The sequence below is a fragment of the Strigops habroptila genome, chromosome 7 (genome assembly GCF_004027225.2).
Source record: "Strigops habroptila isolate Jane chromosome 7, bStrHab1.2.pri, whole genome shotgun sequence".
NCBI lineage: Eukaryota > Metazoa > Chordata > Aves > Psittaciformes > Psittacidae > Strigops > Strigops habroptila.
In genome coordinates this window covers 28625745-28696479 of record NC_044283.2, presented here as the reverse complement: position 1 = coordinate 28696479, position 70735 = coordinate 28625745, and the positions used below count along the sequence as shown (strand labels likewise).

The window sequence follows — 70735 nt, the reverse complement described above, 5'->3', positions numbered from 1 at the left end:
AATTTTATTGTTAAATGATGGCTAGGGTGTGATATAAATTGAAGGATGTCTATCAGTATCTGCCCTTGATTTCACAGCTGCTGTATAAACACCAGCTTTCCCTGTGACATTGCCCTTTCCTTACCTACAGCGCTCTTTTGCTGCAAACTTTGGGCCAGGTTTAACACTGGTTCATTTAAACTCTAGCACCTTCCCTACCCCTGGACTTGTCTCTGATCTTTTCCTGCCTTGCCTCGTTAGCCTAAAACACACAATTTTGCTTCTCAGTTCTTCATTCCTCTTTCCCCCCCCCACCCCCAAAAAGCAAAAATGATTATACTTCTAAAACCCCAGGAAGTACCAAATTTAAACCAGGGAGGTGGTTTGTGTCCTAAGAACAGTTTGAGATCACAATCCTCTACTGCTCCTCATTGCGACCAAGAGCACCGTAGCCTCCTTAACAGCTTCCATGCACATAGAAAGGGGAGCAGTAGGCAAAAAAGGGCAAACACCACCCCTCTCCAGCTGTGCCTTCACATACACAGACAAATCCTGCTAGGAAATGACAAGGAGCAGCTAAAGGAAATGGACTTCAGAGATATGAAACGCTCATCACTGCCTCCCTAGGAATAGATGAGTCGAAAGAGGAAGTGCCAAATCTAAACCAGACCCTGCACGTACACCTGTGACTGTGTACACACAGACATCTGAACCTGCAGAAGATAAAAAGCAGATGAACAACTCTACTTGATAAGGGAATATGGCTAGTTATGTTATTACATGCTAATGATTGCATGTAAGCCAGCGTATAAACCTGGCCTTTGCGATAACAGGGGAGATAAATAGAATAGCCCTTGAATTTTCTTTCCGTTTTATTTAAATTACTGCTAATTATTAAAGCTCACCAAGGCAAACTCTAGTACTGTTTAGCAACAGCTTCTGAGATTCTCATTTTTTTTAAAGTTACTAGCAATTGAAAAAGACAAAACGAAGGATTTGGTTTTCCTGTCAAAATGGGTAACTATGCACTATGATACTACTTAATCAGCTGAATGCTCGTGGTTTTCCCAGAGAATGAAGTTCTTGAGAAGGAGCTCTAAAATCTTCTGTGAGTTCCTGTGGGCTCCTGTGCTGGCAGAAGGTGAGTTGGACTGGCTATATGCTGTATCAGATTGCTTTGCCTTGTCTTTCTGATGGATGATGAAATCCCAGCTGCTAGAATCCCAGCTTCTTCACCTCCATTGTACATAGTGCATTGCTAGCTCTCATCATTGCAGATAAACATCATCATGTGAAGCAAGCAAAACATGAAAATCCACCAAGTGGAACTGAAAGAATGCAGTTTTGCCTTGGTTTTAAATTATGCTTTGGAGGATTAACCTATGATTTTTTGTTAATGGGTACATCAATGCTCCAGGTTTTTTCCTGAGCATCATCATAATTTTGCCCTCTAGACATCTATCAGGGCTAATAAGGTTAGCCAGTGAGGACTGTATTGCACACTATGTAATCAAGGCAGGCTTTGAGTCTAAATCCTTCTGCCTCAGTAGGAATCTTTCTAAACTTGTTCCAGAAGATAAATATGGATGAAACAGCATGTGAGAACATTTTGGTTATCTCTTTGATAATATATTGGAAGTAGAGACGGGAATGGATCTTCATTTACAAAGGATTGAAGAGTCATGAATTCAGGATCTGAAGATGGTATTGGGGGGCTGGTGCATATTGTCCATTTATTGTTTTGATGATACTGTTTTTCTGCTTTTTCTTTCTCTTCTCCAATGGGCAGCCTTTGCATTAAAATACTCGTTTTTTAGAGAGACGGTCTAGCTGTGTTCCTGCAGAGCCACTAACATGTATGTTCATTCAAAATCTGTAGGTTTTAAACCCAAGACTGAGCTGTGATTCAAAGTTTTTCAGTGAACATGGAGCAAAGTACCACAGTGAGCACTGAACAAAGCATCTGTGTCCTCCAGAGCAATGTTCAGGTGAATGAGTCACAGCACCTGCAGCGGTGGAAGAAGGAGCCAAACTGATTTTCCAAAGTACTGACTACTGACATATCATCAGGGTGATGTGACCTTAAGGGAGAGGAAGGACAATAAAGAACTGGTATTTCTGGTTTGTGACTTCCATAATGATGTGTTCGAAGAATAAAGAAAAGACACAGGAAAGGTAATTATTTACCAGTTGCCACTTTCTGTTTGCTGCATGCTAAAGGACCTTTCTGCCAATTTCTTTGTAGAAAGAGCTGAAGCCTAAACTGGGGTATTATACTGGAGCAGAACACATTGACAAGAGGGCACAGACAAGCCCAGCCACTGCACAGGTAGTTCCTGCTCCTCCTGTTCCCCGGGACCCTCTTATTACCTAGCATCTTTTGCTTTTATTAATCCATCCAAAACAATTGAATTTTTATGCAGTTTTCTCTGCAGAGAGAAACTATGGCCCTTTTGAGCAGTTGCATAGCTGTACATCTACTTATTCAGTGGAATTTATTCTACAGAATTACTGAGGTTACAGGCGAAGGTTGATAAGCTGAAAATGCATGTCTAGATTTGAAACAAAGGTTCAACAAACCCTTTTGATGTAGCCATGTTGACATAGTGAAAAGTTTAAAAGATGTATAACTTCTGCAGTAAACTAATATTCTTTTTTGCTTTGAAGTATTAATACTTATGTCCAGCCTTCGAGCATTTCCAATCACAGAACTTTTGAAGCCAGAAGAATTCAGATGGTTAGCAAAAATGGTATGTCTTCAAGATGTGCCTGCTCTACTAAAAAGATTTGATCTCAGCCTAGGCTGTGGGTCATGTAAGACAAATAATAATTGATTTTCCATTGCTGTTTATAAAATATTTTACAAAAGTGAGATATTTTTTACTAAATTAAACCATCTCTTATCTTTTTTTTTTTCCAGATCATTAAAAAAAAAATTAAAAACTTCCAAATATTCCCAAATTTTTCTGGTAGGTGTTTTAATGAAATTAAAAAATAAGGAAAATGTTTATTTTCATTTCATGAAAGATGCAGAGGATATATTTCAATGCACCAGATGACCAATATTTGGAGTGCTTGACCATGCAAAGAGAGAAGAAAGTGTGGTTATGTACATATAGATATAAACAATCCGATCTCATGACATCACATCAGGTTCAACAATGTAAGAATATCATAAAACCATAATTTGTCAGTATTTTAGCTGCTGCATGGCTACTTGACGTAAAACTTACCTAAAAAGAAGAATGAGTGGTTGGGGAGTTGGCAGGAGGATCAGTTGTCAACTGTTCAAATCCAGCCCAGGTTGCCAACAGCAGTAATGGAACTACCACTGCTATTACCTTCTGATAGCTGTTTGACTAAAGTAGAATGAGTCAATGACTACTCTTATATTTTTAGTTTACCCATTCCCTCCAGTTTCTAGACAGTGTCATAAAAGCTCTCAAACTACTCCCTAGAAAAGAGGTGTCAATGCACAAAACTCACTGAGGATGCCTTGAGTGATGGTAAGCACACCTAGAAGTAAGAAACTTCAAGCCAGAACCACAAAATCTTCTGAGCCCTGGAAGAGCCTCCTTCAGTGCAAGACTGGGACAAAGTGGCTGCTTTTATGGTTTTCTGAAGTTCTCCTGGTGATTTCCTCAAGGCTAACTCTCTCTAGGTGGTCCAGGAGCGCCACGCTTCTGGACTTACTGGTCTTGGCCAGATCCTTGCTCAGTGCTCCTGTGTGAATGAGAACAGAGGTGTTTTGTCCTGGACAATGGTGACAGGGTTGAATCCTTGCTAGGACTGTAGGGTGTGTTACATGATTGTATGTAAATGTTTGTTACATTCACTCTGTCTTAGTGCTTACACGGTCCTGTTCCCTCTCCCACCACATTCAATCACATAGGGGTTCTTCTACCTCCCTCACCAGCAGCCAATCCAGTGCCACCTCCTGTTGTCGGAAGCATCTCCTGGGCCAGAGCTACTGTTCCCCCCATGGCTTGAGTCAGAGAGCTTGCAGCAGTAGGGTCAGCAATATGCGTGTGGCTGGGGGACCTCAGCAGGAGCCTGAGGAGTGCATGGTGGACAAGGTGCTGGGGCAAGACACATAGTGTTGAAGGGAGGAGAAGACAGGGAGAGAGGTTTGCCATGAGCTACATCACCACCATTCAGTAGATATGTAGGAAAAGTTTTCTTTTCTGGGGTCTTAGCACTTTCACAAGCTACCCCCCTCACATTACTGAAGGTGAAGATGACAACCTAAGCAGCATTGTGACAAAATTCAATGCTGGCACAGCAGAGCTCCTCTAGCTGAGATGGGCTCAAGATGAACGTGCAGAAGGTTAACAGACAAAGGTGATGTCCTTTAAGAGCCCTGGCCACATGGCTGTCAAAAGCCGGGCTGTACCAGCAGTGTCTCTGACTGTCATGAAGTTGCAAGGCCATGGTGGGGCTCAGACCCTTTCTTCTCATTGCTCCTGGGATGTAAAGGTGGGCAGGCAGCAAGCGGGCAGGCAGCAGGCAGGCAGGCGGGCAGGCATGTGTCTGCACACAAGCACCACTGTGTTCTCGCTCATGCATGTGAGCCTTTGCGTCAGCAATGCTCCCAGGAAAGGAGGCTCTCACCCGCTCCCAGACCCGACTGCCACAGGGCAGAGCAGGGGAACAACATGCATCTTTCATCCCCAGGAAGGCGCAGACAGTGCCCTGCCCGCAGCCTGAGCAGCTCTCACACACGTATCCTCTGCCAGCTTAATTCTTTGGAAGCTGCCAGGATAAGAAATCCTGAAAAATACTTCCCTGGAGTTGTAAGGCCACCTCTAACAGCTGTTCCTGTGAAAGGTCCTTGTAGCAGCACAGTTGCAGTCTCAGCACAAGATGGCATAACACACAGGATGGGAGGAGGTAAAACTGGATTTCAACAGGGGAAAAAAACCCAAAAGCTTGATTTCTACGTTCCCCATAGCGAACATGGCATTTTCATGAGAAAATTTGAATACTAATATATTCAAGCCAAAAAATAAAGTTTTTAATTTTTGGCAGCTCAGGACAGGTTTGTGCTGCTCAGTTTTTGACAGTAAAGCAACATACATTCGCACCATTTTTTTCTCCTTCTTTTACAGAATGCTGACATTTTCAAATGCATTTTCTCTCAAAATGCAGTTTTTCTCGAACACTTTTAACAACGTTTTTTCACGGTATTTATTTCTGAGGGTTTCTCACTGCCAGGGGAACAGCTGAGGATCCAGGAGGAGTTGTAAGGACACATTAGCTATGGCAGACCCTTGGGAGTGGCTTGGAGTGGCGCTGGACCGTTTTGACCCTGGCCCGTTTTGACCCTGGCCTTTAGTGGCAACTGGTATTGTCCGAGTCTGAAGCAGGGCAGGGATGCAGCAGAGCTCTCAGCCTGCTTCTCCAGCGAGGGGAAGCTGGAAAAGGTGGGTGGGAGGAAAAAGAACCAAGTTGAATGCATCTTTGAATGAATTGTGCGGTCTTAGCGAGACAGCAGAAAAAAGCAGAATAAGCCATGCCCAGCATTGTCTCACTACTCATGCCAAGCATTACAGCAGGGAGAGCTTCTCCTGATCAGCCCAGAGCATGGACAGTCCCCTGTGCTTGCAGGCAAAGGCAGCGGCCCAAACCTCCATGTTGCTATGTTATGTCATAGCTGATATGGGTATACAGGGTCCTCTGTCCATCCCTGCTTTTGCACACACAAAAGTGAAGCGTGGGCAGCTCTGACCGAAGCCCTGGGGGTTCACAGTGGCGCTCCTCCTGCTCTGCTTCAAGTAAACTTCCTGGACTGCTTGGAAAAGCATGAGAAGGTCTTGGGACAGAGAAGGAAAACATTCACGTTTAACTAAATTCACCCACATTTTCTTACTGGGTTGAAATGTTATATCATTCTTTTGGGCTGCAGGCATCTTCCCTCCTTCAGGCCAGTCCATGTCCACTAACTCCCAGCCAGAGGAACTCCCGTTTTGTACACAGAGCATCAGAGTATTGTACACACATAACCAAAACCGCCAAAGGCAGCTACCAGAAACTATACTGCAAGCTGTTGAAATATGTTGATGAAATCCCACTACCCTGCTCATCCACCCGATCAGACTAGAAATGATGGCTAATGGGTTCCTGAGCTCCTCTGAGCAAACAGTGTGGAAATAAAAGTCTTGGTTTGGTGCATGCCCAGAGTGTTGAACTAATAACACTTGTCTCACATGTAAGCAGCTGCAAAACCTGATATTTGCACAAGGATTCACAGAGATGAGAAAAGACTGCTTTTTTTCTAGATGACAGGCTCTGGTTCAAATGGGAATTAATCTGGGAAAACCCTCTGGTCTGTGTCATAAAGCATGCCAGCTTAAATGACGACAGTAGACTTTATTTTTTTTATAATTGAAGAGTGGCTTTAAAGCATTGACATCGTTCCCACATCAATATAGCAGCATTTTTACCTACCAAAGTACCTATCATTTTGCATGTCAAATAGACTGTGAGCAAAACAAAACTCTACCTCTGAAAGCAGTCAATGAATGAGCTCACAAATGCACTTAGTATAAACACAAATACACCCAAATACACTTGCAGGTGCACTGCTCTGTAATGCACATGTGCTTGGCTTACCCTCAACAAGGTGGCTCCAATTACAAAGCTTAGACCTGCCTTTAAATCCACACTTTTCTAAGACTCAGGCATCAGCTGGCACATCCTACTGTTGGCAACATAGTGGCTGTTGTCTCAGCCACCCAGAAGTAATATGCAGAGATGTCTTTTATGAGGGCAATTAGTTGAGCTGGAAAACACAGACCAGTTTTTAGATACCCAAACCCTACCTCAAGTCCTGATGTGCACTACTTCTGGGTTTTTTTCAGCTGTATCAGCTGGTCTAATAAATCACATGCCCCTTCTTACAAAGCTTACATCACTTTTATAGAGAAATGATAAAGCAGATGGTGCTCCTGGTGGCAGAGCACAGCAGTGCTAATGGCAGCGTGATACAGCAATGGCTGGTACATCAGATTGCTGCAGGATTTGGAATAGCTTACAAACTCAAACTAACCCTCAAACCTACATGCTTTCTGAGGATCAGAGTTTGGGGGTCTGGCTACATACATTAGACTGGTCCCAACTCTTTATTTTTTTTAATAACATGAAAGCACGTGAGTCTGGCCCTCAGGTCAGGAGTGCTTCTGGCTCCTCATCTAACATCAGCACAACATTAAAGCAACAAACAAATGAACACAGAGGAAATGGACACCGTCTCAGCAGAGTCTGGGATATCCAAGGTCTCACGCTTCACCATATTTAAAATCATATTTTATTCTAAATCACTCCCTTTCTTCACTAGAAGTAAGTTTTTTGAGGCAAAAGGCAGAGTGTCCTTCAGCATCATCAGAGATAGCATGGTATTTGCCAGTGAAGTTTCCAGCTTTGCAGAATTTGGGCTGTATGCTGTAACACAAAAGGGATAACCATAGCCCAGAAAAATTCCAGGCAACTTCCCTGACTTCCATGATGCTGTTTCAGTTTTTTCCTTTGGTAAGAGTAGACCTCAGTACATTTTTCATTCTTAAAAAAGAGTGTCTACCGCAGGTCTCATCCCATGGAAAACTATGGCTATCATAACAGGTTCAAAGTTCTTCCAAACAAAACATTTGGAGCTGATGGACATAGTGTGCATTCCCTTACCTTCTGGTGCTGTAAAGGATCCAGCTGTTCTGCCTCTGCAGTAGCAGCACATCTGTGCTGCTGTGGAAACAAAACCAGAAAAAGCATGAGAACTATTTAACAGATTTTTGTCTGATGCTTCCATCTTGTGGCCAACACTGAAAAGAAAACTTTGGCTCTATTTCAGTAGAGGTATTAACAAATGTAAAGAAACATTGGAATTTTTAAAAGTGTCCCAAATCCTTATCTCGTTATATGAATGGGGATGAATTGGGGTTGAAAGTTAGATGAGTTTTCACTTCGAAAGGCACTGAACATCAATGCCAACAAAGGAAGGGGCTGGTGCCTCCTCTGCTGCCCACTGTGTTTCGGTCCCGTGCAACCTGGTTGTGCCAAGAGGTGCAGGACAGAGATGAGGTAAGGTGGACAAGCCCATTAGTTCTGATCCCAACCTTTCACCTTGCTGCAGGCATTGGTGATGGGACTCCCACAGCGTACTGACTCTGCTTCAGCTGCCAGCTTCATGGGCCAGCTCAGGTCCTTGAGGTGACTTTCCCTCCTTGTTTTTGAGCATACAAAAAGCTTTCCTTAGCTTTCCTCTGATCTTTCCCAGGGATTACGCCAGCACAGAGCTGCCATACCACACAACCTTTAATGACGGGAATAAGGTGATGAGACACAACCATGTTGCTGAAACAGTTGCAAGGGCACTATGTCTCAGGTTCCCAGAGCCATCGGGAGCTTCTCAGGGTGGCTGAATGACTTGCTTCTCGCTGACAAACCTGCTGCCGCCCTTTTGCACTACTCATAGCAATCCTGACACTTAGTCAAAGGTCTGGTTACCTGCATAAACTGAAGTCACCTGCATAAGGCCCACTTGGAAAGTCATTTCCTACTTTTCCCTTCTCTTTCCTGGCTAGGAGCCCTCCCCTCTCTGCTGCTCCAGGCACAGTGCCACTCTCCCCTCAGGTCCTCTCTCCTGTCCAGACTTTCTCTGCCGTGTGCCAGTGCACTCCCTGGTACATTCCCAGCCAAATACTTGCAGAGGCCTTGAGACAGGGAGCAAGACAATGAGCCTGACTCCCACCGGACACCCACGCTGTGGTTATCAGTAGAATGAAGGGTTAGGCTTTTGCCCAAAATGGATATACTTCAGCAAGAGGGAAAGACACTCACCATCCATGCTCCCCAACATGGACACATGTGCTCACAGACACACAGCCATACCCTATACTCGTAAGTTTGCCTTCCTCTTCCGCAAAGGGGAAGAAGAGAATGGAGAACCGATTCTGAGCTCTGTACCTAGCTGAAGGCTCTTGCATAGAGAGAGATTTTAGTGCCACCACCCTTTACTGTGCGCAGTAGGAATCAGGAGTCCATCAGCCCTCATGTCTCACACAGCTGCTGAGCTTCCAGAAGAGCAGGTGCACAACTGAGCAGGACAGACGTAAGGACCCAAGCACTGCCACAGCTCTTTCCTGAACCTCTGGGGTGGCAGGAAGTGCTGTGTGTCCGTGCAGTGTTGTAGGATAAAGATTCCTCTTTGGCAAGGACACAAAGGAGAGGGAACCTGCTCCAACTCTTATCTAAGGCAAGGGCCCAGGCTGCTGCATGCAGTTTGAAGTGAGGAGAGGGTTTACTTTGTGAGGAAGTGGTGACGGACAGAGAGATGTTAGATGGACAGTTCATCCAAATATGTTTTAACAAGTGACCCCTCCATGGACAGAAGGTTGCTAACCTGCCTGTTCACCAGGTTTTCCCACAGCCAGCCTTTCCTGGCTTCCACTGGCAAACAAGGACAGGCTCCACTGCAGGAAGTGCAGCTGAAGACAGTTTAACTCTGTTTTCAGGTCGAAATCTTCAAATTCTTCTCAAATTCACATTCAGTTACATCCACTGTGTAAAATTAATTAATGTGAAGCACAGAACCATGGGACAAAAATCTGGGTTGACTCATAAAGAAGGTGAGCTCAGTATAGGCTTAAAATACCTCTCAGCCAGAGGCAGAGAAACCATGGCCGTTTCAAGGTGGGGCTATCTAACCTTCTAATCATCAAGAGCTTTAGGCTAAAGACTGACACAAGTCACTTTTAGACCCTTGTTAAAAGCAATCCTTGCATAAAACCATTTACTGCACACTGATGATAGAAGCAACAGAGAACGTACATTGCAGACATGCAGCACAGCACATCCGTTTGCATCCCGTGTTGCCCCTTTCCTCAGTGTGTGCAGACCAGCAGGCATCAATCTCTCCAGCACACATAGTGCCAAGGTCAAGAAGGATTTCATCTCATGCAGGGGCACATGCTCTGCTCCGGGCAGCAGGAGCATGGCTGGAGCATTGCACCTGTCATGTTTTGGGGGACAGCATCGCTCCCCACAGATGTCACTCACTGCACAGGTCATTTGCTATGGACACTTCCCTGCTATGACTACTGAAAGGACGGAGAGAGCTACTTGTCCTTGCTGCCCAATAGCTTTGCAGAGCACTCAATTAACCAAAAACCTTTTCTGGGGAAAGAAACCCCCAGGCAAGACTGATTCTCTAAAACCGTCTTTCAATAAGTGAATATAGACCCCTCGCATATCCTTAAATTATATATCATTTATTGAAATATAGAGATCTTAATTTACAGGATTTTTTCACAGACAAAATATCAACAGGGGCATTTTTGAAATACATTTTGTGCCTACCATCACTCAGGCTATTTCACCCTTCTTCAAACATTTCACAACAGCCACCATTTTGGAAACACTTCCTTTTTTATTATTCTAAAATAGAACTTTTGGACATTCAAAGTGCAACAGTTAACGTGCCTGTGGAATATATCACAGTAAAAAAAAATATAAACAAAGGCAGTGATATAGCTGTCATAAATGTTTTGGCAGTATTCTAAAAGTCTATATAAAAATACTTATATACACATTGATGTATAACATCACCATATCTCATGTCCTTCATCACATATTAGGACCATTTTGTACAAGTTGCAGACCACACTTTAAGGTATTGGTTGGCCATTCCAAATCAAAAGCTGTGTTTCATAGGCTAACACTGATTGTCGTTATACAATTACGGTAGTGAAAGGTTTGGGAATATCTCTTCAAGTGGCTTCTCAAAAATTAAGCCATAAAAGTAAGTCTGTAATACTGATAATATTGTAAAACTAAACAAATCATCCTTTCACAATTCTCCCTCTCGAGTAAATCCCTTCTCTTCCTCTGCTTCTTATTCCAGTTTCCAGGCCATTTTATTTGACTCCAAGCCTGCGGTGATCTGGGTTTGGCTAGACCCCTGGCACAGATGCAGTTCATCTATACAATACTCATGACAGGATGGAGAATCAATATTACCAGGCATTGGAAATTGAGGCAGCTGGTTCACATCCACCACTTGGGTCTAGCCTCCCTGGAGATGCGCTGAGAGATACAGAATGAAACCAGTGAGAGGAAGGGGAGACTACATGAAAATGTCCTTAGATTCCAGTAACTGGTATAATAAAACATACTGGGGCTGATTTTCAAACCCTGAAGAACCCTCGGCCATGTGCAAAAAATGCAGGTGAAATTGCTTGCCTAATTGGAACATGTAATTGTAATGACTGCACGTGCAAATTAAGGCATGTGTGGTCTCAAGTGGCCGTTCAGATGTCTGGGATACCCAACAGACAATTTGTGTTTTCTCAATTCATAGTTCATAGCTGGAGGGAGACTTTACAGTGACTCATCTGGCTGTATCAAGAGTCTTTATGTTTCACAGTTGTCCCCATACAGAGTTCGGTGATGTGTTTGGCTAAAGTATGGCTCCAAGGACCAGTTGGTCTTGATTTGTTGACTGCAAGAAATAGAGGATGCACCATCACTCATGGTTCCTTCTGATTGTCATCCTTCATCAGGGTTGAAAATGCGGGTGCCTTGCTTCAGGTCCTGTTTTCACATCAGTTGTATGCTTGTACGTGGCCTCAGCCAGGTGACAGTTTGAAATCCAGACCTAGAATTATTTGCCTGTAACACTGACAATATTACACTTGCTTTCATCTGATCCACAGCTGTCCGCAAGTGAAGTCAAGGGGAGTTGTGTAGCTTTTCTAAAGGTCAGTTCAAGTTAAACTGTAGTTTAACATGGCAGCATGTTCTGTCAGTCACTGCTGGTCCATCTTTTACACTTCCTAGTTAAAATACTGCAACACAGGGATGAGTTTGCACTGCATTTTCATTGGTTGTGTCAGGCCAGATGCTGAGCACATCCTACAAGATGCTCATCACACTGAATTAAGGTTAAGTTTGGAAGTTGAGCACCAGAAAGGATGGGGCCCTTCACAGTGATGTACCATTTTTCACATGTAAGTCTTCCAAAGTATCATATCTCAATAACACATTGTACAGTGATAGCAGTAACCGTAATACTTTGCTCATATAAGTGGTGTCAAAAAAACCAAGTATTGCAGGCTGAGAGCACTTTCATTTTCATGCTCTTTCTTCAAAAAAAAAAAAAACCCACTCTTGGAAGCAATTGCAATTTGTAGTTACAATCTGCAAAGATAAGAGAGTTTTCTATTCCTGTTTAAACCTGAAAACTAAGACAAGAGTATTTGCTGCAGAATTATTTCTGCTTATTTAAACTTGAGTTTCAGGCTGGGAGAGATGATGTTCTTTGAACAGTTCAAAGATCAAACCAGTTTTTCACAGCTAACCCCAGGATAAGATTTTTTTTGAGTACCCATGAAATAAAATGATAATAATGGGATGTTGCTGTTGGTTTATAGTAATCTTGTGTTCTCCAGCATCTTGGAAACCTGGCATAACATACTTTTTTTTAAACATTTAAATATTTAGAACCTCATTTAATCAGAGGACAACAATTGCTTCTAGTATATCTGATTAGAAAAGCTACTCAGCTCACGATAGAAAACAAAATCTTAAATTTTTCTCCACGTTAAACTAGTTTTAGCAACCAGAACAGTTACCATAATTTTCAGGTCATAAGTTTTTTCCTTGTACTTAAAAAAGTTTCTTGAGACTGTGCTTTTACTGAAGGACAATGAATTGTAAAATGTACATTTAGTGTTACTGAAAACAGTAGTGGTATTATCTTGAAAACAGCTATCTTCTATAGTTAATAAAGACTTACGAGGTTTCTAACACCTATTATAGACTGGTTTTTAATTATCATTATTATTATTATTCCCGTTTACTTGCATTAATGGTAAAAAGTAACATGTTTTGTAGTACCGGTGAGTCCCTTGTGGTTTTAGACCTTTTTGGCCCAAAAGTGGTTTTAGTATGTTCTTCAGTTCACATGATAGTTCAACAGCAGCTGACATTGAGATTGAGGGAGGAAGTACACAAAATTCATGAGTGATCTCTTCTAAAATCCATGGCATATGTTCAATGTGCACCTCAAAAGATCCTTGAGTAAACAGTTATTTACATAATTACAATGGTGAAGTATTGCTGCAGTGGAAATTTGATACATCAAAGTCATATGAATGCCCTTGAAACACAAAACTCGTCTGTTTGTGGCCTTTTCCTTTGTCCTCCTACCAGTTCAAATGGCAAACAACACTGAGATGCTACTGAAGTACTTCAAGAAGCAACACTAAAAAATCCATCTTTGACATGTCTCTTTCACTCATACTCAGGCTGATTTCTCTGCCCATCACCAAGAGTTTCTCTGTACAAATCCACCTTCTCTTCACATCCTTGGCACTGCAATAAAGTGGTTTTCTCTGTGGAGCAGAATTCTACAGATGACATGGCAAGCTTCCCCGTGTGCAGAGCTAGAAGGTGTCTGTGGGGTTACAGGAAGCTGTCCTCCACCAGGTCTGAGGAGTCGATCCCAATGTCATCCATCATGTCAATGTCCTCAATGGTCTCATCATCTCTCTTGATGAAGGTAGAGCTACTGGAACCAGTTTCAATGGCACTTTCTTCAGATGTCTGGGAACTGGAAGAGACAAACGTCTCAGAAATAAAATACATGGCAAACGTGGCGAAGTACTCCAGTCTCTAGAAGGACTGAACGCTACCTCCCCACATGCTTTCTGACACACGACGCAATCTTAGGTGACTGATAGCCCATTTCTTAGGACATGACACATCTTGTATCTCAAAAGTAATGAACCACGTTGGAATTCAAAGGAGCAGGTTGTACATATGCTTTCTGACAGAGACTAGTTAGAAAAATAGCTTGATGACACTGCTGTGACGATAGGTCACTTTGGTACATCTAGGGAGGACAGGTGAAAATAAAATAACAAACAATAAGATAAGAATAACAGGGAGGGGCAATAAATCTTAATATGAATAGTGCTTCTTAGGGACTTATTTATCGCCTTCTCAAAAAATTGTGCAAAAAATATCAAAAAAAGAAGTTTCATGGTTGTTAGTTTATATACTATGAATTAAGTGCTGAATTGAACAAATCAAATTAAAAAATAACAGTAGGATTACACAGTGCAGTGCTCTAGTGGAATCAGTCATGCAAACTGGCAAAGGAGCAGTAAAAAGTCCTGGATACCCTACTGTCAAAGAAAAGAATACCGTGGAAGACTGGCATTAAGAACAACTTCTCCCAAATTTTGGAGCTGATCTCAGACAGAATAAATCAATCACTTGAGAGCCCATATGCAGCTCCAAGGCATTGAGGTGTAGGGGCAAGATGTGTTGCAAAATGTGCCCATGGAGCCACCAGACAGCCACTGTGACTTGGCCAAGCTAACAAGGGAGTCCCCATGACACACAGGATCACCCCACCAACAGTCCCCTCCCACTGACGGTCACAAAAGAGACAGAATTATGTTTTTCCCATTGAAAACATTGCTGCCAGTCATACTACCATATTTACACGACATCTTCCCAACAAGTAGTTTCAACAGAGCTAAGCAAAACATTCATCAAGTAGGACGCTAAAAATTGTTAATGCACATTGCCAAACGTGACCCCAAACAGTGACTATGGGCTACACGATCTGTAAACCACACCTACCTGTGCCTGTTCCTTTTGCCAAGCTCATCTTCAGAAACAGGGTCAATGTCAGGCAGAGGGATGATGTACCCACTGTCAGCACTCAGCCTCTGCTCATCAAATCCGCTCTCCCTGTCTTTTAGCTTGTCTTCATTCTTGTAGGTGACACCAATGTAAGCATTGTCACATTCCCCTCTCATGCGTGTGACAGCCGGGTGATCACTCTTCAGGAAGTCCAGGTGAATCTTCTCATAGCTCTGAAAATATTCATTTCAAACCCCTCGTTACATGCTGTTCACTGAGGCTGCCTTTCTTCGGATGGGTAGCTGTGATTCATTAACCCAGCAAATGTTCTGCCCTATAAGCCAACAACACTGGATAGAGAAGCCCAGCGTCTTCAAATGATTTGAAGGGAGAAGTGACACGTAACTTTGGATGACGCAGGAGTGAGTATGGCAGCACAAAGCAGACTAATAAGTGTGAAAGGGGGCGGGGGGTGGGGAAGGGAGTGAAGGTAGGCAGGAAAATAAAGCACTGAATGATGGGGCAGGCAGAGCTTGTCCAGAGGTATCAGAAGTAGGAGGAGAAAAACCTCCTGGTGTCAGGGTCCAAAGAGGGAAATAGGAAGATAATTCGCACGGGCCAAGAAGTCCCTTTTCTAGAATTCTTTCACTGCCTAGAAAATCCAGTGATAATACATAAAACCCATTTTCCAGTAGAAAAAGTGAGTTGATAGGATTTAAGCAGAAATGGAGAGTTCTGCTTCCCAGTTAATACTGCAGAATTGCTTCTCTCCGTAAGCTTGCATACAGAAACGTGCAATGTCCCTGTCCAAATCACATCATTTACAGAGGTTAGGGTGCACCAGCTCAGTGCTTATGGCTTTCATGGCTGGAACAACACTTGCAATTCCCTCTAAAACACCATATAAAAACACAGAGAAAATTCCGAAGACCAAACCTTTTTGTACTCTCCAGGCAACAAGCTCTCCACAATTTCACTCAAACGGTAAAAAGAAGGTCTTTTTTCGGGTTCACTGTTCCAGCACTTCACCATGATCTCATACCTGCAGATAAGATGGAAACCAATTTAACCCACTGGTAAAGGAAAGTGGGAACCAAACAGAAACTAAAGCCAAAATTGTCTGGAGACTAGCCAGGTGTGGAAAAGCCCAATGCACACATACACTTCATTAGTAGCATGATCAGGTTTGGCCATTCGGTATCCACTCTTGATCTTATTGTAGAAAGTAGAATCGACCATCATGCCAGGATATGGTGTGCCACCTGCAGATTAAAGAGAGGAAAAAATACTACTCTGTACTTGACTATCTATGGCAGAGTTCCCAAATACTGTCTTGCTGTTCATGTCAAAATATGTTAACACTATAATTTGACATGCCATCAAAGTTACTCTTTCCTAGCCAATGGTTCATATCAAAGCTATTGACTTCAGAACATTAAGCCCTGATGTAAAATGTTGGCTAGGAAAGACTGAAGTAGGTACTACTTAGAAAAAAAAACCTTTACAGTGTTTGTAGAATGTATTTACTGGGCACAGAGCTTGGATGATACCTGAATCAGGTCATCAGCCTGTATTTGGCAGATGTGAGATCATGGCTCTGCTCTGCCACTGGCTTTCTGTGCAACCTTAGGCAAGTCACTTGCTCTGTCTGGTTTTACTGCCCTTGGCACCTGCATGACAGCTGAGAGTGACAAGGCTCCATGACTCATCTCATCCCAGTTGTAAGGGCAAAGCCTTAGCGTAAGCCAGTCCCCTCCATACCCAAGTCTTCCCACCTGGCAGCTAGCTTTAGACAACAGCTAACCTGTCAGGTACATGGGTTGAAAAGTTTGGACCTAGCCTCTGAGCTGACACAGTTAAGTGAACATTTGGGGCCGCAGCATACAGACATCATTGCACTCATGTTTAGTTGCCAGTGATGTGTAAAAGGATCATTCAAGCTGAAGTCAGTGTTGCAGTAAGATGTCGAAGTTGACCTTCCTAACAAACACTGCTGAGCATATGTTTTTCTTTCCAAGAAAGATCATCTTTCTTGGGTGGAGGAGGCACACTATTATATTACTCCAGAAACCTCAGCCCTTTCAAAAGCAGGATTTTCACCTACAACTGGGCTTCTGAACCTTCCTTTATGGTAGGGCAGTGAAGCACAGGCTTCACTGTGCCTTAGTTCCAGAGCTATCTGATGGCAATCCCATGACTCCCAGAGATGCCAGGGAATGGTTATTTACAGCATGCTATGATGCCCAGAGATTACAGTAATCAATACCATAAATGGTGGAACTGCTGTTTTCTGAGAAGCAGCTATATGACAACTTAGTCTAGAAAATAACGTTAGGCTTGAGGTTGCCGTGGGACAGCAGTAGATGCCATGCAGGCGTGATTAATTCTGCTGAGAATAAATCTGGGCAATGCACACTTACTGAAGCAGGCCAGCCACCCACCCAGGAGGCTAATTAATGAGGCTGAGGAAAGAGCCAGGCTGTTCCCAGCTGGGAACTGTACATTGTCTGTAACTGCTATACATTGTCATAACCACTTTACGCTGCCATAAACCAACTGTGTGAATAGTGCTGACCTGGAAATGAGAAATCAGTATCCCAGAAGATTGACATTTGTTTTCATTCAGTAATGGGACAAAGAAACATATATGAAGAGACTGTTTTAAACCAGCTGCTGGGCTGGGCTGCAGCCCCAGGCACTCCATTGCAAGGGGTAAACATGTTCCTTCTCATATTAGCCAGAAAATCCATCCTAGCCCAGCACACCAATTCTTTTCCACTAAACCTTTTCACTCATTGTTTTAAGTTTTCTAGCAAGAAAAAAAGTATCTTGCATAAAAAAAATCTAAAGAGATCTTTGGGAGAGTATGGAAATTTCACTTCACACCCAACGCTGAGATCTGGAACCCCATATAGAAGAATAGCTAACAGTTGATTCACACATACATTTTTGCTGTAGAATTTTAAATACTTTATGCAGAACAGCTTGAACTGAAAAAGCTTAATCACTACACATAGGAAAGTGTTCACAGTACATACCAAGAGAAAATATTTCCCACAGCAGAATGCCATAAGACCAGACATCACTTAATGTTGTGTACAGATTGTCAAAAATGCTTTCAGGTGCCATCCATTTTACTGGGAGGAAAGTCTGGAGCAAAAAGAAAGGAATCCCAAACAGCACAGATTAGTCATTAAAGAAATGCTTCCCATTACAATTGTTGTTTGGTAACCAGGATTAACTTCTCTCTAATAAGAAAATTTGTGTTAACCTGGCTAGTGTTTTCTTTTAATTCCATGTAGCACAGATGTACCAGCATTACAAGCAATGCTACTATTTGCTCCTCACAGCATCTAATTAATCAGTAACTTTATTCATTTTATCACTAGCAAATGACCAAGCTGATTGAAGGTATGATACAAAAGCTGGCACTGCTGATCTAGTCTATATCATTGATTGATGTGTCACTACTCTCCGTATCATATTGACAGTTCCTAAATAATTTATCCAGTCACAAAACTTGCCAGTTAAAATATCAGCCTGGGAAGTACTAAGTGTGGCCAAGTACTTTTTGGCTTCAAGGTGGAACTAGGAAAGTTACAGGAATTAATGAACTGAAGAAAAATTGTTCTCAGGAGCGTTCATCCCAAGAGTCAATTAGTGTTTATCAGCACTGAATGGCAAGAGCATCGAACAGCCTTTAAAACTGACACTTCTCCTTTCAATTAAAACAGAGCTCAGGAGATTGAGAAGTACATACGCTGCCCTTGGAGACATAGTTGGAATCATGCATGATGTCTCTAGCCAGCCCAAAGTCACAGATCTTCACGATTTTTCCCTGAGCCAGGAGGACATTACGAGCTGCCAAGTCACGGTGCACACACTGTATGAAGAGAAATGAAGTCGTTCAAGGAAGTGCTAGCTCCACGAGGGCCATTTCCTTTGCAAAGATCCCTGAAAAAAGATCTGTTGACTTTCTGGGCACAGTCTTAAGAAGACCTTCTACTGAACAGGCACCTGTATTGCCCTGCTAACAAGGGCAAGGAGGCACCAGTCCTCAGAACCAGCAAGGGCTCATGCGGGTGCGTTGCAGTGGGGAGGAGACAAAAATAATGCCAGCTTTTCCCTTTCTACCCATCATGTACTAATGATATGTCTAGGCTTCTGATCATGCTGGTCTGTGGCTGTGTGGACCCTCCACCCAAACCCTGCCTAGATCCACCATCATCTCTGGCACCCTGACGCCATGAATGTCATAGCTGCAACAGAAGGACTGACTGCTGCTTTGATTTTTTCGACCATGGTGATGTCAGTTGCAGGCAAGTAAGAATGCTGTTTACAACCCCAAAAAGAATATTATATGGTGTGGTGTTTTCAGAAGCTAAATTGAAAACCGCAGTTGGAGATGAAGACTTTTTTACACTTTCTTCAATTTTATTTACTTTTTTATCTACTTACATTTTTAGAAGCCAGGAATTCCATTCCCCGTGCAACCTGGTAGGTGAAGCTCAGCAAATCCAGCAGGCTGAGGCCCTCTGAACTGTCATCTGAAAGAAGGTTTTTAACTTCTGATTCTACCAAAAAAGAGAGAAAAAGGTATTTGTGCTTCAGAGTGTGAATGCAGCATCCATTTCCCCCTACCTATCATGATTCTAAGCTGATGATTTTAGCAGAGCACCATGACCAAACCAGTCTTTTCAGAATAACTAACTACTTTTAATGTCTGCATCAGTCACTGTCACATACTACATTTTTAAAAACAACCAGTATTAAATATAGGTTTTGGGTTTTCTCTTGTCTGTATTTTTTTTCCTCGGAGAACTGCACAAAAAAATGAAGTTAAAAGGCTCACTGAAATATTATAGACGTGTTTACAACGCTCAGCATGTGGTACAAAAACATTTATTTAGAAGTGGTGCCTTCATTAGTTTTTTTGTGCATGCATGTACATTCTTATCCATTTACTTTTGCTGTGTTGTTATGTTTCCCAGCAAGTATTCACTGGGACTAATCCAATACCAGCAGGAAGGGTCAGGAATTCTATGGCAACAGTTCTTATTTTTTTATGAAAGATGTCAGAAAAAACCCAGTCAGAATTCAGTGAATCATTTACCCCAGCTGTCCTAGGGCACAATATGAGTACATTAGTCTGTGATGTAAATCTGGGGCTGGATATGGTTCAGCTTCTGAGGCCTAGAGGCAGAAGGGACAGTGCCTATTTTTAAAGCAAAGCATATTTGGTTTCTGAGAACAGGGCCAGGGAATGGGATGCATTCATTATCTTCATTACATAATCCAGGAAAGTATTTGGGAGTGTTCTGCATTTGGTAAGTGCCAGTTAACGTGAAACATAAGTGGAAACAGAGCAATATAAATTACTATTATTGTTGTTCATTGCTATTACTCAAAATCTTGCAAACTACAAGACTGATAGAACCACTGCTTCCAAAGAATGCCTACAACCCTGTTGCAGAGCACAGCCACTCAGCATTTCAGCATAGAAGCAAACACCCAACTGGTCCCTTTTTGCTCCAGGAGCATGCATTCCTATCCCCAGAGCATAAAGAAGAACACAAGCGTAAACTTTGATCTTATAACTTATACTTGCAAAATTGCAGAACACGGATGAATAGTTTACTTCCATAGAGAGCAAAACCAAGAGATACATTTATGTAAGAATTATTTGTACTAATGATGTATTCAGAAGAGACAATTCTAGATTACCTGACACAGATTTCTTCTTATATGAAGCAGGCCGATCATACACAGATCTCTGAATATCAGAGTATTTGGATCCCTCCTTCCTTTCCAGCATTGGCACGTACTGAGTGGTATCAGCTTGTTTCATGTCCATATATTCTCCAGTGTTTTCAAATGATAATATCACATAACTGAAATTGGAAAAAAACCATAGGTGTATCAGCTACTGGTGTCCAGGTGACTTCCCTGCCACAGCATCCTGCAGATCTAACAGTTCTCTTATGGTGTACAGTTGCATTGCTGTGAAATATAGGAGCTGGTTTCTTGGTAGAGAATACGTAAAGATCATGTATTGTAACATAACTGTGTATTGTCACATATTAGTACATGTTACCAGGTATCACTGTAGTCAAAAACGAGTGCTTCGAACCTGCCCTTTTGAAAATAGTCGGGTATGTAAACATATATTTTCTAACATCTGAAATTCCCACTAAATTCAAGTATTACTATTACTTGGGCTTTTAGGTGAAGGTATTCCAAATGATAGATGTAATTCATTCACCCAGACAGTTTGCATCAAATCCAGTCCTGCTGAACAAACGCATGCTCAGGCTGTACTCAGCTACTGAGTCAGTTGAGCTATTTGCCTGAGTGATTTTTTGAAGGAATCTCTGTTCACCTTTTAAATCTTGGCTAATTTATGATATTGCTTTATTGCAGAATGTATGATGACAAGTTTCCTTCACCATCATCTGGAAAAAGCTATGGGATGAACATTAAGCATGAGGAAACTATTGAGACTGGCTAAGCCATTGGTAGATAAAGGAGAGTACTTGAGCTTGGAGAACAAGCTCTGTCAGGTTGTTTGAAGGGAAAGAGTTTTAGACAGTAGAAATTCCCCAAGCAGGGAAACAAGGAAAACAAGTAATTACACTTTACTTTTTAAAATTGGGTAGAGGCAAAAGGATGTATTTACAGAAAAAAGGAACTTTGGGCAATGCTTTATTAATAGTAACTGGTTTTGGGACCTCAGGATGTCTATGGAGAACCAATGGCAATCCTGCAATTGCAGGCATTCTACACAGGAGAAACATGAATCCAGGGCACATGTCAGGGAGACTGAAAAAAAAGTGCTGCAACCTTCCTAGATCTATGAAACCTGATAAATGAAAGTCTGATGAGAAGAATTAGGGTAGGCTTTGAACTAATGAACAAGTGGAATGGAGTAAGTGTCAGTAATGACATTTCCTTATGTTGCAGGTCATAATTATTTTTTTTTCCCACCTTCTTGTGCTTTCATCAGCTGGGTTCATCCCAAAGATGTCCAAATCTTTCTTTGGCTTCTCTGGGTGTCGGTTCAGGAAATTGTCCCTGTTCTTATGCAGATAGTTCACCAAATCACCATAAAAGCAGTATTCAGTAATGATGTAAATAGGACCTGATAAAATAAAACAAAATAATGCATTGAAATAATAATAATAATAAAATCCTCTAAAACCAGTAGAAAATAGAATATAAAACATAAAAAGTATTGTGGGTTAGCACATTTTTATTTACTGAGTTATGACTGCACCTACTGCCAAACATCAAGTAGGTTTGTGAAACCTTTTATTTGTTTATATTTATGGTTAAATCCTTTACTTGAAATGTGTGTGCTTATTAAACAGTGAATGATAGCTCCATGGCACACCCCCATTCTGTCAGCCAAACCCACCTGATTTTGTACAAGCTCCAAGCAGATTCACAATATTCAGGTGGGGGCCAAGATGTGTCATTATCTTCAGTTCAGACATGAGTGCCTGTTTTTCACTGGATCTAGCTGTAGCTGTAGAAAAAATACACCACCCACTCCGTGAGAGCAATCACCTTTTTCACAATAACAAGCGATTTCTCCTTGCTTGCCTCATTAGCGCATTGCTACCATGGTTCTTGAAGAAGACTGTGTCTTTTACTTGACAAAGGACTTTCTTAGACTTGGAGAGGAGTCACAAATCACTAATAAAGGACTCACTTGATGCAGCTCAATAGCTGACCCACTCTGTTTGTCCCTCTGCACGGAAACAGTGGATTGCCCAGGTGGGACAGAGGGTCTTTACAAGCTGCTAATTTCAACACAAACAAGTGCTCCTCATGGTTCCTCAAGCATCACTGCATCAGATTCTCAGCTGTCATGAACTGGGAAATCTTCAGTCAGCTGAAGATTCTCATGACACCTGCCTATTTCTCTGTTGTTGTGTAGCTTTCATTTGTTCACAAACATTCATGGTTATTTAATCTTTTTCTGAACTTGCTGAGTTATTGTGGCTGCTATGGTCCATACAGCTAAAACCAAGCTTTGGATGTTTTCAGAAGCCTGGGTGCTTTCAATCTTGAAATGCCATGAAGCAATCTAAAGTGTAATTTTAAAATTTAGTTATTCCATAGTTCATTTTCAACTTCAGATATGGGGAATCTATTTATACACAAGCAATGCTTAAATAACCCTGTGGAAACATGCCCTACCTACCTTGAGAAATGGAACTCTGACAACTTACGTTTCAGCATTTTCACAGCTACTTTCATCACTGGTTGAGAGCGACTCAATCCATACGCAGTCCCCTCAACTACTTTTCCAAATGCACCAGAACCAAGGATTCGACCTGAATGCAAAGAAAAGCATTATTTATTTCAGAAAATAACAGCAATTCACCTCTTTTCGCACTGCCATTCTTCTACTGGTTGTGATTCTTGTGTGGAAAGAGCACACTCACTTAGCCAGACTGGTATTATTAGTACCACTATTGTTATGTAGAAAAGGCAAATATGAAATTCTGTCATTAAGTACAATTCTTAAATAAAAACAAGCAAGCAAACATCAGGAGCACATCTGCCTGTACATGGGAGCTCAACTCATTCAAATTCATCTCGTATCTGTGTCCTTTCTAATCATTGATTCTCCTAGATTTAAGTTGGCCTCTCTGCCTCTGTCAGCACCTGACTACAGTACAGTTATGCCCTTTACTTAAAAATATGAATCAGGCTCCTTAGCTGTAGCTTTGGGTTCTTATATCATGGCTGAATACATCTAGCAGTAAGACAGAGTAAATCAATCACATAAGCGGCACATGTAGAAATAGACAAGCAGGACCATCAGTGTTCTGCAAGAAGCTGAAATACATGTTGATCACATATGAGGGCAAACTTCTCTGAAGTTTAATGTACAAGTGTGTTTCATATGCTGGAATAAACTTTATTGCAAATTTCCAAGTGCTGTAATGAAACGGCTAATGTTTATACACAGCTTACTCTTCCCACAGATCAATTTAGACAAAAATTCTGGATTATCATATCCTGTCTCCTGATATAGATACAGTGTGCAGAAGAACTGCATACAGATTGACAGAGCCTTTAGAGAAATATGAACTGCACACACACACTCAAAAATATTACATTTCATAGTTTCCGTATTGAAGAGCAAGTTCATGAAGGCAACACTTACTCAGTGAACAAACCCGTATATGAGCTCCAGATGGCAGGATATCTCCATATTTCTCATAAGCTCTCTATTTTATTCTATGTTACTTTTTAACTTCCAGCACAGAAAAAATAAGTAGTGACTTTTACTATGGAGATAGATGTCATTTTTTCTTTGATGCTCATTTGCAGTTTGAACTTGACACATTTTATGCTTCTGAAGGTGTTATCTGACATACAAGGTCATACGTTTGTGTTATCCTCTAGCTACAGACCCCACTTTAATTGTATACATGCTTTTTTAAAAATTTCCAGCCAAACAATATCTACATCATTAACAAGCACAAGAAATGGTTAAAAGTGCTTAGCTGGGTTACCACTGAAGAACCTCTCCAAGGCTATGACAATGTAGTTTGTCATGCACACAAAAACTATGTGATTTCTTTACAAGATTCCTGTGCTCCAAACGTTATTCTTCTCAATCAGGATGTGAGAACGGTGCCCACTAAATTTCAGACTAACTCAAACAACCTGAGTCTGAAATTTGGCCCCTGAAACTTTTCAGACCAAAGGTCTGGGAGCCATATGACAGGATGCAGCCCTTCAGAATGCAATGGCATTTGCTGATGCTCCTTGATCTTCTTATCTTCACAAGCCAATTCATCCCCAAACCATATTGTCAGCTGAGCACGAGGCGCACATCTCCCTTTCCATCACCTCTGCTGAGCCGGGGTGCATGTGGAGACTGTGAGAGCGTTTCCGGAGTGGCGGGGAACAGTCACTGCTATTTCCCCTTTTCACCCCTCTCCGCAGACATAGCCCAAGCCTCATATGTTTTACACTTGAAATTTGGAGTCAGGTGGGAGGTGACCGCTCAAGTGCTGGAGGCATATGTAATGCCATCACATTCTTGATGTCTAGGCCTTCAATGGACCCCAAAGTTATAGCGTTTGTTTACTTTTCTTAGTCTAATGACACCACTGTGATCTGTTCACCAAAGGAGCAGAGCTGCTTCTCTGCCGTAGAGGGACCATTCAAACACAGCAGCAGCTCAAGGCTCCTCAAACCAGTGGGGAAACAGCATCTGAGGGCGAGAGCTATTTCAGCTTCTGTACCCATCTGCTCAACCTGGCAAAGTGCTGTTCTGCTTGGGGGGACACAAATACAAAGGTGAAGCCTGTGAATTTGTTCCAGACACAACTTTCTCAACCACATGGTTCTTCGGCTAAAGTTGAACTGGGATGATTAGCCTAGCCCAAATTAAACCATAACTCTCTTGGTCTATTTTGAAAGCCAAGCAAGCGACAAGCTTCAAAATATCCATCCGGTTTCTAGACTCATGAGAAATTAGGTATCACATACATAAATGCTGTGCATCTTGAATCTGAACTCGCCTTTTGCAAAGAGGGATGGGTCTGATTCTGTGTCAGACCAACACTTCATTTTCTTAAGTCCACCAGAGCAAATGGCTGGCTTGCTGGGAAGCAATGAGAGCAATTCTGCCCCCTCTCTACAGCCAGCCCAAGATCCTGACAAACAGTAGCAACTTGGACTCTGCTCCTCCGAAGGCTATGTCCTCTGCCTTCTCAGCCAAAGGAGGAGGTCCAGGTCCTATTGGAACCTCATCGCTTCTCAGCAGAGCCAGGAGAAGGCAGTGGCATTCAAACAGCACACGGTGTTATCACATTTTTCACTCTGTTACTCATCCCCCAGTCTTGCACTGGCTGCTGAGTGCTTTCAACAGCGGCACACTACATGCATTGTGGAGGGGTGATAGCAAAGGGAAATTTGCAGTGTAACCCAAATTTACCAATTGAAACTCCACCCAGCCAATGTTCAAAGCTGGCATTTAACACAGCACTGCACTCCAGGCACTACTACCTAGAAAACAAATAAAAGCCAGCTGGCTTACACAGCAAGGATGGGAAATGCTTGTCTGACTGAGCCAAAATGGGTTTGTATTCTGCTTCAGAGCCTCCCTGAGATGAAAGTGTAAATACTTTGGTGTAATCTCCCGCTTTGATAAGAGAAAACCCACACAAACCAGAATTATCAGCCCCACAAACAAAAAAACACCAGCAAGCATTTCATATGGTGAAACTACCAGTGGATAAATATTAACCGTGTCATGAAGAATGCTTGCACGATCCAGATTGTCAAAAGGACATACAGCATTAGTTTTTAAAGCACTGACTATCCTGAACGTACTTGTAAACAGGAGGGCATAGAGGCAGGCTGGTGCTCATGAGTCAGAGGGAGAAAAGTCACAGTGGTGGTCTGTTAACAATTCAGACCTGACAAATCCTATTTAGGCATATAGTTAAAGTCTGGGTCATAAAATCATTCCATTAAATATTCCACTACAAATGCCATTAAAAATTCCACTCCTCTAGTTTTCAGTTAGCAATATGAATTTAATTAAAAGGACATCATTCCTGAACCAGAAATTTTTGTGCTGCTTCTTTTAAGAATTAACATCAATTCCTTCTCTGTAATGGGGAAGGGGAACTACACCAGGAGAGTATTTTTCTTAAAATGTATCAAACAACAAATATATTTTGTCTTCTTCTCCTGTATTCTATGATACAACTTGGTGCACAGATACATCCAAGAGAGGGAAGGCTTGTACGTTTAAAGCAGTGACTGGATAGAACGATAAAATTGGTTATAATCATTACATTTTCAATTGATACAAGTGGCAGATTGGGCCAGCCCTGAAGAAGCAATTACAGCTGAATTCTGTATGAACTCCAATGCAGGAATAACAAAGCAAGAAAACAAAAGGGGAAGGAAGAAGGACAGTACCCACAAAAATAAGTTATGCAGTTACTCAGCACTCTTATGGGCACAGTGCTGATTAATAATTTAAAAAATACTTCTAATAAAACTACATAGCTACTTGCAGATTTCGCTTGGCCTCAAAGGCACAGAAGTATATAAATGTCTTGCAAATTAAAAATGTTGATGCACTTTTTGTGAGTGCCTTAGCAGAAGTGAATGAGAGGCCCCCAGAGCCATGCGGTCGTGGGCACGTAGGCGGAGATGCACACAGGGCGTATAGGGGAGAGCTGGAACTGGGGCATGGGAGACACTAACACAAGGAGCTCAAGGCTGACACGACTGTAGGAGAGGAAGAGGATGCAGATGAAGAATTGAGGAGAACACACAGGTACAGAGAGGCTCTGGATATCATGGCCGTAACATCGCAAATCCCAGTAGCAGAGACCTCAGAGTTGTCCTTAATTCTCTTTCTCCCCAGAGAAGGATGAGATTAGTCCCATAGAGGAAACTTACCTAGCACTAACCCATCTCGAGGAAACTCCCATCTGGAGTCATAAGGCAGTTGCATTGGATCCACATAAATGTATTCATGGCCATCAGGGCTGATAGACTCAATGACTCTCCATCTTATTTCATACCTTGGCTTCTGCAAAACACATTGAATGCAAAACCAACCATTAGTCCTGTGCCTGACCTCAGAGCAGATCAAAACCCAGCAGGACTCAGCATCCGAACTGAAATGTTTTTCTACATTACCTGTTTCCATATGATGACCAGGACAATCAATGAAATTATCACAATCACTAACAGCACTAAGACTGCAGCAGCCACCGTCAATTCTGATCGCAAGGCTGTGGAGTAAAAAGACAGATCATATTTTTCTCCTGAGCCACAAAGAACATGATACACACATAAAACACACATCGCAGTTCTCGTGTCCTGCAGATGTGACAGGAGCAGCTCCTGAGGCTGGTGACTGTGAAGTCTTTCCAAGCCCAGAGCTGCTCTGCCTTCCTGTTTCAAAAACAAATGAAGAGATAGTCCAGGAGAACATCCCATTGCCTGTGGCCATAAAATGATAAAATGAATCATGGAACCACATAACAAGCGAAAAACAGATGCCTCGTAAAGACCTGTAGAATGCCTCATACCCAGATGTGCCAGGGTGGAAAAAAATCCATTTCCAGTTATTTTTATCTGCAACAATTAATATTTTTATCTGGTAAGACTGAACTGGGGTGTGTTAGAGAGGGGTCAAACTGGCTGCGGAAATTTCACAGAAGGACAAAGTGAACTCACTGGGAGCCACAAGCTTCAACTCTCGAGTAACAGCACCAAGGTCGTTCCTTGCCACACATCGCACAGCCAGGGTCTCCTCTACCTTCTGGAATGTCACCTGGCTTTCCACCATGTTTTTCTCATCCAGGTGGGCTTCCATGTGTATATCAGAGATATTGTTAGCCAAAAGAGTCCATGAGGTGTCATTGCTGCACCTGCAGAGAAGAATAACGAAGGAAATGAGTGTTGGGCATAGGTATGGATAAAGAAGAGTCAAGAACAAGAAACACCTTTCCCTATAACATCCTTCTGACAATGATATTTTTAAAGACCAGAAATGCTTAAAACGACTTCTGTGAAAAGCCTGCACCTTTCTTCCCTCAGAGTAATTTTCCTTCAGATCCCCACTACTGCTGCTGCTTTGAGGGTTTGACAGAGCAGAACAGAAGACCTGGTATAGGCAGACCTTGATGTCATTATGTATGCCATAGAATTATTGTACTGGCTCCTTAATGCTGTACAAGACTCCCTGGGGCAGGGCTAGGAGTACAACCATCCCACCAGGCAGTAAGAGATTTTATCACAGTGAGAGCAGAACACAGCTGGGAGGTGCCCAGAGCTCCTAGCCTTTTTCCGTGCATGGTCTCCCTCTCACTGGTGGATAATGTCCCAGATGAAAAACAGCCTCCCAGCAGCCACAGAAAGAAACAGCCTAGAACTAGCAAGAATCAGAGCAATTACTTCACATGTCTACAATAATTTGAAGGTGAAAATTATAATTAGGGAGGAAATATTTACAAGTGAAAAAAAAATAGAAGCATGCAAGAGTGTTAATGAGGCAGACTGAGCTACCTGTGCAATGATAAGAACTCCCTGAATGGAGGGATAGCTACTTCTCAAGATCCTTACTTAAACTGGGACTGTGCAATCTGCTGAGTTCACTTATTGAGCACAAAGCTGATATGAGAGAAACCTCCTGAATAGATGCATTGTGTCTTCTCCTACAGGAAGCAATAGAAAGGCACTGACAACCTCTCTTGAAATGTAAACAACATGCATTTAAAAAGAAAAAAGTTATCTAGAGCTTACTGGTGCTTGATGAGGAAAACACAGTACTGTAACTATAATGTTAAGCTAATCGAGGATACCACAGGTCATATTTTAGATAAGAAAACACCCACTCCTCTTACTTTTTAATGTCTTTGCAAACTAGCCATTCCACATCAGGAAGCGGGGTCCCCTCCGCCAAGCACCTCACTGTCTGCCCGCCCGCAGAGCCATGATGATCATCCACGAGGTCTAAGATCAAGGCTGGAACTGGGAAGGGGTCAGGAATTTGTTAGAATATTTGTCAGGGTCTAGAAGAAAAAAGCCTGAAATTTCAAATAACGCAGAACAGCTTAGGAACAGCTAGAGACCCAGGCTCATCCAGGAGGTCCCCATCTCCTGTAGGACAGAGTGGATCCTAGCCTAGAGCCATGGAAAGGAAGTGCTGTGGTTATGCCACGTCCTCATGTCATACTAAATGAGCTATCATCCCCGCTGTCAGCTGGAATAATTTAGGCAGGAGGATAAAGTTTCTTTTTGGCTCAAGGCCAGTGCAGAAGTGAAAGCCAGGATCAGGGCAGGAGATCTCCAGTGCTTCGGCACACACGCACTCCTCTGGACACCCCAGTTCATGCCTTTCTTATCTCCATACTTCAGGCAATCCAGTGTGTAAATGGATCAAGTCTTTGCTCTGTGCCATCAGTTCTGGTGGGCAAGGGTCTGGGGGGTTCTTACCTTGGATCAGCAAGGAGAAGGTATATCTTTTAATCTCATCTTCATTTTCAGCAACCAAAGTATAGTATCCACTGTCTTCTTCCTTGGCCCGGATCAATTTTAATATACTCTGAAATCTGCAGAAACAAAAGGTTTTCTTTGTATTTTTAAAGCAGGCATTAAAAAAAAAAAAAAGAATCAGTTTAGTGCAACATGTAATCTGGGTATGTAAAGATTATAATGTAGTGACATTTAGCATTTCCAGCATGCCTTTAACTAAAGTCATTACTCAAATGGTAAATAACTACCAACACATAGCTGAGAAACAGGTAGGCACAGTTATTTCTGCAGGGATCTGACAAAGCCTCTGATATTACTGGAAAAAGCTAGAAATTATTGGTATGGAGACATGTTGGAGAGACTGAAAAGGTTTAGTGCTCAAAAATTAAGATATCTATGGTTTGGAGAGGTTGATGTTATGAAGGCAGAGGCAGACTAGTCATCACCTGTTAGAGCAGAAAACAAAGAAATTATTTTTAAATGCCACTGAGGAAGAAGCAACAAACTGAGGTGGACAGAGAGAGCAGGAGCAGTGCCCAGCTTTCTGGGGAAGAAACTCAAGTCAACACAGCAAAGTAAGAGTCAGAAGAGTATTTTTACCTTGTTTCCTGGACTCTGTTGGAACTGGTAACAATCTCAGTAAGATTTTCAATCAGAGTCACGTTATCCTTCAACCAGTACATTTTTGGTGCTGGGTATGCCTGCACATCAACGACAAAGTTTTTGACTTCATGTAGATTGACAGCTTCCAGAGGGCTAAACTGAGGCTCCAGATGAACAAAGCCTTTGTCTGCAAATGAAAAAGCCTTGTGTAAACAACACTGTGCAGCATTTATCAAGAAGCATTTATCAAGTGTTTTCCAATGTGTTAATAATTTTTGGACACTAAAATCAGACTGTACCATGAACTGTAATGACTACTTTCTTATTTTCCTTAACCTCCTTGGTTGCATGCCGAGCAGTGCATTCATAATCCCCTGTGTCTTTCACTGATGCCTCAGGAATGGTCAAGGTGTAAACCAGCTTCTGCGATGGGACTTTAATATCATCAAGTTTTATCAGACCTTTTTCTTTCTGTAGTTTGGAGAAGGAGAAAAAGAAAAAAAAACCTACTTAAGTAAATGAGCTGAAAGGACACCACTAAGGATCTATGATGACATGAGTGAGAGCAACCATCTACATACACCCTGTATGATAGAAAGCTTGTTTACTCAGTCAGAGATGTATTTTTCAGCCCCAGGCACAAACGGTGTGCTATAAAAATACACTTTTTTGTGGGCAGGCACAGAAGGGTGAGGAGATTGAGAGCTCGTATTTTGTTCACTCAAAACTAACTCCATTTGAATTTGCATGAGCAGCTTGAAAGAGCACTTTACTGTTTATGTGCTACCTTCTCCTCACACATAAAAGCCACTTGGCTTTTCTACGATCAGTTCCCATGAAGTAGGGTGATTTTTTACCCCCTCCACCAAACAAAAAGTAATCAGTGCTTGATGCTATGTTCTGCTTGCTCTGAAAACAAGAATTTATTGGCAAGCAGAAGACTCCTGCAAGTAAAAGGATGGTGAGAATTGTTGACCATGTTACCATGAGAGGCTGGAACAAAAAATATGCCAGGGCTAGTTTTGAAAGGGGGCATATAGCAGAGATTATGATGTGTAACATGGAAAATAGAACAAAACTTTCTCAAATAATCTTTCCTCTTTGTCTCTTTACCTACTTAAATAACAGCTGGGGTTTGGGGTCACAACTAGGTACACTTCAACTGCTCCATTCCTTCAATGACAAGACTTTTTACATGGATAGTCTGAAATTCTCCATTGGCCAGGACTAACCAAGTTTCACTGAATAGAAATTTGCAGTGCAGAAGCATGTTACACCAGTTTGAAAATTTCCAAGGTTCTCCAAAAGTGTTCAGGTTTTCTCACTAGACAGTTCTCGTTAGTAAGTAATTACACTGACTGTAAGAGTAATTTTAATTTACATCTGCATAATGAGGAACGATTAAGACCATGGACTTCATTCTTCATCATCCTTTATTAAGCCCAAGAACCCAGGGTTTAAGAGAGCCATTTTAGAGGTTCAGACCTCCAGCAACAGAGCTTTATGCAGCCATCCAACATGTTCCTAGATCTTTCTATTTCCACAACATTTCTTTTTTTGTGAACCAGCAGAAGACCTGAGAGACAGCATTCCTCCCACAGAGGATGGGCTCCTGGTTATGCTTCAACCATCCTTTCATGCTTTTCATACTTGCTAACAACAAACTCTAACTTTTGGGACTGAATTTATTTTGTGGTAACCTAAAAGTAGAGTAAATTACTTTGTTTTTTCTCCTCAGCTGTCCTGATTCCGGGAAAAGAAGAATATTTTACAACCCCAGCTTCCTCCCCAAAAAGTAACTACAAACATTCAAAGAAAAAAGAGGATAGATGTATAGCTAGATAGATAGATAGATAGATAAAACAAAAAAGAGAGAGAGAGATTTACCACTTTCCCAGGATAATTCCACTGTAAATTAACCACCTCATTGTCAAAGACCACACAAGTCACTACGATAGTCTCGCCTGTTTTGTAGACAGTTTTAAGCGCTTCAATTTCAACCGGCAGCTGTGAAGTAGCTAGGAGAAGAGAGAGCAGATTTAGTTTTACAAAGTATGCAGTTTTCACATGGTGCAATTTCAGGGGTGAGATTTCCATTTCATTTCCCCTACCAAGGAATTACTTGGAAAATTCAGTGAAAGTGCTGCTTACTTATACTCCTTTAAACAATTCGTGCTTAAAGCATGAAATATACAGGCATTGAGTTCAATCCCACAAAGAAAAGATCCATGTATAAAATTTCAATTAGAAGTTTATATCTCCAATTCCCCTGTGAAAAGACATTCAGTATAAAAGCAATTTCTCATTTTGCAAATCAGTGACTGTCTTTGAGAATTCCTTGCTAGCCAACAAAAACCTTATTCTCAAAATATTTGAATCATACCGTTTTTCAGAGTACCCAATGTCCTATGATTTGAAGCCCCTGGGAAACACCAGTCATTTAAATTACATTTCAGCAAATAAAATGAAAATACATGGATTACAGATGACTTTTCTTACAAACATTTAGGAGATGAGATAAAGTTAAGGACACTTCATTCTCATTGAAATAGTATGTGACCGCTAAGTAAATTAACAATCAAGTAAATGGGAATGCTGCTAGAGGAGCAAGGAGCTCATCACTGGGGAAATACTCGCTATGACTCTGTGATGCTGATGTTAATATGGTTCTTACAGTGTGAGGGAAGAACTGGGTTGAACATTATTACAGGGGTTTTTTTAAGAACAAAAATAAATACCTCTTAAAATATAGATGAGGAACTCATCGGACTTGAACTCCACACCTTTAACCATTGTTTTGCATGTATATGAGCCCGCAGGGAAATTCCCTATGAAGCCTTGTTTGCTGTCATAGAAAGCATAAACAGCCTTGTCTAAACTGTTAATTAAAGTCACTTCAGCATTTGGGGCACTTGTCCGACAAGGGATAACGGTGGGATCACCTTCTTCTACTAGGATGAACTGGTCTTCTGGTATAGAAGGAACAAAAGGCATGTCTGGGTCTGTAAAAAAGCAAGAGATAATTTTACACTGTCTTGTTTGTAGTAAGTCCATGTACAAGAACTGGGTATTAATGACCAGTTACAGATCAGAACTGAAAATAATACAGTTCATTAGCCCACCTTTTCAGAGATTGAAGGTAGGGCACGGTAATTGCATGCAGTATCTCATTTTTGCTGTTTGATATGACATGTAGAGAGACATTTGACCTAAGCACAAAACAGGAAAGGGCTTGGGCTCCGTTGTGACACTTCAGGATGCAAAATGAAAAATAGAAAAATCACTCCTCCCCAAAATACTAAATAACATTATTATTAATCCCCTTAGACCTGGTTCTGACATATTCCTACAGTAAGGGCAAAAGGATTTAAAGTGACAAAAAAGCAAGAAAATCACTTCTGGGTATGAAAACATTCATGTAATTGCTGGGGACTAACATAAAGATGAATTCACTTTATCATAGACAACTCTGTCAAGATATATGTACAGCAAAGACCTCAGAGAAGAATTCAGACTTAAACATGCTAATTTTATGACACAGTATTTTGCACATAGGTGCAACATTCACTACATACACAAAAAATTATTAAAGATCCTGCTATTTATTGGCACAAATCACTCATTCAGTTAAGGGTTTGGGGTTTTTTCCCTTTGGTGATAGTAGCTGCCTTCTAACCAATATATAATCGGGGGGGGGGGGGGGGGGGGGGGTGTGTGGAATTAAGAAAAAAATCCAAACACTTTCCATGTCAAAAAGTAGAAATCGATTTCATGTTGTTTATGCTGAACACCATTAAAGCCACATCTCATCAAAAATAGTTCAAGGTACTTATCTTCATTCATTTCTAACATGTCTGACATTATAGTTATGAAACATAGTTAATTATGGTCACAGCATGTGGTTTTCAAAATATGGTATTCAACCAGAAAAAAGCAAACAAACACCTGGTAATTTTATTTCTTTTAAAGTCAGCAAAATACATGCCAACTTTCCTGCCCAGCCAATCTAAAGTCTGAGTTAAAAACATAATTGGATAACATAGCCAACTTAAAAAGCATAGCCCTCAAATCACCTCCATTTGGCCATTCAGAATAAACAAACAATCCCTGCTAGCCTGGAGCTTCTGTGCAAAGCTTTATAATAAAATTTAATAAATAGCAATTCAAATCCCTCCAACAATAGACTTTCTGCTGCACTGGCAGGCTCTTTGTAGCAATATTCCAAACACAGTGTTCTGTCCCAAAGATGCTGCCAACTCCATGTATTCATTTTCCCACTGTAATTTAAAACAGAAACAGGATTCACCTAGTTTGGTTTTCTGTGTGCTGTTAGTGAAAATAGGATGTTGTGTGAAGTCTCAATGTAATTCTCCTTGGCTAAAGTGGGTTGCTGCCACCCGTTGCCCTCCTAATTCATTGCAGGAAAAACGATTGCAAAGATGAAGTTTATAGTGGAAACAGAAACATTCTCTATAATTTGGAGAAAAGGATATGTTTCTGCATTTATGACATCTTGATAGTTAGCAAGTGGAAAAAATTACAGGGTGTCTCTGCCCTGCAAAACTGGTAGGCTAATGTCTAAAGGCTTTTAAAAACCAGACCAAAAAGCCCTCTTGAATAAATCTTACATCTCTTGCCTTTGTATTCCTTCACTGAGTGAATTACAAGACTGCTTAACACTAACAACATCTTCTGATGATTTGGTTAGAGCTGTTTGGAAATTGAGATACATGTGCCAAAGCCTGCAGCCTCTACTGAAACTTCTTGCTTTTACATCTGTTGTGGGAAATGGAGAAGAAGTCTTGGAAGAATCGCTGTCCTGGAATCACACATTGTAAGCTGCAAAAACTTCATGTCACTGCAAAATAGTCTTTAAAACAAGTTCTGTTATTGCTTCCTGACTTTTTCCTCTCCCACAGTTTTCCTTGTAGTTGCAGACACCATCTCCTTCACAACATACTGCAATTTTGCAGGATGATTTGCAATCTCTTCTTCTCTCTTTTGTTTCCTGTTCAAAATATTTACTGCAAATCTACTGGCTTGATCTTTCATGGCCCTGCAGTTGTGCCACTCATCCCCTGAACCCCAGCCAATGCTGAGAAAACATCCAGAAAGGGCTTTACAAAGGCAGTTGGTTGTGGCTCAGCCTCTGGTGCTCATGTCAGCTATGACAATAAAGATCTTCATTCCAAGGATAGCGTGGAAAGCCTTTAAACAGATTTCCAGTCAGAACAAGGGGGTTGGAGAGCAAAGCTGGGGATAGGTACTTCCAAAAAGAAGGTATGCCTTTTCTTCCAGGTCCAACAGTTTTTCCACTACTAAAGGCAAAGGCAGCACAGGGCCTGGGAAGGCTGTGTTTGCTTTGAAAATTACAGGGCACTGCATGGTAGCACCATGTTTTTAATCGTGCATCAGACTGACCAACAACAACAACACTTCTTGTTTCTCCCTCCCTTGCGACAGCCACCCCCAAGACATCTCCTTTGCTTTACACTTCCCAGGCCCTGTGCACACGTGAGCTTTTTCCCGTTCCCAGTTCACGCTTAATTCAGGGTTAGAACAAGATGTGGCCTTCCTCTTCTGGCAACTTTAGCGACAGACATGATGCTGGTTTGGTGAGTACATATCCCAAAACATCCACCCAAGTCACCCCTGAAAGGACTGGCATTGACGTTAATCTCCACGTGAAGGCCAGACAAACCTGGATGCTGGACATGCTCTCACAGCTGAGCTGACCTGGCCACCAATGTCTACTACCCCGCCCCTGGTTGGCAAAAGACCTTGGCTCTTAAGTGTGAATTCATCCCTCTTCTTAAGAACTAAAACTGTTACCAAACAAGTGAAAACCAACAGAAAAAGGAACAGGTCTGTAGATTCACAGGAACTGGTTTTGATTTACATGTTAGGAAATGGCCCTGGGGTCATTCATCTTCCTCTGACAGCAAATTGCCACCAGCAATATGCCTCTTTTAAGCATCCGTGCTTCAGCTCTCCCATCCAAACTTCAGGGTACAGCTGTGGCATACTCCACTTACCAGGCACATAGATGTAGATGTCCTTCCCTTCCACTTCCCCATCCTCCACTTGAGTGTGGTTATAATAGCAAACATACAAGCCCGTATGAGCAGCCGAGGCATTTCCTACTTCGAGCACCGTCACAAAGAGGCCACTGTTGTTTTCTTCATGTCTAATGTCTATCTGGTGGCTTCCCTCAGTCACTGGGTACTGCCAGCTCACTTCGCTGTCACCAGAGCATTTGAGTGTGAAATTGGAATTCAATTGTACCACCATTTCATTCCTATTGGGAACAATAGTCGGCAGAGGAAGCTGGCAAAATGTTAGGAACGGTCCTGCAAAAAGACATGAGTAAATAGCATATGAACACACACAGAACAATCCCAGTGCAAGGATGTGAAAGAAAGCGGAGTGGATCCAGGGCAGCTGTTTTTCTGACCATTTCAGACATGCTGAAGGAAACTTGCCCTTGTTAAAAGCCTGAGCTTTGCTCAAGGGGTAGCAAACAGCTTCCCTTTTGAAATGCTAAATGTTTGCTTGCTGACTTCTATTTGTCAAATCAAGAGGTGTAAGACAGAGGTGAAGTTAGAGATGGCTCCCAATCCACACCCCATCTTCCCAGCCCCAGATGTGGGCAGGGCTTTGCTGCAGATCAGTGATCCCACACCCTGGCTCCTGGGCCGCCAGTGTCTTACAGCTCCTTAACACTAGTGGTAAGGAAACCAGCAGTTCTGCCAGCCTTAGAGTAAGCTCACAACTGAAAGTTAGAAAGCACTTCCCTAGATCAACACCAGCATTTTACATCTGGCTTCTATTTCTGCAAAGGGCTGGAGCAGGGGCTTAGACCAAAAATTAGTGCATCAGGTCTACCTCTAGCCAAAATGTACAGAAGGTGTGTAGCCAAATAAAACTGTAATTCACTGGACTAGATGTTGTAGACGGCACTGGTTTTCAGAGGCAATCTCCAGTTACAGGCTCAGATTTGCAAGCCTGTGTAATTTGTATGTGGGCTGGTGTGCGTCCAACTCCCAGAAGGAAAATCAGAGGATCCACACCCTAAAAAAAATAGGGAATTCACCAGGGAATGAGATTTGTTGTTTTAGTCTGTCAAATGGCCTGAACAAAACAGACAGGGTAATCCACAATAAACAACCACTTAGGCCCACAGTGTGAAAGTGGGCTCTGTGCAATAAACCGGCAGCAGGAATCCAGACTGTCTTTGAAACCAGTTTCTTGCTCCTGCACGTGTTATCTCGGTTTCCAGGCCCTTTCTATATTTGGCTCCCTGTGGCAAACCCTGCCCTCCCCTCCCAGCACCATTCACTCGGCAGATGTTGGGAGGCCCGGCAGATGTTGGGAGGCTCATCAGGCAGCCCCAGCAAGTGTGGTTAGGTGGTGCGGTGTAGGAGGATGCGGGGAGCCCGCACAGGCAGCCTCGCCTGCACCATGCTGCTGGAGAAACCCCAGTGCGGCAGGGCTGGGGCAGCTGGAGGGAGGCAGGCTCACTTTCCCTGCAGGAGGGAGGTTAGAGCAGCTGTCAGGGTGCCAAAGTGCCCTGCATAGGCTAGCAGAAGTACTGCCTTCTGGGTGGGTCTTGTCTTAGCCTACTGAAGGGAAGGGCAGAAAAATCGACTCTGTAGCCAGCTGAACACCATTTGGCACTTGTTATTGTGGGCACAATGAAAGCAAGCTTAAATCTGAATTTATGAAAGGATATGGGTGAAGAGGCTTAAAGGACTGAGGAACATTACCTGTGAGAAAACATCCCAGGATCAGGAGCATCCGTGGGTAAGTACCCATAGCTACCAACAACTGAAACAGAAAGGAGAATGCAAGAGAGAGACAGTTAACAGACTGACTATGGTACGAGAGTTTGCAGGACCCCTCTCCCACAGTGCCCTAGCACAGCTTCCCGGCATTCTGCATGGTGCAGCAGAGAGAAACAGCCCGAGGACCCCTTCTCACACCCACAGCCCACTGAGACTCATGCCACCACCTCTCACAAGGTACATGGGGCCACAGACACATCACTAACAGGGGGAATGCAGCTAAGGCACCATAACCTCTTCTCTCCACTGGCATTGTAAGGAGCTAAGCCCTGTTGCACCCCCTTTCCAAACAGCCTGTAGGCAGCTCTGGTGCTCACTGAAACACCGGGACGGAGCCCACAGAAACACCCCTGCAAAGAGGCAGTACCCTCACAGGCACCAGTGAGGCTTTATACAGAATGGCTTTATGCAGTAGGTTCTGACCTTTTAGCTGCAAGCAGCTTTTATGGGAGAAAAAGCATATTTTAGAGCTACTTTCATTACAAATCGTACAATCCTGAGTGATATTTTTGTTTTGCCATTGTACATATGTATATATATAGCTTACTGAATACAATGCTATACAAGAGTGTTTATTGCTTATTTAGCAAGAATTCGCTTGATTGAGACGCATGTTATTTAAAACATGTGCCAAATTTTTCTAATGGAACAAATCCATGGCAGACTGTAGGCCAGCACTGCCATTCACAGAGCATCTCTTCTCCCCAGCAGTGTGGAGACTCATAGATCATACTCGATAATTTCAGCTTTCAAACATGTAATCCTAAAGCATCGGTCTTGAAGAGGCAACAATGGCAATAAGCATCTATGTAATTTTTGTGCCATCTAACGACATTTCAACTCAAAACCCTCAAGCAGCCTGCTAGATAATTTTCAAAGGAAAAGCTCCTACAACACCTGCTCCCACTGAAATCAATGGATGTTTTGTTGGTGACTTTAATAGTGACTGGATTTGGCCCAAAGCCAATATAGATTGAAAAAAGACTGCACAGAAGAGACCCTAATCTGAAACACAGACTGGAGAGTAAAATAAAGGATGATGTGCCAAGACAGGGACTGCTTTTCAAAGGTTCTGGGGAGTTTCTATTCACCCTCTGCTATTCAGTTCCTGATGCTGAGATAGGAAAGCACATAGGTGCATCTAGTTATTATGATTATGCCAGTGCCATATGGGAAATAAATGCTTACAACATGCCAAGGAGTGTTTCTGAACTAGTCCTGCTTTCCTCCCACAACGTGTGGAGCAGACAGTGGACCTTTGCAAAGTAAAAAGTATTTGATACTCGAACCAAACATCAAGGTCTCAGAAACAGGATTAGGTTTACAAACTACCAGCCTCAAAAACACGTGCAAACAACTTCAGAAATTCAGCTGACAACATTCCAGCAGAGACAAGGCATTTTGCCTGATTCTTCAATTAGCAATAATTACCACGTTTTTATGTGTCTGTCTCTCATTGATAACAGACTCTCAAATATCAAAGAAGTCTCTCAGCCTCCTTGCTTATTTTTGTCATATGTATTTCCTGCATTTCTTTCTGATAAAGTAACCCACTGTAAATCTTTAAAGACTTACTATGGTTTGCCTTACTGATCTGACTCCTAGCCTCCCAAGGTCTGCAAGACAGTGTTACCCCACTGTCTGCCAAGTTTTCTTCTGCCTTTTCTCTCTGAAAGGCAGATCTCTCCCCCTTTTTTGTGTTGTTTTTCCAGACTATTCATCACATGTAATGCAGCACTGAAGGAGAAAAAACAAAGCCAGCTCATATCTTGTAGACCAGCCTGCAGAAGCTCTGCTGAAATGGACTTGCACTGCTGCAGAGCTGTAAGTGAGGACCGAAGCTCCATACTGATACCGGTGTAAGTACAGGTGATGGCACTTCCAAAGTGCTACTTTGAATTTGCTGTCTTGGGTGGGCTGCCATAGAAACCAATAAGAGCTGGGTGCCTCAATCATAGAATGATTTGGGTTGGAAAGGACCTTAAGATCATCTAGTTCCAACCCCCCTGCCATGGCCAGGGACACCTCATACCATGTCGCCAAAGGCTCTGTCCAACCTGGCCTTGAACACCGCCAGGGGTGGAGCATTTACCACTTCTTTGGGCAACCCATTCCAGTGCTTCACCACCCTCACTGTAAAGAACTTCTTCCTTACATCTAATCTAAACTTCCCGTGTTTAAGTGTAAACCCATTATCCCTTGTCCTGTTGCTACAGTCCCTGATGAAGAGTCCCTCCCCAGCGTCCTCATAGGCCCCCTTCAGATACTGGAAGGCTGCTATGAGGTCTCCACACAGCTTCTCTTCTCCAGGCTGAACAGCCCCAACTTTCTCAGCCTGTCTTCATAAGGGACGTGCTCCAGCCCTCTGATCATCCTCATGGACCTCCTCTGGACTTGCTCCATGTCCTTTTTATGTTGAGGACACCAGAACCGCACACAGTACACCAAGTGAGGTCTCACGAGAGCAGAGTAGAGGGGCACGATCACCTCCTTCGGCCTGCTGGTCACACTCCTTTTGATGCAGCCCCAGGATATGGCTGGCTTTCTGTGCTGCGAGCGCACACCGAAGCCGGTTCATGTTAAGTTTCCCATCAACCAACACCCCCAAGTCCTTTTCTGCAGGGCTGCTCTGAGTCTCTTCTCTGCCCAACTTGTAGTTATGCCTGAGATTGCCCCAACCCAGGTGTAGGACTTTGCACTTTGCTTTGTTGAACTTCATGAGATTGGCATCGGCCCACCTCACAACCGTGTCAAGGTCCCTCTGGATGGCATCCTTTCCGTCCAGCATATCAACCAAACCACGTAACTTGGTGTCGTCGGCAAACTTGCTGAGGATGCACTCAATCCCCCTGTCCATATTGCCAACAAAGTTGTTGAACAGGATCGGTCTCAACACCGGTCCCTGAGGGACACCACTCGTTCATCTCCAGTTGGACATCAAGCCGTTGACCACAACTGTCTGCATGCAGCCATCCAACCAATTCTTTATCCACCGAGTGGTCCATCTGTCAGATTTATGTCTCTCTAGTTTAGAGACAAAGATGTCATGTGGGACTGTGATGAACACTTTGCACCAGTGCAGCTAGGGGTTTTTTTGCCCCCATCCATCAGTTCTGTAGCCCCATCGTAGAAGGCCACCAAATTAGTCAGGCAATCTACCCTTGCAGTTTCAAAACACAAGAACTTAACTAAATTTGCTTTTTCCATCTGGCTATTTGTTCTGGTTTCACTGTTCTTTCACAACTCAGAGCTTTTATCTTTCCTTAATGACCTGTTAATCTCATCAAGACTCAGAGCAACACTTCCTCACTGTAAAAGGCAGAATAATGTACTAAGGATTCACCATCATCCATATTCAAAAACTATTTGAAATGGATTTAGTGACATCTGACTTAAAAACGCTGGAGTTCCATCACCAGCATATCCTCAAGTGTCAGTGCTGGAATCAAGGTTTAACACAGATACAGTTCCACCCTGCTGAGCAAGAGAGACTTTATTCATTCCCACAACATCAAGCAGGTACACTTATCATGGCTTTGTTTATTTATGATCACCTAATTTTTTGTATGCACTTACATGTCTTCTTCACCTTCCTTATGGCAGAGCAGCCCTCTTTGCCCTCTTTGACGCAAATCTCAGCCCTGAATAAACACATCAAGTTCAGTTCCTACCACCACTCTATCAAACCATAAATTGGTGTAACCTCACTGGAGCCAGTAGATCTATGCAAGCTGAAGTGCGCTATTGACAGCACATACACAGTGTAAGATGGAGCCAACCTGAATTCCTTGCATACCTCGAACATTGCTAGCTAAATAGAAACAGTCCTGTATAGCGAAAGCTAGGTGATGCCATGAAGGGTTTGCCAAACTCTCTACAGGCAATGCTGATTGTCCAGGGTAGAACAGTCATTGCATCTACTTTAACCACTGGATTTTGAAAGGATCTGACTGAAATCCTGGTCTCTCTCTTGCGTGTTTTAGTGATAAAAAATCAGGCAAATAACATCTGAAGAACCGTTATCAGTGAGGAGTCAATCTTCCAAACACTGACTGCCAAGAGCTGGCTTCCTACCAAGAAGGATTTCATTGACTGCACCACAGAAGACAAAGTAAAATCAATATCCAGAAAGCCAATGGACATAGAGGTTTAGAAACAAAAAATATGTATTCCTGGGTGATTGCTCTGTGATCTAGAGAGAAAGCACTGCGGTGCACCGAGAAGAGCCAACGGTATATATTCTTTTCATACTGCTGTAAATCAAAGAAAGACCGCTTTCACGACAGAAAACTAGCCCATCTACCAGAATCGAGACTACCAGGCTGATTTCCTGCCATCTACCCAGCTACTACAGTTCATCCTCTTGGCCACAGGATGGCAATGTTGATCCACAGTAATGAGCCAAATGTTGAGCAGAAGGCAGCGCTACTCTCCAACGTATTAAATGGAATCTAAACTGGGTCTCCTGGACCAACTTAAAATTCGAATTTCTCATATTTTAATTTCATGCCAGTTCACCAGATTAAAAATAATAATAAACCCGAACTGGTCCCTATTAGTCTGTATTTACATAAGTGATAGGACTGTGGTTAGATTGCAAATCTTGCCACGTAATGATGTGATTATCCTTGTTATGAGAGGGCTGGATAATTTCAGTGGTGATTTTGTCAGAGTGGCAGCCTGTCCTTCTGGGAAGACTGATCTTTTCCAGGAAGACCTAAGGCCAGCCCAAGAAAAGAGGTGAACATTCCCTCTTCGTGGTATATGTCACCAGCTGAATGGCAGTGTTCATACAGGACCTCATGAACATTTCTTGGTTCTCAGTTCCCAAACTACAAACTCAGTTCTCTGCAAGAGCAGAGCTGCCCTGCAGCACTAACAAGTTAGTCTGAAGGTTTCACCAGGAAAGGGCTCAAACAACAAAAGAAAATGTCTTTAATGAAAAAGACTGGCATAAATATTCTCCTAAAGTGAGGCTTGTTCCACATCCGTTTGCAAGTATTTGCATCCAGCATCGCCTATACACAGGAATAACTACACATCAAGACCAAGATCAGCCCAGTGCTGGGCTCCTGCAGAGTGCTTCATGCTCTGCAGGACACACAGTGATGGCTGCTGCCCAATAAGCCTTCTGTTCAGCCACAATTCTTCAGCCTAACCCTAAAGAACAGACTCCACCAGTCTAGGAGCTAATGTGGGGGAAAATCTGCGAAGCCTGAATTTCACCACTCAGTCCAAAGAGGATTTTCCAGGCTGTCCAAGCAAACAGACGAGAAGACTGGCACTTGCAAGGAATACATCTCACTTAGGTTCTCAGGATCAAATCAAGAAACACCTCAGATCCCAACTCATGCATTGCATGAAAAAAACAATCCACCTCTGTTGATCACAAGAGCTAGGAAGCATAGATGCTGCAAGCTTTTCCTTTGGGTGGCTGTGCAAAGCTTTGTTGGCTTGAGAGAGATGGGTCAAGCACGAGGGCAAGGCAAGAGGGAGAGAAAGGAGAGAAAGGATTGTTTCTTCACCAGAAGAAATAGCCTCTCAGAACTCGTTCCTTGGTCTTTAAAATAAGCAAACATCTTCTATCAAAATTTTCCAAGTTCAGTTGCAGAAATAGTGCCATAATGACCATGATGATTTAAGGACGCAAGTGAGGAGAGGATTGTATAAGGTTATATATTTCACCCTCTTTTTTAGACCAGCTGATTGGAAGTAACCAATAAGGTCTGGGGTGTGCAAGGCTTTTTCTGTCTATATCATTGTCCTCGAATCCTAGCTTGATACTGTAGTACTGCTGAGCGGTATTTTATTAAAATATTTATTACTTCCTGCTTTCTTGAAACCTAATACCTATATATTACTCTCACAGCTGCATGAAGATTTCCCATACATCAACGAGCAAACAACAGTGAGGATGGCCCCAGTGGCCAGGGGCAGCCAGACTGGCACACCTCCTGCCCCTTGGTGCCTGGAGAGAAGTACCACAACAAGGGGTCTCATTTTGAAGCAGCATGAGAGTGCCTGCAGGCTGGGAGAGCTGGTTTGCTTGTGGGTTCCTAAATCCCAATGCTTTGTGCAGTCTCATTTTTCTCCAAACTTTTTTTCCCCAAGCTTTGAGGTTGGCTAAACCACTGTTTAGCTGAGGGCATTTCTAAAATGCTCTTTGTTAACTAGAAGCTAAACCCGAAGTCCCTTGCTGGGAGATCTTTCCCTAGCGTTTCTAGACCCAGAGTTAAAAGTCGATTGCCACAGTTCGGATTTTGATCCGCCGATGACAGAGGAACCTTTGATGCCAGTCTCCTGGCTTTGCCTGTCTCCTTTGATGCCTGTCTCTTGCACCGTCCAGGGACACAGTTAAGGCAGCCGAGCTGGGACTCCAGCTGGGCTCTGCATCAGCCCTTGGAGATGCCGAGGGCATAACAAGCCACCTCCCTTTCCCGGTGTGCCCCGTCGGGGAGACAGCGGGCCGCCTTTAGCCAGCGGGACCGGGTTGGGATGGGGCCGGGGGTGTGTTACGTTCACAGTCTCCAGCCCCCATCAGGCTGCAGGCGCTTGCCAGACCCGGTCTGCCCTCGGGGAGCCCGAGAGGCAGCCCCCGGGGAGCGGCTCCTCCTTCGTCCGCGGCCCCTCGGCAGATCCCGGCGGCTGGAGCCTCTGCGAATCAAAGGCTGCCCGGGACACCGAGCAAACCTGGCAGAGATGGCAACTCCTGGCCATCTCGCTGTTTGTCTGGGAAACAATGGGAAAGCCTTTGCCAAGCTGGAGTGCCTTTTTTTTTTTTTTTTTTTTTTTTTGCCTTTTTTTAAATGCGAGGTAGCCAGGAAAATGAAAAGCAGGATAGGGAAGATGGAGAGGGGCAGAGCGAAGCCGTGTTTCCCTCCGGGGCTGGCTAATTCTGCTGGAGCTGCCACACGGGGCTCCTTCTCCAGCCTTTTCCGTCGGGCGAGGCACGGACCCCGAAGGAGCGGGGTCGGGAGAGGGGCGGGAGTCTCGACGGAGAACAAACGTTGTGCCCCGGCTTGGAGCTGCAGGACCAAGGGAAAGCGAGGTGCCCGCAGCACTAGCGACGGGTCCGTCGGGCCCCATGCAGGCGGAGGAGATGCCCTGTCCGCCCCGGGCGTGCAGCCTTGGGCCCCGGAGGAGCGCCCGGGAGCTGGAACATTTGCAAGATACGCGCCGAAAATGCCTTCGAGGGGCGCTGGAAGCGTGCCCCTGGCGCGGGGGAGACCAGGGCATCGCCCCGCAGCTGCCCCGCAGCCGCATCCCACGGGAATGCGGGCAAGCCCCAGGGGCTGGCTGCTGCACCCCGGGGCTGCTGCTACTGCTGCCTCGCTCGATCTGTCGCTGCTGGCTCCAGAAAAAGCTGTCCAAGTCCTGTTCTCTGGAACGGCTCCTGGGCTGCGGGATCCGCGTCCAAAAATGTTGAGCAATGCCGCGAACGGCCAAAAAGCCATTTCCTACTTGCTCCCAGGACTTTTCCAGGGGACTCCAGCCTGGCAGGGGCTGGCAAGTTTGCCGCGCTTGACAAAATCCAAACGGTGGCCGCGAAGATTTTTCCCTCCCCGTGGCAGGAGGCAGTGGGCTCGGGCAGCCCGGCGTGGCCGCGGCAGGGCTGGCGTTCCCGTGGAGAGAGGGGGCTGCAAACTGGAACAGCTCCAGGTACCCGTCTTGCCTAAATTCAGCATCTTCCCTTCCGCCGAGTTGCATAAAAAAGACCGGGCGCGCAGGGATAGAGATCGGCTTGCCTTTGGGGGTTGTGTGCATATCCCCCCCAGGGGTCTCGGGGCATTTTCTGCTCTCACCGGGTCAGGGGGAATTAAGTGATAAGGGGGATCTGGGGAGAGGAAGGTGGTGAAAAACAAAGGGTGGGGGAAGGGATGGGGGAGAGCAGCGGGGTGAAGGAAGCAAGGGATGCGAGAAGAAGGGGAGCCGCTTACTCTGTCGGTGCGCACCCCTCCGGGTACCCTCTCGGGCCGGCACAGCCGCTGCCCGCGGAGCCCCGGCGGGTTGCTCCCGCCCCCGCGGCGGGAATGCGGCGCGGTGGCCCCGCCGCCCCAATGTGTTTGTCATTAGCGCTGCCCGCGCTGCTCGCCGCCGCGCCCCGACGGCCCGCACAGCGCCCGCTCCCGGCTCCCTGCTCTCCTCCGCGGGGACCTCCAGCGCCCGCCGCCCCGCGGGAAGGAGCCCCCCGCCCGGCTCAGAGCACCGGGGAAAAAGGGGGAAATGGAAGAAAGAAAATAAACACAAACCAAAAGAAACAGCAACAAGTAAATAAATGGGAAAAGAATAAATGAGAGAAAAAAAACCTGGAGAAAATGTGAAAGAAAGAAAGGAAAAGGTGGGGAAACTGCCCCTCACCTCTTACCTTCTCCTTTATAATCCGCAGCCCCAATCCTGCAGATTGTAAAATATCCAAAATATGTCCACGTCTTTTGTGACTTTCCCCTCTCAGCCTCGCTCTTTCCCTCCCTCTCGCCCTCCCTCCCGATCCGACTGTAATGGTCTCACAAACCAAGTCCCGTAATTGATTCAATGTTATAGTCCATCCTTCCAAAACTAATCATTTGCTTTAAGTAAATAGCTGTCAGGAAATGAAGCCCCCCTCCGGTCCCTTCAGAATAAGAGCCGCCCTGGCTCGCCCGGCGCCCCCAGCCCCGCGGCCGGAGGCGGGCGCGCCGGCGGGAGGCTCTTACGCAGGCAGGGGGGCCAGTCTCTGCCTCCAGATTTCACCAGCCTCGCAGGGGAGGGGGAGGCTGGCCATATGGCAGGGGCGAGGGGGAGGCATGGGGGGAGCGGAGGGGCTTGCTCTGCAGGGGAGAAAATACAAAATAATAATAAAAAATAGAACCAACCCCAAAAACTTCCATGAAAACTCCGAGTGCTCCCAATTTCATGAATGAGCCTTCCCTCCTCAGACTCTCCAGGACGGGGTCTAGGGCGCCGGGCTCCATGTGCACGGGCACAGTGTGAGGTTATGGATGGAGAGTTTGATCTGGAAACGAATTTGCGGCTTCCTCGTGTCCTTTGTACACCACTGAGCTCTGGCTTGGGCTAGAGAGCTGGATGGACGGCCGTGAGCCCATCAGGAGCAGGAGGCACTGAGAGAGAGGGGGAGAGGCGAATCACTAACACTTATGAATGAAAGACACAACGAAAGGTAAACTTCGCCAGGAGTCAGCCCGCTTAAACTCTGCTGCTCCGACGGGACCGAGAAAGCTCTTCCTTTTCTTTCTGCCTTTGCTTTGCCCAGCGCAAAGAAACTCCGGGAATGCCCCAGCCCGGACAGGGCGAGTGTCGGCGGTGCCTGCGGAAGCGAGGGCAGCGCACGTCCGAGTCCCTCCGGTTAGAATGCGCTCCAGACGGAGCTTTGATCCCCACCGGGGAGCCAGCACCGGGTATCTCTGCTTTGTTGGCCCTCGCTATCAGCTGATAAGGGGTGGCCGGGGGAGCTGCCGTAGCAGCCCTGCTGCTGCAGGCTCGGTTCGGAGAGGAGAGCGGGGCCGGCGGGGCGATGCGGCGGCCACGGGAGAGGGGGCAGTGCAGCCCCAGGAAAGGAGTAGCGAGGGAGACCCTGCCCGCCTGCCTCCTGGGGAGGGCACCGGCCCGGGAGCTGCGTCCCGGGGCTGCTCCCGCTTCCTCCCCTCCCCAGTCTGACACCCACCCCCCGCACCTCTTTTTTCCACTTTTAGTATTAAACAGAAGAAAAGTTTGTTCTCGAAGTCAAGCGCCAGGATCTGGTGGGTTTTCTCTTTCCTAAGAAAAGGAGAAATAAGCCTCTGAAGAGAAGATGCCCCGAAGGGAATGGGGGCAGAAAGGAGAACCTACTCCCGTGAGCAGCGGGCTAGGCTGGGCTGGCCGGGTCCCGACGGCGGTCCCGGCCCTTTGTGCGCCCTCCACTAGCGCATCCTCGGCTCGGGTGAGTGCTCAGCCCCGCTATTGCTTCCACATGTTCGTCCAGGAAATCATCGGAGTCAGATCTGTGAGCAGCCCCTGGTCGGAATGCTAACAGGATACCGTAATGCTTGTGAATAAACAACAGGCTCCCAGTGAGTCAAAAGCATGGCAAAAAAAAAAAAAAAAAAGGCAGGGAAAAAACACAACCCACCCACCACCGCACCCTGGAGCTCTCTACCTGGGGGGCGAGCGAGCGTACCCAGCCTGAACCCCTGGGTTTGTGGAGGGATAAATCCTGTCGTGACTTGGGTCGGACCTGTGGGCTCTGGCAGATTGAGACCTCACCAAGATGTGCGGTTCAGACCGGCGGCAGCAACTGCCTGCGAGCTCCGAGGGGATCCTGCCGGGCTCGGGCAGCGATTTACCGGCGTGAACGTGTCTGGTTTAACGTGTGGGGCGGTGGAGGTGATTTCTGGCGAAGCACCGTCAGGTTGGGATGCAAGGCGAGAGTTACTCTTGCCAAAAGGAAGGAGCAAAAGGGAAGGGGAGGAGGCGCCTTCTGGTTGCAATTACCTGCCTCATTTGAATAATGCCTTTGTCGTGATCATTATCGAGCGGTCGTTAACGGCTTCCACGTGGGATCTCACAAGAGCCAGTGAAAATATAAAAATTGCACATTGGGACACTGGCAAAGCTTCCTGCCAGGCCGGGCCAGGCCAGGCCGGCCCTGCGGGCACCGGGACGGCGGTGTCCCGCGGGTCAGGGAGCGGTGACACCTTCCCAGACGTGGCTTCCCCACACTAAGGGCCGGGCGCCGGGGAGCCGCCGGCCCGATCTCCCTCCTCAGAGCCGGCGGTGCCTGTGGATTGGTCCCGCGCAGAGGAGGTGGTAGTTAAAATAAACCCTCCAGGACTGCTGCTGAGCTCTACCCCCCGCCCCGTGTGGCGCTAGGGGTCCCGTCCAGGGAGGCGCGGGGGGCTTGGGGTTAGCGAGAGGACAGGCTGGGGGTGGGGGGACTTTTACCACTGCGGCCCCCTCTCCTCCCGCCTTCCCCTCCCCCGAAGGGCTGGAGCATAAGGCATCCCACTAGCGTGTGTTTACGCGGCAACAGATGGAAGCTGCACATCCTAAAAACCTCTGCAGAGCCCGCGCTAGAGCCGCTCTCGCCTGTTTACGCTCCCGACCTGCCCCTCTCCCACATACACATGGGGGTCCGTCCCCGGTCCTGCAGCGCCGGCGGGGACCCGGCAGCGCGATCCAACGGGGCGGGTTCTTGCAGGGCGGCTCGCTTCGCTCCCGGACCCTTCCCTCCCCCGGAGGAGTCCCAACTTGCTGCAAGTAACGAGCCCTTTCCTGCGGCTCTCTCCCAGGGGGTGACCCGGGTAGCTTTTAGCTGGCCGAGGCTATTCGGCAGCATAATAGGTGGCTCATGGGGGTCCGAGAGGCCTCCTGCGGGGCGGGGGCTGGCGAGAGGGGGTGCCCGGCTCGGGCCCTCGAGAAGCCTCGCCGTGGGGCCGGAGCCTTTTGTCTCCCTGAGAAGGCAGGTCTGGGTTTAATTAGATTGCCCACGTTGCAGCAGCGATGCATGGTGCGGCGGTCAGCTGCCGCCTGCTCACGCATTTTACCTGCGAACCTGGAACTCCTGAGTGGTAAAAAGCAGACACAACCTGGAGCAGAGACCCCTCAAACCCCTGCGAGAGGGAGAAAGCGGAGTGGCCTCTCATTGCGTGGTGCTATAAATCTGTGCTCCCATCTATCCCAGAGGGAGGAGAACACAGCGGTGAGGTTTCCTGAGGCAGGAGGGGAGCAAATCAGGGGACCACAAAGCCCCCCAGCCCCTCCGAGAGATGTGCACTGCCAGCAGGAGGGCTCTGTGTGCATCTGTGGTCCTACCAGGGTTTTTTTCCTTTCCCTCTTTCCACAACACCGGATTCCTTCATTTTGTTTGTTCAACAGAATTTGGCTCTGAATAGCAGGGATCCCGTGTCATCGAGAGGACAGGGAGCCAGACAAAAGAAATTAACGTTGCCCAGCCTGCCCTCCCCAAGGTCTATTTTGATTCCCACATGTTTGGTTAAGGTAATTCCCCATGCCCGTCGTTTTTCCTGCTGAGGCCGCTGCTGCCACGACGTCGAGCTGTTTTGCTTTCGTTGTTGCGTTTGGCTCTTGACATTAAAAGATGCCAGAACAGCCGCGGAAGCCTTAGTTTTTGAAAAACAGGCTTTGTTTTCCCTTGTGCTCCCGCAGAACTTTTTGACTGGAGCAGGATAAACAGGCCACTCTGGTCCAGAAGCGGCCCAAGCCCGGTTAAGGGTGAGGTAAGGCAAGGGGATAACGGGTGGCTCCTCCCGGAAGCCCTTCACCGGCGCCTTAGGCGCTCTGCCCCGACCCCCAGCTCCCGGGGCGGAGAGCCCGGGTCTGCCACCGCACCGACGGGGCGGAGAGGCCTCGGGGTGCCCCTCGCTGAGGCCCGGGGTGCCCGGGCAGGCCCGGGGTGCCCGCGACACTAGAGGGCACCGCAGCCCGCGGGAGCGGCGCGCCTCGCCAGCCTTCAGTGTCAATGTGGTTAATTAAGGCATCGACCGGCTCTGGGGAGGATGGTGAAGCGGGGACCTCCTCCCGTCCCCAAGAATCCGAGGGCTCCAGGCTCCAACCCCGCAGGTCCAGCCCTCCCGGGCTGCCGTGGGCCGGGCTCAGCAGCTAGGGGGATGTGGCGTGCTGCAAGTAAAGCAGAAAGAGCGATTCCTCCCGTGCCACAAATGATTTTTCCCTCTGAAATCAAAGGATCTTCTCTGCTGATTCAGCCCAGGTTCGATTTCGGTTCGTAACTCCCTAGACCATTATCTCTGCCTTTGTTCTTTCAAGCTGCAGCATTTAATGGATTACAGCAGGACAAAAATAGAGCCAGACCAGTCTGCTTTGGTTCTGTGTCTGTTTACTTTTAGTACCAGCTTTACCCCCTCAGGCTGCTGTGCTCAAGGACCCAGCCCTCAGTTTTGCACAGGGGAGCTGGCTGGTGTGGAGGCCACCCTGGACATGATGGGCATGGGCCATCCCTGGTCTGTGTCAGTGTCAGTCCCACACATGTGCCTGGACTGAGCATGTCCACCATACATCCCTCCCATGAGCACAGAAGTGCCAAGGTAGGCTGAGCATCACCAAGTGCCAAACTCAGGAGAGACCCAATATGTCTGTTCACTGACTACTCTGAATTCCTGAGCTCCACCAACAGATTTTCTTCTGATGATTAGTGATCAACAATACATCACTTCAGGATGATTTTCTGCAGAATAACTGGAGCTATGGCCAAGGCTTCTGAATGGTAATTGACTTTCTAGAAGGATCATTCTCCTCCCTGGATGTTTCATGCTCCAATATACCATCACCAAAAAATGCACTATCCCTCTATTTCTGTGACATTAAGAAATTCTGAGCACTCCAAGGATAAAGAAGAGGGAAAGCCTTCAATATCTCCTAAGAGCTTGCAGAATTGGGGTTTGTGTGGAGACACTGGAAGTTACATGTTTCACCCAATACTTTCCAAAACAGGTCAAGCCCTAATCCACCACTAGGGATTCCAAGAACCAGCATCCATGTTGGCACAGCCAGCAAAAAGCTCCAGACCTGGAGAAAAGTTTAGTCATTCCTCTTGGTTATTGCAGTCAGTCATTCATTTTACTTTTATTTACCAAGGTTGTGCTGAAAGTGCATTGGCAAGAGGTGTGAATCACATTGTCATTCTTCTTGCAGTGCTGTGTGCTTCCTGTACGCAAACACGAGACTGAAGTTAGTTCTATAACTCTAATCTGTGATAGAAGAAATCAAGCAGCCGCCAGTCACACCTAGAGCCATTCCAAGAGTGCCAGTGCGTGAAGCCCACATGCTCAGTTTTCATTCTTTTTGTTGGGAGACAGGAGGGACTGACACACTGAGAGGTCAGGGGAAACTGTTCCTCTCTTTTCTGTCACTTCTACAAAAGACTATTTGTGCTTTTCCTTTTGTCTGAGGTCACCAGGTTCCAGTCTGCACCTCATCTAATTCTGCAGGGAGAACTTTCTGTTTCAGGTACATGTTTATTTGCCTGTCTGCTGTTGACAATCACTTAGAGCACTTCGTTATACGCACTTCACTTGAGCAAGGAGGTTGCAGAGGGAGAAATGAGAAACTGAGATAAGGGGAAAATGCAGATATAGGTCTCTTCCCTGCAGCCATGGATGTGAAGCTACAGCTCAGGCTTAGCTCAGGCAGAGAAGCTCTGGCGTCCTCAAGAACAGGGCATACAGCAGCATGTAGGTAGGTAGGTTTTGATCCTTGGAGTGCTGGCTGGTTTAGTCAGATACTTTGTTTTTCAACCTAAATTATATTTTGAGAAAGAGACTAATGTGGAAAGTGGGCCAGATTCTGATTTGTGTAAAGCTGATGTAGCTCTAACTTCAAGTGAAATATTCCAGATTCAATCTGGTATAACTAAGATTAAAAATTGGCTCTGGGAGTCTTTTCTTTGGCAGTAAAGTTAGAGAAGTACTGTGAAGAAAAATAATTAAAACCAGGACATTGTTTCAGTGCTCTTTTAAATAACATATGCTATAGGAGCTTTGAAGGCATTTGTTCTCCATGGTAGCAGTATTTTAAAACTTTCACTTTGGTTCCACTCAGCAAGTTAACCCTTGATAAACAACTGTGTTTAAAATATGTTATGCACAGAAACTTATCCTTTTGCAGGACATTGTCCAAATAACAAACAAAATATCCATTAAAATGATACTACTTCTGCTATGGCAGTAGCAAGCTTCCTCTTGCTGGTGAATTCCACTGTCCTAGCCACAACATCGGCATTGCAATGAATCTGAATTTATACCTTTCTTGTTAAGATTTTTTGCATGGTGCAAATCTTGTTATCTGACTGCTAAACTCAACACACTAAGAGGAAGCAATTTTCAAAAGGCAGTTGCTTAGTATGCCTGGGAAGCAAACTCGGAAAGGAGTCCCTAAAGGAATGCTGAAAAACTGAAGATCCATAAAATACTGGACATTTTTCTAGCTCCCATGAATCAGAGGACAAGATGTCCTTTGATAGCTTCTGTGTCTGATACCACTTCATTTGTTAGGCCCATGCCTCTGATAGAAACTATTTCACCATAATTTGATTGCAGTTGGTAGGAAGATGTTGGCCAATTTTCCCAGGTTTGGCATTCAGCCCCGACAGAATCACAAGGACATTTGTCATTGTCTTGAGTGATCCCAGACTTTCACCACAGGTTAAACAGATCTTTCTTTAGGATAGGGGGAAAAAGGGGGGAAAATCATCTGTCTTTGATTCCTTGTGGTGTATGGAGAACATAGGCTTGGAAAATGTGTTTTGCTCTTTTTAAGCAGCATTGGGATGTAGGAGGAGCCAAAACTTGTTTGTTATTTCAAAAGCACAGGAATATTAAGCCTTGTCTGCCTTCTTTTTGCTGGAGGACTCCTTGTTGAATCGGTGAACAAAGACGTCATGGTGCAGCTGACTCTTTCACAGAGCCATCTTTTAAGCTGTTTGTCAAACAGGTTTGTAGAGTTAGGGAGCAGTGAGACACACATCATGCCCCAACCTCCTGCCATGATGAGCTTATCCACCATCCTTCCTCCACCCTGTGCAGGTGCCTCAATGGAATGCAGGAAGCAAACATGGGAGAGCCCATAGTACAACATTAAATCTGTACTGCAAGAGCCGGGAACGTGGGACCCATTCTGATTTTACCCATTTGATGTTCCTTTCAGAGAAAGGGAATAGTGGGATAATCGCTCACCTTCCTTGCCGTTATTCCTGTCCATGTTTTGCTTCCTTAGTCCCACAGTAACAGGCTAAGTGCTGAAGGAATACTGGTAAGGATACAAAAAATAGCTAAATCAGAACAGTGCTCTTTGCTGGATCTCTTTGTCCGTCAGTCAAGGACACCACAAAGAAGGAATAGAGTAGGAACAGGTCAGTTCATCCTTATTTTCTATTTTCATAATCAAAGGGAGTAGAAATGTGCTCTCCTCATTGTCAAGAGAATACAGAATTTCCTTTCCCTTTTTCTGTGTGATGGGAGAAAACAATTGTAGAGCCAAAGCAAATCCAAATAAATTCTTGTAATTCCTATCCATCACCAAACTTATGTTTTCTCTTCTCAGTTTTTTTTCTCCCAATGTGCTTTACACTACTGTAAGAAAAAGGTATTATTTAAAATCCCTGCTTCTATGAAATTTTATTGGGAACCTCTCATTAAGAAAGCTGCAAGCAGAGTCTCTGGTGGTCTGAATGAATCTATGAAGCCTGCTTCAATTATCCTTTACCAAAATGTAGTAGGATTTAGTCAACTTGACAAGATGAAGGGTTTGAGGAAAAGCTTTGCTCCAGAAACATCAGCAGCTGTACAGATGGGGGCTGATCAAAACAGCACTTGGAAGTATAACTGTAGACTCTGCCATTAACAGGGAAGTTGGAGACACACAGTTCTGCTTACAGGAGGTTAAAATATGTAGGTAGTTAGACAGTTTGAGTGGACAGAAGCCATTGTAAACATCTGATGAGTAGAGCGCCTTTCTTTTTGCTGGGAGACAAATGGTCCCCAGCCCACTTAGCACCTGCCAATGCCTCTCCGCTGCCCTTTGCCCTGTGGGGCTGCTTGTTCTGACAGCTTCTGAAGCTCTCCCGGCTTCAAATTCCTTCTCTGTATGCTGGCTTTTTTCACTGCTGCCTATCCCAATATTGACTTAGGAAAGAAGGGAAGTTAAAAATAGCTAGCTGCTGTAGTATCTACAGACCTTCTGCCTAGCTTTGCTTTAGGCTTGTAGATCGCAAACATTGGTTTAAACCATCATTAACATCTGAATGGAGATAAGGGGGACAAGAGGAGCTAGGGTAGGATGTTACCTTGTTTAAGTATCACCCCTCAATTATTTTGAAGAGTAGGAGAGAAGCAGGATCACAGCAGAGGATGTTTGCACCCCATTTCAGCAGTGGGGATTATTTGGAATTAAGGATGTAACAAATTTGCTTTCAAAAAACCATGTTGGATATCTCAAAGGTCTTCTGGACCCTGAGTGAAGACCACAGTCATTCAGGAGTAGCTTCATTTCCTCCCTGCTCCTAACTGCCATCCTTGCGTCTAAACTGCTCTACCTGCCCAAACCCAGGAGAAGCAAGTGTGAAGTCCCAGGTCACTGGGGTACACAGGGCAAGGGGGATGTGTGTGGCATGGAGGGGGGTCTTACTGCAGTGGGTGGCACAGTTTTATGAAGGTCAGTAAACCTGGGCTCTATCAGACCACCAGGGAGAGTGGGTTTCCCAGCTGGAATCACTCAAACATGTGGCCCTGCACTGAAAAACACCCTTGCTTCAGTCTCCAGGAATGCATCTCTGCCATGGTTAGTAAAGTGTCCCAGAATATCTCAGCATGGCAGTGTTACACAAGAAGAGAGTCAGACTCTCAGAGAGACGCATTTAAATTGGGATTAAAACCAACTACTGGCTTCCCACCCAGAAGCAAAAATAAAGTGAGCAGCAGCCATAAGCACAGACACCGCAGGCTCCTTCTGCCCAGCTCCACAGCTTCGCTGGCTCCGCAACTCCTGCGGCATCTCCAGGAGCCGCAGCAGAAAGGAGACACCAAAAAGGTCAAACCCAAAGTAGGCTGTATTCTTCAGGGAGAAAAGCTTTCAGATGCCTACAGAGATTAAAACGTGCCAGGAGTGGCTGTTTTCTCCCTGTTTGGATTCTGGGAGCAGGTGGTGAATCCAGAAAATCCCAGCACTGTGGCTTGCTTTGTTAAGGAGTCAGCGCTGAGAAAAATGGTGTCATCCTGATGTTGGAGCTTGAATGTGATGCATTGATATAACAACATAATTACTAATTCAGGTGCACTTGGGTCTCTACCATTTGCTAGGGAGGCCTGAGGACCTGTCCCACCATACACTGACCCTGCAGATGTGGCCAGAGGGGCAGGATGGTAACATGCTCGAGGACATGATTGCTGGCATGCCTTGGCAGCAGCCCAGCAATCCTTGAGGCAGAATACAGATGGAAGGCATGCCACCAATCATATGGGCCATGGGCAGCTCACGAGGCCACTCTTTCCTCTTCATGTCTTTGTGGCTTTGGTACGTGGAAAAGACATCTCTGTGACTCCAGCCCTGGAGCACCAGGAGGGTTCAGCTCTGGGAAAAAGGGAGGAAAGAACATGAGCTCTGAAATAGCCAAGAAGCAATTTTATATTTATGCTTCATTTCATTCTTCAGGTTAACAGGGAAGGCAAAGCTGAGACAGGTTAAGTTTGGGTGGTGTTACACATGTATGATCCCTCTACAGCAGACTGCAATGCCACTGTTTCACATCTTCTGCAGGAAGAAGGACTGAGTTTGCTCTGTGTGGTTAAGTGAAATGGGAGCACTAATGATAAAATGGTATAAATCCACCTTCCCTCACTTCAGTGTTCATTACTACATGAAGCTTTGCCCACTCTCAAAACCTGGCAGAGTACCCCTGATGCCAGAGGTGTCTTGTGACCTGACAGGCATCTCCAAAGCCAGGCTCTGTTTACAAAGATCTTAGCACAGTCTGTTGACTCCTGAATCCCAGGATTACGCTGAGACCTGGAACCTGAACTGGACCACATTGCAAGAAATGACACATGCAGAGAGTATAGGCAGAGCTTGCATCCTCCTAGTCTTTATGGTGGTGGTGACAGGTCTCCAGGCTTATTGGAATGCACTGATGCCAGTCCTTAAACTCTTCATTTGGATGGGGAGTATTTCTGCTGTTGATTAGAGCAGATATAGTGACTAGGTCCACATTAGGAGCATGAGATTGTCTGGGACAGGGAAAATTCAGGGTAGAAGGAACAGCTAAGCATGTGGGGAAAGCATAGGCAGAGGCTTGTGTCCTGTTGCTAGGATTTAAGTTAATTATGCACTTAGCAATTCACTTAAGCAGCTACAAGGCTTCAAAGGTGTAAGTTTAGACTGCATACCATTTCCATTCATATTAGATTGGAAACCTTTGGGCCTATGCGTATCACACGTGAAATACCCATTAAAGTTACAGTCCTGGAGACTGGGTTTGACCAAGTAAATTAAGTGGATGAGCTCATGTTTACTGCTAGTTGTATAGGCAAAAAGAACCAGTTGCTTTGCAGATGCAGTGACTTCACTGGTGTAGATGAGGGGTACTGTTGAAACCCACAGAGTTACAGTAAGCAAAGAACCAGACCAAGAGGATGAGCTTGTTTTCTTTGAAGTCATAGTGATCACCCATGATGTTTTTCGCTTTTGGAAAACTGAAATGGTAAACCAGAAGATCTCTGAGGACAATGTTGTATGTAACTCTGTATCTACACAGTTCTGTTAGATGTCTCTCAGAAAAATCAATGTCCTAAAGGTGAGGTTCTAAGAAAAGTTTCTAGTGTTTTTGTTTCACTCATTCAGTCTACGTTGAGAATACCACCAAAAGGACCTTGTTTTGGAAAAACATAAAAACCAGAGCCAACTTTCCACTTCCAGCATCTCCCATTCAGAAGGAATGTGCAGAAGACCTTGATATGATATGAATTAAAAGGCTTCTGTCTTTGCCAGCCCTAAATTCCAGGAAGTGAAACACAGCATCCTCATCTGTGTTTGCAGGGAACATTTGTTTTTACTCTAGTTTAAATACCAGACTGTTTCCTAAATCTCAAGAAGTTGACCATTCCCTTAGATTCCTCAACCTCTCACAACAGAGCAGCAGGATCTACACAGGCATTTCAAGCAGTCTTTCATGCCGTCCAAAATCAGCTCCTGTCCCTGGGGAGTTAGAGGCGCCTCTGGAAGAAATACAATGGGATTCCACTGTGCGCAGAGCTGGTGGTGCAGAGCTGGTGGTTCAGAGCTGGTAGGACACACAGGCTGCCCCTCAGTGGCAATGCACAGAGTGGTGGGGTCAGGAGATCCTTTGCTATCTGAAGCCAACCTAATGTGCCAGCTCACGGCCCTGCATGGGTGTGGATTTCAGAAAGCAGATTCAGAGCTTCATGAAATCCTTCCGTATCCCTGCAAGGGCTTCCTTCAGTTACTGCTGCTTTCTTTCCTTTTTACAGTGTCTTCCGTTATTCTACTTTCTGTTCACAGGTAGTGGGTATCCTACCTGCCCAACACGTATAGAATCATAGAACAGTTAGGGTTGGAAAGGACCTTAAAGTCATCTAATTCCAACCTCCCTGCCATGGGCAGGGACAAACATGCTCCCAAAAATGTGCAGAAATCCTCTGGCCCCTGTTACTGAACTGGTGGACCAAGCCAACCCCTTTCTCTCTGCAGAGCAACTGAGCTGCTGCTCCCTGAGTGCGAAGGGCATCACACTAGCAACATCTGACACTCTTCAAAGAGGTTGTACATTGCATCTGGTGGAAATGCTGGATTTGCTTCTATCGTGTAGAGGAAGGATGCAGATAAAGAATCTTCTGCAATGACCAGACAGCTATTAGAATTCAGAGGTCCTGAGGACAACGGGGTCAATAACAATCTTAAATTTGTCAGGATGCCTATGCCAGCTGTAGGCTGGTAGTCCACCACCCTGCCTTCTTCCTCCTCCTGTCACCAAATTCTGCTGATGGTGGCATCCCAGACGCACAGGGCTGGTGCAGCAGAGTTGTCAAGCATGCTGAAGTGTGTGGGGGTTTCTTCTGGTTTACACTAGCATAAGATCATTTTAAAAAGTCAGTAGTGAGCAATGTTACTCAGAGGTAGTACAGTAGCTTTTAATATTGACAAATAATTAGACACAATAGCATGTTTTGGAAAGCATTGCTCTTTCCCAAACATAAAAAAAGAGAAAATCATTGTACTAACTACATGAGAATTAATCAGGGACTCCATAAGCATTTGGTCAAAACCCATACCTCTGGATATCATATATAAAAAATCTTTCTGCTTGGCCATACTACCTGGGGCCTGGGTGAAGATCAGTGTTCCCGAAACTCACTATAAGGTGGTTAAAAAACTTCAATGTGCTATACCCATATGTACATCACCTCATATCAGAGGTTCGCTTTCAGCATTACTATAGAAGAAACTCAGGGTGGTGGATGTAGCTGAGTAGGCCATCTTCCATTCAAAATCCCTCTCTGGTTAACATTGCAAAACCTATGCTCTAAATGGGCTTCTGGCAGCTGCTAACATGAATTCAAAAGCTTCAGCCAGCCAAAACAAGTCACTGTTTTTTATTGGAAAATTTTAGCAGGAGCCTGTGGGAGTTGTTTCAATTTTCTCCAAGAAAACTCTTACTTTGACAAAATTAAGAAGACCCAAATTGTACACTAGAAAAATCTGTTTAAAACACTGTCAGGTTCTCATCTCCCACATCTCTTTCCGAGCTTCCTTTTCCCGTTTTTTTCCCAAAGAAAAAAGAAAAAAGAAAGAGAAGGAAGACAAATGTCCCTGCTGTGTGGTGACTCTCCCCAGCCCGAGAGCTGACACCAAACACACGGGTTATCTCAACTCGTGCTCCGGTTGGGCTTATTTACTACTTTGTGCAATGATGCAGTTGTTCTGACTCGCTTTCAAGCTATTGCAACAGACAGCCACATCCTGAGACTTCCTCCATCTGTCTCTCTTCAGACAGAGGCACATTCCCATTTACTGGACCGGGGACAAAGAATAATTGGGTCAAGAAAAAGAAAAGGTCAATGCTTACCCCTTTGTGACAAAACCAGTACTGAGCCTTGAGCTGTGCTGGTGGCACAGACAGAGTAGGTGATTGCTGCAGTTCTGGACTGAGTCAGAAGATACACATATATATGCTCAAAGAAGAATGCGATTGTGATGGGTTTGGTCAATTTAGGGATCCAAGACTTCTCTAAAAGATTTTGAGAACAGGCAGTAGTGAAAAACAGGGACAGGACCAACAAAATGCAAACAGTTCCTTTAATAGAATCATAGAATCATAGAATGGTATGGGTTGGAAAGGACCTTAAGATCATCTAGTTCCAACCCCCCTGCCGTGGGCAGGGACACCTCACACTAAACCATGTCACCCAAGACTCTGTCCAACCTGGCCTTGAGCACTGCCAGGGATGGAGCATTCACAACTTCCTTGGGCAACCCATTCCAGTGCCTCACCACCCTCACAGTAAAGAACTTCCTTATATCTAACCTAAACTTCTCTTGTTTAAGTTTGAACCCATTACCCCTTGTCAGCTCCTCTCCTTCTGCCATCAGTATCATCTGGTTAGAGATGATGTGGCTGGGTATGAGTTCAACAGGCACAGTGACTGTAACCCTAAGTGTTCCTATGGTACATCAAAAGACAGGGGAGTTTGAAAAAATACATAATTTTATGAAAATATTGATAAATGCATGGCATGCTGCCTGAAGAAAATGAGTGATATGGTTTTTATGGTGCAGTAACACAGCATTCATACAAGAAAAACTTAGAAAAATGTGACTACACACAGTATTTAGGCTGATTTTTACCTCATTTGACAACTGCTTTGAACAGAAAACAGTCTTTTTGAAAGATTTTTCACCTCCTACACTCATATCAAAACGATTTTGAGGTGCAAATGTCACTCATTTTTCTAAAGGGTGTGGTGACATAGATCAAGAAGTTGTATCATGGTATTACATTTGCTTCATTACAAACTTTGATCCCTATCAGGTTGTTATGATTTCTATTTGAGAAAAACTCTAAAAAAAATCAAGTCCCAATAGCACAGTTTTGAAATGCTATCTCTAACATTCCTTTGGAACTCCCTATGAAATATTTTTGTCACATTATTTGTTCTTACTAGTTTGTTTTCATAGTCTTTCAGTTTTATATTGTCACAAAGGTCTCTTTAGCAAAAAAAATCTGAACAGCTCCCTCATAAGAAGAAAAAATATGCCAAGTTTGTTTAGTATATTGCATATTACTTGCCACTTTGATAATTACCTGATTTGCAGGCACGGACGTGATTTCAAGTTGGCAGTGCCACCTTAAGCTTCAGTTTCAAGAATGATGCTACATTAACATGACCTGACAGATTCCTATAAACCAGCAAAGTTGTGCAATGCTCCTCCTGTGTTTTCATCCTTTAGCACAGATCTTTTTTCTCACAAAAGAAGGGCATTGCAGCGTTTCTGGAGCACCATACTACATAACTTTACAAGACACCACTTCTAGAGAAAGATTACCATAATCTGTTATTTCCTCCTCTAACTAATCCAGGAACTGTCAAAAACAACTTGATTTACTGTCTAGAATAATCCAATGAAAAAATAAACCATAGGGAACCATATGAGTAAGCTACATGCAGAAGTAATTTATTAATGTACTTTTCTTATGCACTTACATATGCCAGCATACTTTTTTCTGGCAACTTTCTTAATTTCTCTACATTTTCCCTTCACACTTGGGTTTGTTTGTCCGTTTGTTCCTAGTATTTTGTCATTTATTTTTTACTGCAGTAAGTACCAGCTAAGGTCAGGGCTCTGTCATGATGGATGCACGCATACATATATATGGATATATGTAAATATACGTACAGCCTGTCCTAGAGCCTGCAGTCACATCAGTGTGACAGACCACATCAGCAGCTGTGTCCTTGTTCCCAGCTCAAAAGAATCTCAGACCTCAGTCACAGAGGCAGTCAGCAGAGCTCAGCTCTGGCTCAGCTGCCATGTGGTGGTGAAGCTGCTCTGGCCCTGGTTTCAGTTCAAATGGAGGAGCTTCTGAGCAGTTAATGCCACTGGACCATGAGCACGGAGGGGTTCTGTGCACAAAGTGATGCTGGTTCTGCACCAGGGAATACTACAAGCAGACACACTGGGTTTCACAAGGAGATATTTCAGTTAAATGAGAAGTTTCTCAAAATGTTATTGTCATGGTTCAAGCAAATTTCTTTTTTGCTCAAAAGCAATCAGAAAAGGAAAAATCCAGGATCTGTGACCAAGACAAGACTGTAAGAACAGCTGTACTGAGTCAGAACACAGGCCGATCTTGTCTCTGACCATGGCCAGTAGTGAATAACCCAGAAGTAGAGGCAAATGCATAATGTTACTTTCTCAGAGCACCGGTCTAGCCTGCAATGATTTGCACCTCAGGAGTTCCTTCATGTTTAATAGTTCCCAATGTCTGTGAATTTTTCCAGTTGCACTTTGTACCCCTGCAGTTTTTTACCCTCTGCCCATCTAGCAGGATGAGGTTAGAGATGGTCCTCTAAAACGGTTGGCTGGTCACCAGGAGCCCTGCAGCAGCCTGAGAGCAGTGAGGACAGAGCTATGCCTAACTTCACCTGGGGGGTGGAAGACCTCTCATGGCCCCAGCCTCAGAGGACCAGGCCCTGTATAATCCTGAAGAACATGTATTTTGCCAGAAGGATGGGACAGCAAAGGCAAGTGGGCATCAAAATTGCTATATCCCACCCCCAGCTGGAGGAATGAAGCTATGAGGCACGGGGAGGAGGCATCTCCCACACCAGTAATCTCCACTACATACTCACCAGTTTTTCCCTTGCTGGTGGCTACAGTAACTACAGTCTGATTTTCCAGAGCTTTTAGATATGTAGAAGAGGCAAAGATTTGCCCATGCTGAGAATTGCTGCTGAATTATGACACCCCACAAACCTCTGCAATGCAGAAGGGAATAAATCTCTTTATTATAATGTTTCAAGCACCTCAATAAAAGGAAACCATTAATTGCACTGATAGTTCATTAATTGGATTGTTTGAAGCTCAGTGATAGCTCAGGATTTCTGAGGTCATAGGGAAGATTACACTTTTCTGAAGCTTGCAGCTATTAGATACAGTTTCTCTGCAGTATTGAATTAAAATGCTGGGAGAGGAGACAGAAAAAAGACCGGGAAAGGAATCAAGACTGCAACCTGTTAACTTCACTGAGACCTGGCACCCTCCTCTGAGAGCAGCTCAGCACATTGTTAGTGCATCAGTTTGTGAAGTCTCCCTTCTCACCACAGAACCCTTCAGAAGTTGGCTGGAGATGACAGCATACTGCAAAATACCTTGGCGATGTGCTGAATTGTCTTATTACACTACCACAAGTAATGGAATGGCATAGTTGGAAGCTGTATTTGCAGAGTGATCTGGACCTCATGTTATTTATATCTGTAAAATGATTAACCCTTGCACTCTTCTTTCAACACATCAGATCTATTTTCTTTCGGAAATTATGAAGGGAACAAAGTTTGTGGGTATTAAGTAACTCTGCACACAGCTGCCTTCATTGCTTGCCTTGGGGGGTTCTCTCTCTTCAGCACTCACAAGTTTCTTCAAACAATTGTATATAGAGGCTGGTACTGTGCCAGCCTCCTCTCACTTGTTGCCTTTTGGTTGCTGAGAGACACAGAATGGAGATTTCCCCAAGGTGGAGGGAAATATTTCCTTCTGCTTGCTCAGGCTCACAGAGCAAATGCCATCCTTGTTTTGTGAGTTTACCTTGTCATGACTCCATCTCCACTTCTTCTCTCCCACTTCCTTAAACAAAAACATTTTGCCTTGGACCAAACTTTCTGCTTTCCACTTGTTATTTTTAGTGAATGGTGTCAGGGAAGCACCTGCTTTTCTGTAACAATCAGCCAGATTTTTTTCCACAAAGCTTTAGGACTTCATACCTGAACAGGGGTGCTGGTCCACCTCTATAGGTGTTTGAGTCACTCTCCACCTCTGAGGACACTGTCTGTGACTTTGGTGGCAGAGATCTGTATTTTGAAGTTGAAGTTTTGATACTTCTGTTTCTATGCTCACAGCTCATTGAGTTTTAGAAATAATTTACGTCAACTACATCCTGAGTCTGTGCCACATGGCTCCACTCACATACCCACAGAATCTATTAGAAAAATACACTGGGTGACTGCATCGATTTAAAATGTTGCATGTTTCCTGCAGAGTGACAAATTCCAGCATTAACCAATGGAAAATGAGGTCTCTGTATCAGCACACATGGAGGCAGGAGGGGATTAGAGTCCTTTCAATAATTCAAAATGTGTAAAGTTAAGGCTTGATTCAAAGCCTGAATCAGAACCCATTGAATTTGCTGGAGTAAGTCCAGAGGCTGCAAGTAGGCTTTGGATCAGTTCCAGCCTGCAAAAAATAAATAGGTGAAATTTAATATCCTGGGATATATGGGAGCCCACATTAGATGAGCTAATAATTTCATTTTGGACTCCAGCTCTGTGCATCTTGTCAAGTCTGAGGCTTTCTTGGGCTCTTAAAAACAATTGTAGCATGAATGATCTGAAGAAAACATGAAGTAGACGTCTACACTACACAGCAGGGCATGCTACAGAGATCCCAGAGCCACTGCTGACTGCACATTGTCCCCTCAGCTGCATGGCATTGTGCCCAGGCTAATAAGACCTGCTGAGCAACAGAGTTAGTTAGCATCATAGCAGCTTGGCTTTTAGAGCTTCCAATCTCCTCTGCTCCTTCCACCCATCTCCATGTGGAAACTGGTTTCTGTTCTATCCACTCAGCTGCTCATGGCATTGGTCCATTATATGTTTCTCACAGAATGGGTCAGGTTAGCAAAAATCCCCTCTTTAAACCAATTAAATTAACCAGGTTCATCTCTGTTGACAATAAAAAGAGAAGGGCTTTACAGGAGCCACTCCATGGGCAGATGCGAGCAGTAGGGAGCTGGTGGGAGGGTAAGACCGTGCCAGGATGCCTTCCACCACCCAGCTGCCACCAAAGAATTTACCCCAAAGAGTTTACTCCAGAAATATTACCATAGTCTGTCAACTAAAAATGCCTTTTTCTCTCTTAAAAACAGTGCACCAAGTCCTAAACTTCTTATTCTAGGCAATGCTTGCAGCTTTCTGTAACCCAAACTCCCAGACACTAACACAACTGTTTCGTTCTTGAGCAAAGTTGCAGCTCAGCTCAAGGTCAGGAATTTGGAATTCAGCATGATATTGATAAACAGGCATCAAGCGCACATAAAACAAATACAAAGAGAAGCAGAAAAATCCTTTACTGATATCTTTTGTCAAACTTCAGTTCTTACAGGAGCAAATGTAGAAGGAGAATGGTATTGCTCCACTTGCTATTGGCTTCAAAACAGAAAATCTTACCCATCATCATAAACACACAAACACCAGCATGGTAGGATAGCATTTTTCCCAGACTTTTTCTCTCTTGAGACAGTTGATTAGGTTTCTATGCAAGAACAAAGACTATGATTGCAGGATTCTCACTAGTGTTTTGTTTTTTAAGTATTACAAGACAGCAATTACAATTTCACTGGAAGGAGATGTGGTATGTAACATTTTCCCATTGTGCTTTAAGCTGCTTCTAAAATGGAGCAAATCAGCACTGTTTTCCAAATTATGCCAGAAAGAGGCTATAACTCTTAAGAACTCCAGAGGAATGGAAATAGCAGTTGGTCATTTTTCTGCAAAAAAGCAGTATTACTCTAATAATGAATCATTTGAAACCTTCACACAGCCATTATAACAATATTTTAAATCAAACTGTAAGGGACTTAACCCCATAAATCAGAAAGCGGGCTAAGCCCTCTGGGAACCACAATACTTCTTTGATAGACCAGATTCTGGATCACTGAAATTGAGAAAGATTTTTACTTTCCTGGGAGAAGATATGAGGAATTTGTGTTGTCAAAGTTCAGCCCACTGTTTAAAATGACAGCAACATCAGCTGAACATATTGAGTGTTGTATTATAGGCATTTTCCTGAGCAATTTAATAAAATGTTCAACAGCTCAGCATAAGAGCCACATAGGTCCAAATTAGGAGGAGTCCATTGGGCTAACATCACATCACTGCACGCCTGATATACGAAAGCAAAATAATGTAGGAGAATGAAGCAGGTGTATGCTACCTGCCATTTAATATAAATTACTTAGGAAATTTCTATTCACTTGAGAGACTTCTGAAACTAAACACCTGCTCACATCAATTTTATTCAGCTGTATTATATGTAATTAAAAAAAAATCTGTACACATGTATGTATTGGGCATTTTAAAATACAGTTTCTTTTCCATTTAAAAAGGCATCAGTCTTTCTCAGCCATCACAAGAAAGATTCTTTAGTCATACCAGCCCCAATTTCTGGTATAGAGCAAGGGTTCCCCAACCTTGTGATACTGCACAATGTTCCATGAATTAGCAGTGTTCGGGAAGAGGAAACAAAGAATGCCAAGAAATCATTCCAGTTTGGACAATATATCAGCAGAGTAAATCTGGGGCCCAATATGGAAACTTATAAAGATGACCTGAAACTGAGGTCAACATTAATATAAAGAAGTAATATAATTAATAAAAGTGCATTTAACATTTTACACTGTTTGTGTTACTTCCATCTGGAACTACTCTATATTATGTGCAAAGTTGCTTCTAGATAACACCTCATACAAGCTCGTGTGTAGTTACCAATATTATATCATTCCAGTACTACCCTCTCTTTCCTTCTTGTAAAGTTGTCAAAATAATGTAGCAAATATAAATCAGAGCTCTTTGGGATTGGCCTGGTCTTTGCCTCTTTGCCAAGGCTGCATGAGCAGCATTCCCTCAACAGCTCTCGACTCCATGATGGGGAGAGCAGAAAATCCCATCCACTATTCTTTCATCACGTACCTGCTGTACAGCAACCAAAAGTGAGCTGCTCCATGAGCTTGCTCTGAAGCACACCCCACGCTCTGACAGCCATGGTGCAGCTTGGATGGGGATGGAAGAATTGGGAGGAGCAAGGAGCTTGACCCCAATTATTCCATGTTGCTCGCCAGTGGGTTTCATTTTTTGCCTACCAAAGGACTAACGTTGAGTTATTAGCCCAGATTGCCTATGCATCTGCCCATAATCGCTATTCCTAAATCAAACATAATTCAGATTTCCTCATAGAGACATCCTTGTCTCTAAATTGGAGAGACATCAATTTGATAGATGGACCACTCGGTGGATAAAAAACTGGCTCGATGGCCGCACGCAAAGAGTTGTGGTAAATGGCTCGATGTCCAGTTGGAAACCTGTAACGAGTGGTGTCCCTCAGGGATCGGTGTTGGGACCGGTCCTGTTCAACATCTTTGTCAGCAACATGGACAGTGGGATTGAGTGCGCCCTCAGCAAGTTTGCCGACGACACCAAGCTGTGTGGTTCGGTTGATACGCTGGAGGGAAGGGATGCCATCCGGAGGGACTTTGACACACTTGTGAGGTGGGCCGATGCCAACCTTAGGAAGTTTAACCAAGCCAAGTGTAAGGTCCTACACCTGGGTCGGGGCAATCCCAGGCACAGCTACAGGTTGGGCAGAGAAGAGATTCAGAGCAGCCCTGCAGAGAAGGACTTGGGGATGTTGGTTGATGAAAAACTTAACATGAGCCAGCAGTGTGCGCTTGCAGCCCAGAAAGCCAACCGTATCCTGGGCTGCATTAAAAGAAGCGTGACCAGCAGGTCGAAGGAGGTGATCCTGCCCCTTTCCTCTGCTCTTGTGAGACCTCACTTGGAGTACTGCGTACAGTTCTGGTGTCCTCAACATAAAAAGGACATGGAGCTGTTGGAGCGAGTCCAGAGGAGGGCCACGAGGATGATAAGAGGGCTGGAGCACCTCCCGTATGAAGACAGGCTGAGAGAGTTGGGGCTGTTCAGCCTGGAGAAGAGAAGGCTGCATGGTGACCTCATAGCAGCCTTCCAGTATCTGAAGGGGGTCTACAAGGATGCTGGGGAGGGACTCTTCCTTAGGGACTGTAGTGGTTGGACAAGGGGTAATGGGTTCAAGCTTAAACAGGGGAAGTTTAGATTAGATATAAGGAAGAAGTTCTTTACAGTGAGGGTGGTGAAGCACTGGAATGGGTTGCCCAGGGAGGTTGTGGATGCTCCATCCCTGGCAGTGTTCAAGGCTGGGTTGGACAGAGCCTTGAACCACGTGGTTTAGGGCAAGGTGTCCCTGCCCATGGCAGGGGGGTTGGAACTAGATGATCTTAAGGTCCTTTCCAACCCTTACGATTCTATGATTCTGTGATTCTATGATTCTATGATTTAGATCCCCTGATTCAAAATAAAACCCCTTTAAAAGGCTACTATTCACTCTAAGAAATATCCTTCCCCAGGAAGAACCATAAAAAGTTCACAAGCAGAGGTGAAGAAGATAGGGAGTGATGAGACAGCAGGACTGGAAATTAGACCTTCAACCCACATAAATTAAAAAACAGAACACCTGGAAATGCTCCCAGTTCTTACTGTTCCACCACCCTGTGCCCAAGTAAAGCAAGAAAAATCTAGGAAAGTCTAGGAAAACATAAGAAAATGTAGGAAAATGCAGGAAAATCTCATCTATGCCCTTGTATGTCCCTCTCAAAGACAGGAAAGTTTCTGAACTGGCAGGGAATACATCCACAATTGCTTTTCTCCCAATCACTAAGGGTTAACACGTAGGAGTAAGAAAACAAATGGGGGGCAGAAAAATTTGTAAGCAGAAGGCACCTGCTACAGAAGCCTGCTGCAGCCTTCAGAGCTGTAACATAAAGAGCAGCAGAACCTGCCCAAGAGAACCTAATGACAGTTTGAATGTGGGTTTTATGCTGCAAGTCAGACTCGGAGGGGATGACACTGGCTGATGGAGCTTGTCGTGTCGATCTGGAAATGGGAAACTGCCCAACCTTATTTTAGAGCTATATCCACCAAGAAAGAAATTAGAGCAGACAGCTCTAGCCTTCTACATGCAGGTATCCAGGCTGAGTTGATTGCCTCTGTATTCATGGGAAGAGAGAGGTGTCTCCAGAGAGTGTTCAGGAAAACACTTAATCACATACTTAACCTTTGAAGTGTGCTTAAACAATATTGAATTCCCTAATTAAAAGCCTGGGCAAGTTTCCAGTGTAAAGCCATAGTGATGAGAGATGAATCAATGGACACAAAATACTAAGAGCACCAATCTACTGTTCCCTTTTGTTAAAAACTATTTGCAAGATTTCTTTTTAGAGTGTATGCCTGCAATGATTTTAGCTAATCTGGCCTACTGAACAAGTAAAGTCAGTATCAGGTCTGTAAGGAAGTCATCAAATAAGAAAGTCTTCTTATTCAAAGGCTTGTTGGACTTGGCTCCCAAGGGGAAGTCCCTGTACACTGATGAGTGGGATTAAAAATAGCACTGTCAATTCTTCCTGTAAATCCACAACAGTACCTACCTCTAAAGTGGTTCACTTGAAACACTATAAATGACAGCTCTCTGTGCTCCAAGCAAGAGAAGTGTTTGCTTATAGCTAAGTGTGTGTCTCTCTGAAACTCTTTTGAGTATTTCAAGCTGAAATCCTCTATGCAACAAAATTATTATGTTTCTCAAATAATTTCAACACACTGCTGGATATTCTAGGCACCTTAAAAATAAAAACAGTCCCTCAACAATGTTGTATACTAAATTTCAGTACAAAAAATAAAAAGGTATGTATGTAAATGCTGAGACATACTTACAACATTTTAGAATCATTATTTAGAGCAGAAGATAGGAGGTTGGGTTGTCTTTGACATTGTCTCACATTTCTGCAGTCTGAGTAAACATGAAACAACAGGAAGCTCTGACACTCTGCCACATGCATAGTATAGCCAGTCCTTGTACTTTTGTTTTCTTCCAGATACAGAGGGTTCATTTTGCCTTGCTTCAGCTGTCCAGCCTAAGAATTATTAGCAGGCTGGTATACAATCCACCAAGGAAAATAAGTGTGCTGAATGAAGGCTTGAGCCTGTATTATTTATATTTTTTTTTCTTGGATTGTCAGGCTTACAGTAAAACTGTTTTAAATTGTGTGCTTTAAATATTTCTAGTCAGTATTAACAGAAAATAATCTGTGTATGCATTTCAGCTTGGGAAAAAGAGCAAAGCAAAACAAAACCAGATAACAATGAAATTTCCACCCAAGGTGGTTTACAATCCAAGTATATTTGCATTTCCTTTTTTTTTGAATAAATAGCCACTTGTTATAGTGCCTTACCATCTTCAGAGTGAAGACTATAAGTTTTCACTCCAAATAGCAGAAACATGCTTACCTTTCCAAATTTGCAGTAAGGCTTTGGTAGTATTCCTGGATCTCAAAGCCAACGGTCTGACAGCCACAAAATGACAGTAAGAACTAGTGTGCAGAGTAATTCAATGTAAAAATTCTCTCACTAAGTATTTAATAGAGTACATTAATTTTTGTTATTTCAAAGTGTAGGTGTTTGAGGAGTAATGTATGACTGAACGCATAAAAAAGTATCATAGGAATAGCTGTCTTGTGTTATACTACAATCTAGGTTTTATATGTTGAAAGTTCTTATGTCAGGCAATATTACCTTAGGAACTGACTCTGCAGTCAATGAAATCAAAGAGTACTTTGTCATTGATTTCAGAAAAACATACTCTAAAAGAGAAGGCATTTCTCCAAGTGAGAAGCTTTCTTGTTCTGAAGATGTTGATGACTGAAATGTCAATCTGTTGAATGCGAACATGGAGATGGCTCAGGGGTATGGGCAAATGCACCAGCAATCACCAACACTCCTTCATACTGGGCTGGTCTTGAGCAGTGAGTAATACAGCCAACAGTATTTCCAAAATCTGGTCTTTGCCAAACAATCTGTACTCAGTGGTCCATCATTTTCAACCTCTTCACTCAATAGAAGAACAAAGAATGTCAATATTTGTTCTTTAAGAACAGATCAAGAGAGCTCTGCTACCATAAGAAACAGAATCTAGATGAATATATAGATAAATAGATAAAATCAGCTAAAGCAGTGCAAAGGCAGTGATAGCTTTCCATT

General features: G+C 44.2%; 1 protein-coding gene across 1 annotated transcript; it reads right to left on the bottom strand.

Moving 5' to 3' along the window:
- Nucleotides 1-10220: 10220 nt before the first annotated feature.
- Nucleotides 10221-46605, bottom strand: PDGFRA (platelet derived growth factor receptor alpha). Its single transcript, XM_030493306.1, has 23 exons — nucleotides 46471-46605; nucleotides 38028-38088; nucleotides 36297-36611; nucleotides 33000-33263; nucleotides 32149-32279; nucleotides 30561-30732; nucleotides 30259-30448; nucleotides 29620-29735; nucleotides 29028-29154; nucleotides 27859-28052; nucleotides 27316-27410; nucleotides 27073-27205; nucleotides 22860-22964; nucleotides 22040-22150; nucleotides 21610-21763; nucleotides 20350-20516; nucleotides 19084-19199; nucleotides 18386-18508; nucleotides 17664-17775; nucleotides 15788-15887; nucleotides 15562-15667; nucleotides 14623-14858; nucleotides 10221-13582 (listed from the first exon to the last, which is right to left on the bottom strand). Exons 2-23 carry the CDS (start codon nucleotides 38074-38076, stop codon nucleotides 13435-13437), a joined length of 3264 nt encoding a protein of 1087 aa, XP_030349166.1. The 5' UTR covers nucleotides 38077-38088; nucleotides 46471-46605; the 3' UTR covers nucleotides 10221-13434.
- Nucleotides 46606-70735: the final 24130 nt, after the last annotated feature.

What these genes read in the sequence shown, in the direction of transcription:
- PDGFRA (XM_030493306.1), bottom strand. Translation starts at nt 38,076, where the DNA reads ATGGGTACTTACCCACGGATGCTCCTGATCCTGGGATGTTTTCTCACA. An exon ending in CCTGGGATGTTTTCTCACAG is followed by an intron (nt 36,612 to 38,027) that starts GTAATGTTCCTC and finishes GTCTTTTTGCAG; the next exon opens with GACCGTTCCTAACATTTTGC. An exon ending in TCGAGATGGGTTAGTGCTAG is followed by an intron (nt 22,965 to 27,072) that starts GTAAGTTTCCTC and finishes CTTTGCATTCAG; the next exon opens with GTCGAATCCTTGGTTCTGGT.